Below are 72,089 nucleotides of genomic sequence, written 5' to 3' on the forward strand. Positions count from 1 at the left end.
TGTGTTCATTAACTGATCGTCTTTGGTCTGCAGCGCTTTGAGGAGAACCGTGTTATTTTGAGTAACATTCAACAAAACAGCATGCATGTTGTCAAGTTGAGCGCTCCTGTTTGTAGATAACTCTTCAGATTTATCTAGTTTGGCGTGGACATCATCGTATTTAGTTTTGGCTAAATCGAGTTGTTCCTGTAGCATATGATTTTGTTCCTGTAGAAAACGATTTTGTTGAAGAGCTTGTGCTTGTTCATCGTCATACGTTTTTGCAATTACATTTAATTGTTCAGTTTTCGAACGCAGTTCCATAGCTAGCAGAATTTTCCCCTTGTCTGCATTGGTCATTGGTTTCCCGGTTCTCTCTACCTGTCCCTTTATGTCTACCGTTACCTGCTCGTGCTTCAGCTGTGCACTGCGGTATTGGACAGATGGCAATCTCGGATGGCAAGACATCAGAGCTAGACTGGAGAGAACCTTTACGAGGCCTGCGCCCGATGGTTGATTTTGGAAAACATTGTTGTCTGCTTTTCCACTAATGGCATAATTAGGGTTGTTATCGCTGCTGAGGTCAGAGATCAATCCATTTACGGGTGGAGGTTCACTAATTAGAGGGCGAGTGGGGACCACCCCCTCTGATAGCTTGCACATTATTAGAACATTTGAAAGGAAAAAATGTTTTTCCTAATTTTCCAAAATTTGGTTTTGGAATGTGGGGAGCTGCAAAGACGATTTGAATCTATTTATAGACGTTAATGAACCATCAGTACTGTACAGTACTGTGGAAGTTGGACGTGAATGAATTTGCAAAAGCAAATTGAATTAATCAATGCCAATGATTAGTCCTACCTGGGTAGGCTATCTGGGTATTAAACTTGAATTACCTGAGAGGTTGCTTCATCCAGGTTAATATGCAAAGTTTAAGTTGTCTCATTTAATTGGAAGAACCTAGAAAGGTATGTTCGACAATTTAACTAAATAAATTGAATGAGGCTATGATACCCAAGCAATTCAGATTGCGGGGTTATCATACCAGTAATGTAGTTTAAATGTTTAGGGTACATTCACCACTATACTTTCCCTTAAGGCCGAAGCCACATTGGATTCACTCCCGTCAGTAATGGGTTTTACTGAATGTGCTTTGCTAAAGCAGATTTTACTGATTAATCTATTTATGATATATCAAACCTGTATAGGCTATCTGGGAATTAACTTTTAATTACCTGAGAGGTTGCTTCATCAAGGTTAATATGCAAAGTTTAAGTTCTCTCATTTAGTTGGAAGAACCTAGAAAGGTATGTTCGACAATTTAACTTATTAAATTGAATGAGAATGATACCCAAGCAATTCAGATTGCGGGGTTATCATAACAGTAATGTAGTTTAAATGTTTAGGGTACATTCACCACTATACTTTCCCTTAAGGCCGAAGCCACATGGGATTCACTCCCGTCAGTAATGGGTTTTACTGAATGTGCTTTGCTAAAGCAGATTTGACTGATTAATCTATTTATGATAAATCAAACCCGTATAGGCTATCTGGGAATTAACTTTCAATTAACCTGAGCGCATTGCTTCATCTAAGTTAAGTTTGGAAAAAGTTAATCATGTCTCATTGTAGACGCCCAATCAATTTTGGATATTATTTAAAAGATCCACTTGAAAAGGTAAATCTGGCAATTTCACTTGTTAGTTAAATTGAATGAGACGTCATATCCAGTCAATTGCGATTGTCTGGATATCTTACCGTGATCCACGTTTGGATTTCCCCTAGAGATGTACTGGCAATTCTTCACCACCAGGGTATAGAATGCTGGAATTAAACGTAAGTACAAAGGTCGGGACTTCCGTCGCGCTAGCGGAGGAATTTTAAACGTGGTACGGAGAGGGTAACATGTTCCCTCTGTTAGCTTGCAGTAATGCTAAGCTCTTCCTAACTTTGTTCAGGAGTATCACTTCCAAGCACCAAAATAGGGTCCTTTCACTATGGAAAGGGTGGGTTTTCTAGTGACGTCTCACCTTAACCCCATTCAGCATATTCTGCTAGCGTTTATGCTGACTGGAGCGACACGGTACTTAAATACAGATACGCATACGGTCTGCCCACACTGTCTTAGTGTGGTAGGCAAATTATTCGGCTCGGTTACCGGACAGTTAACTTCTAATTTCTAACCTTACTCTAGAAGTTAATATTGACCGACAGAAATAGTACCGTTTGGCCTAACGGACTAAATCTGGAATTTATCCCTCACTGCTATCGACATAAGACCAGAGCCACTCTAAATAGCTTCTCCCAATGGAAAATACACAATCACTTTGTTTAGATAGCAGGCTGTTTGTACAATTCTGTTTGCACAATTGATATATAGAATTTCACAGCAAAGTCCAATTCTATCTTAGATTCCTCACAGGGGGCACCATAAATGTCGTGTCTTTGGGGTACCATTAAACTGAAGACATGTTTATCAATTAACTCCCTGTAATTATTATCACGCGATTAAACTGATTGATCGTTTAATTGTAATTAACTAGGAGATCGGGGCACCAAGGAAAATATTCAGATTACAAAGTTATAATTTTCCTAATATAACTTTCCTATATTATAACATTATATATTATATTCTATTATAGTATAGGCCGATTCTCTTCTGGTTTAAATGGTGGATTTTACCTCGCGTCCAGTTTCATTCCAAACGTCGTAATTTGTTGTATCTGCACGAACCCAGTCTTTACTAAGAGTCATCCATACATCAATTGTCTTAAAATAATTTATTTACTAAACTAAGTAATTCACAGAAAGTATACAAACAGTAATTATCATCACAAAGAATTGGTAGAGTAATGTGCCCTAGTGGTCTAAACAGGCCTGGCTGGTGTCTTGTAGAACAATGGGTCATAAAAAGTCAGCTGAGGATGCACACCTACAGAGTTCATTAATATTAACAATTGATATGCTAATCCTTTTGCACATGAACGCTCACTCATTTGGGAACAATTGCAATCAATATATATTTACGCTCAGTGTGTCGTCGGGATCCTTGTTGGAGCGTGGTTCTGTTGGAGAGTTTTGTCCGCGTTCTCTCTCTCTCTCTCTCTCTCTCTCTCTCTCTCTCTCTCTCTCTCTCTCTCTCTCTCTCTATCTCGGTTAGAATGGATCTTTCAAAGCGACATTCATTAATGTCGTTATAGAATGGATGTTTCGTTGGTCTTCGCGTTCTATGATATAATTTCTAGCTGCAGACTATTAATTAATATCAAAGACTTGTTCTTATTCTGTCGGTATCAATAGTCTAAAAGTTAACCACGTGGTATGGTGCACTTTCAGTAGATGGGTTGGATGGTCAAACCTATTGGCCAACTCGCAATGGAGTGGAGGCCTGGTCTGAAGAAAGTAGATCAGGGTATAGTTTTATAGTGAACATGTCACATGACGCCTGGTCCTGTCTGTGTCCCTGGGGGTGTGCCGATGACTGAGTTAACCTGTTGAGGGTAGGGGGCAGTATTGACACGGCTGGATAAAAAACGTACCCGATTTAATCTGGTTACTACTCCTACCCAGTAACTAGAATATGCATATAATGATTGGCTTTGGATAGAAAACACTCCAAAGTTTCTAAAACTGTTTGAATGGTGTCTGTGAGTATAACAGAACTCAAATGGCAGGTCAAAACCTGAGAGATTCCTTTACAGGAAGTGGCCTGTCTGACCATTTATTGTCTTTCTTTGACATCTCTTTCCAAAACTTAGGATCTCTGCGGTAACGTGACACTTCCCACGGCTCCAATAGGCTCTCAGAGCCTGGGAAAAACCAGAATGTCGTCATTCCAGCCCCAGGCTGAAACACATTATCGCCTTTCTCAAGTGGCCGATCAAGGGACAGTGGGCTTAGGCGCGTGCACTGGCCGCCCCTGTCTTTGTGTTTTTTCCTCTGTTTACCAAAAAGGAGATTCCCGGTCGGAATATTATCGCTTTTTTACGAGATAAATTGCATAAAAATTGATTTTAAACAGTGGTTGACATGCTTCGAAGTACGGTAATGGTATATTTTGAATTTTTTTGTCACGAATTGCGCCATGCTCGTAACCCTGATTTACCCTTTAGGATAGTGTCTGGAACGCACGAACAAAACGCCGCTATTTGGATATAACGATGGATTATTTGGGACCAAACCAACATTTGTTATTGAAGTAGAAGTCCTGGGAGTGCATTCTGACGAAGACAACAAAGGTAATAACATTTTTGTTATAGTAAATCTGATTTTGGTGAAGGCTAAACTTGCCGGGTGTCTAAATAGCTAGTCCGTGATGGCTGGGCTATGTACTTAGAATATTGCAAAATGTGCTTTCACCAAAAAGCTATTTTAAAATCGGACATATCGAGTGCATAGAGGAGTTCTGTATCTATAATTCTTAAAATAATTGTTATGCTTTTTGTGAACGTTTATCGTGAGTAATTTAGTAAATTGTTAGTAAATTCCCCGGAAGTTTGCGGGGGGTATGCTAGTTCTGAACGTCACATGCTAATGTAAAAAGCTGTTGTTTGATATAAATATGAACTTGTTTGAACAAAACATGCATGTATTGTATAACATAATGTCCTAGGGTTGTCATCTGATGAAGATCATCAAAGGTTAGTGCTGCATTTAGCTGTCTTCTGGGTTTTTGTGACATTATATGCTAGCTTGAAAAATGGGTGTCTGATTATTTCTGGCTGGGTACTCTGCTGACATAATCTAATGTTTTGCTTTCGTTGTAAAGCCTTTTTGAAATCGGACAGTGTGGTTAGATTAACGAGAGTCTTGTCTTTAAATAGCTGTAAAATAGTCATATGTTTGAGAAATTGAAGTAATAGGATTTTTAAGGTATTTGAAAATCGTGCCACTGGATTACACTGGCTGTTGCGTAGGTGGGACGAATTCGTCCCGCCTACCCCAGAGAGCTTAAGCTTGGTACAGAAATACAATTCTATCACATTAACATCAGTACATAGCATCACAATGTATCACAAAATTGTACCAAGCGGACCAGTTCGTAGCTGGATTCTTCACCAATCTTCCATACCTTCTCCAGAACACAAATGTCACTCGGTTCCCCAATTCTGTGAGTTGGAAGAATTTCCTGTGTCTCTCTATGGGCCATGTGGCCAGAGATTCTTCTCTGGAATTTTACCACTCCTTCACACAGGGACTGGGTGGGGGAAGGTAGGTTGGGGGATGGTGAAAGGGGAAGGGGGTCAACTGTCCTCCCTGTACTCAAAGAGGCCAACGTCATGACATAGGTAAACTGCAAGGTAAAAGTTGTATTTTTTTTAAAGATCCAATACGTAATATTGTACACTTATCATAATTACGTTTTAGTCCAGAAAGTACAGAAACGTTATCTTGATCTTCAATGAGACATTGCAGGGATATAGCTTGCGGACTTAATATAAAACTTGAGTCATCGGCATACATGGACACCTTTGTTCGTAAGCCTTCGATAATAGATTAATAGATGAATAGATTAATAGATGAATAGATTAATAGATGACATTAGATAGATTCATCAAGTTCTTTTTGTTTCTCCTCAAATGTATTTTGTATCTCTGTAGTATCGTTTTTATTGCTATCTACCTGTACTATCAGTTAATGTATTTCCCTTGTTAGTCTTGTCTCTTTAGCCAGAAACTGCTTTTTTATTATTGATGAATATTGAATTGAATGACCTCTGGAGGTAAATTTAAAGGTATCCCAAACAATAAGGGGATTTGCTGAACCTATACTACTCTGGAAAAATTCAGTTATAAATTATTTTGTCTTAGTTAAAAATAAGTTGTACTCCAGTAAACTTTGATTCAATTTCCATTATCCCCGTCCACGTGGAAATTCTATAAGAGTTATGTGAAGGCCAATTAGATGATGCGATCCGATCGCATTCTGTCTCCTATTAAAACTTTTTAAACCTTTGATGCAAGAGAGAAAATAAAAGAAAGTAGTCAAGACGACTAGCTTGATTAAGTCTCCTCCATGTATATCTCACTAGGTCTGGGTTTTTTAGTCTCCAAATATCCACTATTTCTAATGTGTCCATAATATTTGTGATTTCCTTAAGGGCACGGTGATGATAGTTTGTAGAGTGATTACCTTTACGGTCCATTGAGGTACTTAACACTGTGTTATAGTCTCCTACCATAATGATTTGATCATTTGTTGCTTGTAAGTTCAATAAATTGGTATAAATATTTTAGAAGAAGTACAGATCATCCTGATTTGGACCATATAGATTAATGAGCTAAATCTCTTTTTCGTCCACTTTCATATTCAAAAAGATCCACCTTTCTTGTGAATCATTCCTGACTATTTGCACATTCAAATCAACATTTTTGTTAGTTCATAACATCACACCTTTTGAGTTCCTTTGTCGGTGACAGAAAATTATTTCACCACCCCATTCCTTTTTCCACACAATGTCACGCCCTGGCCATAGAGAGGGTTTTATTCTCTATTTTGGTTAGGCCAGGGTGTGACTAGGGTGGGCATTCTATGTCCTTTTTCTATGTTTTGTGTATTTCTTTGTTTTGGCCGGGTATGGTTCTCAATCAGGGACAGCTGTATATCGTTGTCTCTGATTGGGAGCCATACTTAGGCAGCCTGTTTTCCTTTGGGTTTTGTGGGTGGTTGTTTTCCGTTTAGTAGTTTGGAATCCTGACAGAACTGTTGGCTGTCATTTTGTTTCTTTTGTAAAGTGTTCTATTTCTTCATTAAACTTCAAGATGAGCACTAAACACGCTGCGCCTTGTTCTACTCCATTTGTCAGCCGTTACAGAACCAACCACCAAAAGAAGACCAAGCAGCGTGGATTGGAGCACCGGGGAGAAGGATGGACATGGAAGTTGGAACGTCGATTCTGGGAGGACAAGTTAAGTCAGCTACAGGAGCCTGAGAGGCAGCCCCCACCAAAAATTTTTTGGGGGGGCACACGGGGAGATTGGCGGAGTCAGGCAATAGACCTGAGCCAACTCCCCGTGCTTACCGTGGGGAGCGGTTGATGTGGAGAGCACCGTGCTATGCGGAAGTGCGCACGGTCTCGCCCATCCGCACGCATAGTCCGGTGCGGTCGATACCAGCCCCCCGCAAGTGCCATGCTAGAGTGGGCATCCAGCCAGGGAGAAGTGCGCCGGCGCAGCACATCTGGCCACCAGTGTGTCTCCTAGGTCCAGCCTACCCTGCGCCTGCTCTACGCACGGCAGCCCTCAATCTCCAGCACAGCCCAGTTCGCCCTGTGGAAGCGCTTCGCCCGTGCCGGACTACAGTGACAACTCAGCCAGGACGGGTTGTGCAGGCCGTGCACTCCAGACCTCCAGTGCGTCTCCAGGACCCGGTCTATCCGGTCCCTGCTCCCAGAGCCAGGCCTCCTGCATGTCTCCCCAGCCTGGTGAGTCCTGTGCCTGCGCCCAGAGCCAGGCCTCCTGCAAGTCTCCCCAGCCTGGTGAGTCCTGTGCCTGCTCCCAGAGCCAGGCCTCCTGCATGTCTCTCCAGCCTGGTGAGTCCTGTGCCTGCCGCCAGTCCGGAGCCGCCAGAGTCGCCCGCCAGTCCGGAGCCGCCGGAGTCGCCCGCCAGAGTCGCCAGAGTCGCCCGCCAGTCCAAGGCCCGCTGCGAGGGTCCCCAGTCCGGGGTCGGCGGCGAGGGTCCCCACTCCAGAGGCACCACCTAAGTGGGCCAAGCCGAAGGTGGAGTGGGGTCCACATCCCGCACCAGAAGAAGGCCCACCCGGACCCTCCCCTTTAGAGTCAGGTTTTGCGGCCTGAGTCCGCACCTTTGGGGGGTACTGTCACACCCTGGCCATAGAGAGGGTTTTATTCTCTATTTTGGTTAGGCCAGGGTGTGACTAGGGTGGGCATTCTATGTCCTTTTTCTATGTTTTGTGTATTTCTTTGTTTTGGCCGGGTATGGTTCTCAATCAGGGACAGCTGTATATCGTTGTCTCTGATTGGGAGCCATACTTAGGCAGCCTGTTTTCCTTTGGGTTTTGTGGGTGGTTGTTTTCCGTTTAGTAGTTTGGAATCCTGACGGAACTGTTGGCTGTCATTTTGTTTCTTTTGTAAAGTGATCTATTTCTTCATTAAACTTCAAGATGAGCACTAAACACGCTGCGCCTTGTTCTACTCCATTTGTCAGCCGTTACAGAACCAACCACCAAAAGAAGACCAAGCAGCGTGGATTGGAGCACCGGGGAGAAGGATGGACATGGAAGTTGGAACGTCGATTCTGGGAGGACAAGTTAAGTCAGCTACAGGAGCCTGAGAGGCAGCCCCCACCAAAAAAATTTGGGGGGGGCACACGGGGAGATTGGCGGAGTCAGGCAATAGACCTGAGCCAACTCCCCGTGCTTACCGTGGGGAGCGGTTGATGTGGAGAGCACCGTGCTATGCGGAAGTGCGCACGGTCTCGCCCATCCGCACGCATAGTCCGGTGCGGTCGATACCAGCCCCCCGCAAGTGCCATGCTAGAGTGGGCATCCAGCCAGGGAGAAGTGCGCCGGCGCAGCACATCTGGCCACCAGTGTGTCTCCTAGGTCCAGCCTACCCTGCGCCTGCTCTACGCACGGCAGCCCTCAATCTCCAGCACAGCCCAGTTTGCCCTGTGGAAGCGCTTCGCCCGTGCCGGACTACAGTGACAACTCAGCCAGGACGGGTTGTGCAGGCCGTGCACTCCAGACCTCCAGTGCGTCTCCAGGACCCGGTCTATCCGGTCCCTGCTCCCAGAGCCAGGCCTCCTGCATGTCTCCCCAGCCTGGTGAGTCCTGTGCCTGCGCCCAGAGCCAGGCCTCCTGCAAGTCTCCCCAGCCTGGTGAGTCCTGTGCCTGCTCCCAGAGCCAGGCCTCCTGCATGTCTCTCCAGCCTGGTGAGTCCTGTGCCTGCCGCCAGTCCGGAGCCGCCAGAGTCGCCCGCCAGTCCGGAGCCGCCAGAGTCGCCCGCCAGAGTCGCCAGAGTCGCCCGCCAGTCCAAGGCCCGCTGCGAGGGTCCCCAGTCCGGGGTCGGCGGCGAGGGTCCCCACTCCAGAGGCGCCACCTAAGTGGGCCAAGCCGAAGGTGGAGCGGGGTCCACATCCCGCACCAGAAGAAGGCCCACCCGGACCCTCCCCTTTAGAGTCAGGTTTTGCGGCCTGAGTCCGCACCTTTGGGGGGTACTGTCACACCCTGGCCATAGAGAGGGTTTTATTCTCTATTTTGGTTAGGCCAGGGTGTGACTAGGGTGGGCATTCTATGTCCTTTTTCTATGTTTTGTGTATTTCTTTGTTTTGGCCGGGTATGGTTCTCAATCAGGGACAGCTGTATATCGTTGTCTCTGATTGGGAGCCATACTTAGGCAGCCTGTTTTCCTTTGGGTTTTGTGGGTGGTTGTTTTCCATTTAGTAGTTTGGAATCCTGACGGAACTGTTGGCTGTCATTTTGTTTCTTTTGTAAAGTGATCTATTTCTTCATTAAACTTCAAGATGAGCACTAAACACGCTGCGCCTTGGTCTACTCCATTTGACAGCCGTTACACACAACTTCATCTAAGGATGTAGAGTGAGTTTCCTGTTAACAGTATATGTTATATTCCTTTTCTTTTAGCCACGTAAAGACTGATCTTTTTTTATAATCTGCTAAACCGTTAAAATTATAGCTGGCTATACTTATTTCACTCCTTACCATAACTAGATACTATTCTCAGGCTAAATTGACCATAATTAGTGCTTGTAAAGTTACTGCCATCAGAGGTATTATGAAGGTCAAAACTAGAGCTTTCAAATGTCTGATATTTAGAATTCAAGAAATAAGTTCTAGCAATATTTGTTTTATTCCCTTGCCTGTTTGCCTGTGAGCCAATGCCACAGATGTTAGAAATTTGAGACAAGATATTATGTGTGTAGTAAATCTGAGTAGGTTGATGTGTATGATATTGGATGTGATTTAGTGAAAGTGTGTACGATGTCTGTATAAGAGTATGACTATAATGTGTGCTTTCCAAATAAATAATAACCAATTTGCATGGTTGAGTGTCTATGTGTGTAACATGTAGTGCATATAGCCTTAATGTTCATGATGATAATTGTAATCCATATCGTATCACTGTCAAAGTTGCATCATAATTACATAATTGAAAAACACATCAGAGCATTTCCATAGCAATTGACGTTTCACATAATCATGAAAAAGGCCTTGCATTACTCTAGAGACGGCTTCACTACAGTACAAATGTATTCCGTACAATATGTTATTATTCCCCAATGCGCCTATTCTGATATCTTCAACGTGCTTGTAAACATATAAACTTTTAGACAAATCCATAAAAAAGATAAACAAGAAACATATTAAATTATAGAACAGTTTGACAATGGAGGGAGAGGAGAGAAGAGAGAAAGAGAGAATGAGAGAAGAGAGCGAGATTAGGTGTGTGTGTATGTATAAGTCCATATGTGTACGTGAGCATGTACTGCAATTGAGTACGTGTGTGTTCATATCCACTTCATAGTGTTCAGATATTGTTACAGTTCTCATACTTTCTTTTTTTCGTAACCTGAAGTCCCGGTAGAATCCAGTACAGCCATGGTGTTATGGAGCTGTCTGGGAATAGCTGTCCTTCTATAAAGAGTTTGTCCACAATGAGAAAGTCACGCTTACCCTTCTCCCTCTGTTGCCGGTGTACCGGAAACAGTCTCTAACAACGTTTATCTCCCTTGGAAATTGTTAATTGAGACCGAATTTGGTCCCTTTAAGCTCCTTCCCCTGCTTTTGATCAGGTCCTTTTGTTGGTAGTGTTCAAATTTTGCGATGATCGGTCGGGGACCCTTGGTCTTATCGCTCCGAGCTCCAAGTCAAATCAAATCAAATAAAAGTTTATTTGTCACGTGCGCCGAGTACAACAGTGAAATTCTTACTTACAGGCTCTAACCAATAGTGCAAAAAATGTTTAGGTGTACAAAATGTAAGTAAAGAAATAAAACAACAGTAAAAAGACAGGCTATATACAGTAGCGAGGCTATAAAAGTAGCGAGGCTACATACAGACACCGGTTAGTCAGGCTGATTGAGGTAGTATGTACATGTAGCAGAGAGTAGCAGAAGCGTAAAAGAGGGGTTGGCGGGTGGTGGGTGGCGGGACACAATGCAGATAGCCCGGTTAACCAATGTGCGGGAGCACTGGTTGGTCAGCCCAATTGAGGTAGTATGTACATTAATGTATAGTTAAAGTGACTATGCAAGTCTGTGTACTCGCTGGAAAGCTACCTTGTTTACAGTCTCTTTTGGAAATTTCAAGGCGGATTGCATGAATTCTCTGATCGCTCCCTCTGGATTATTGGATGCGTCCTCAGGAATCGCTGAAAAAAATTGATTTTCACGCATGCTAACACTTTGTATGTCTAGTAGCGACTCCTTCATCACCCTGTTTTCCCTGAGTAAACAATCCATGTTGGAATCGTGGATTTTAACCTTGACTGTGACTGCCTTGTTAACTCCTTGGAGTATAAGAATTTCACTCTGGCTAAATACACAATTTTTCCAGTGTTGCATGGATTCCAGTCAGGCACTAGCCTCTACCTCAATGGTAAGTAAATCAGCTGTGTCTGTAGATTAATCCGTTTTTCATTTTTTTTGTCGGGTTAAAGTTATTTTGTGAAGTAGTCAGATCTTTCCATGATGGAGTATGTTGTTCCTCCATAGTGTAAAGCTGTTGGTACTCGTCGATTTCCCTCAGGATCTCCTTAGTATCCAGGTTGGCTCTTTACTGTAACCAATTGTTTTACGAAAAGATAACAGTGAGTCTTTCCCAGGACGACGACAGGTGTCTGTAGTACTGGAAGCTAGCACTCGCGGAATCCACCTATTCAGACCTTCACTTAATACTTTGTTGAAACACCTTTGGGCGATTACAGCCTCGAGTCTTCTTGGGTATGATGCTACAAGCTTGGTACACCTGTATTTGTGGAGTTTATCCCATTGTTCTCTGCAGATCATCTCAAGCTCTGTCAGGTCGGATGGGGAGCGTCGTTACACAGCTATTTTCAGGTCTCTCCAGAGATGTTTGATCGGGTTCAAGTCCGGGCTCTGGCTGGGCCACTCAAGGACATTCAGAGACTTGTCCCGAAGCCACTCCTGTGTTGTCTTGGCTGTGTGCTTAGAGTAGTTGTCCTGTTGGAAGGTGAACTGTCGCCCCAGTTTGAGGTCTTGAGCTCTCTGGAGCAGGTTTTCATCAAGAATCTCTCTGTACTTTACTCTGTTCATCTTCCCTTCAATCCTGACTAGTCTCTCAGTCCCTGCTGCTAAAAAACATTCCCACAGCATGATAAAATAAAATTGTATTAGTCACATGCAGGTGTAAATCTTACAGTGAAATGCTTAGTTACAACCCTTAACCAACAATGCAGTTTTAAAAAATATGGATAAGAATAAGAATTGCTCAGCTCAAGGTAGAGTCTTGGTGGTTCCAAACTTCTTCCATTTACAAATGATAGAGGCCACTGTGTTCTTGGGGACCTTCAATGCTGCATTCATTTTTTAGTACCCTTCCCCAGGTCTGTGCCTCGACACAATCCTGTTTCAGAGCTCTACGGACAATTCCTTCGACCTCATGGCTTAGTTTTTGCTCTGACATTCACTGTCAACTGTGGGACCTTATATAGACTGGTGTGTGCCTTTCCAAAGCATGTCCAATCAATTTAATTTACCGCAGGTGGACTCAAATCAAGTTGTAGAAACATCTCAAGGATGATCAATGGAAACAGGATGCACCTGAGCTACATTTCGAGTCTCATAGCAAAGGGTCTGAATGCTTATGTAAATAAGGTATTTCAGTTGTTTTATTTTTTTTTACTAAATTAGCAAACATTTCTAAACACCTGTTTTCACTTTGTCACTTGGGTATTGTGATGTCATTATGGGGTATTGTGATGTCATTATTGGGTATTGTGTGTAGATTGATGAGGGAAACAAATGATTTAATCAATTTTAGAATAAGGCTGTAACGTAACAAAATGTGGAAAAAGTCAATGCATCTGAATATTTTCTCTGATTTACCCACAAGGCCTCAGGCAGGCCTGTCACTTCAGATGACAGCTTTCATTTTCAAAATGACTTTCAGTATCTATATACTGTACATCTGTGATAGACTAGTGGGGAGGAAACCTCTGTACATGTGTGAGTAAATGATGGGAAATATGTTGTGAGATAGTTTAGACATGGCCTGGGAATCAATGTGGAAGGTCATACCATGCACCACTTTCCTCTCAACTACCTCCAATCATAGTGTCTCACTTGGGAGCAGTGTCCTCTCAACTACCTCCAATCATAGTGTCTCACTGGGAGCAGTGTCCTCTCAACTATCTGACTGCAGTCACTATGGTGTTAGAGGCAGGGGAGGGTTCTCTTCAGTCACTATGGTGTTAGAGGCAGGGGAGGGTTCTCTTCAGTCACTATGGCATTAGAGGCAGAGGAGGGTTCTCTTCAGTCACTATGGCATTAGAGGAAGAGGAGGGTTCTCTTCAGTCACTATGGCATTAGAGGCAGAGGAGGGTTCTCTTCAGTCACTATGGCATTAGAGGCAGAGGAGGGTTCTCTTCAGTCACTATGGTGCTAGAAGCAGAGGAGGGTTCTCTTCAGTAGCTATGGCGTTAGAGGCAGAAGAGGGTTCTCTTCAGCTTTGTGTGTGTGACATAAGTCAGCTCAGACACTCCTGCTGAGTAGATTAGATTTGATTAGATACACTTCATTATTCCTTTGCGGAGATTCTTCTTGCAGTGTTGTGAAACAAAATAGGACAATATAGGACATAAACAATCAAACAGGACAAGACCACACAGTGCATTGTTGTGTATTGTCTTCTTCATCCTATTGTAGAAGTGTATTGTGCTCCATAAGAGCTCATAGTCCATAAAAACCAAGAGGAGGAAGACCTCTGCTGGAACAGTCATAACGGGCTCATGGACTTCCTGTTTCCTTAATAATCAGCCCCTATCATTGATCAAGGTGTAACCTATTGTCATTGGGAATGTCATGTGGAACGCTATTGAATAACCACATTCTTCACCATGAAACACAATGATTCTAGACATAGGAATATGATTCCAGAATAGATCTAGAAATGTCAGAAGTTGCAATTTAACTATAATACCCCATTGTAGTGACATAATTAACATGTCGCGTTAGATTACATGTAACTTCTATGGTAAAGTAGCTGATACTTGATGTGCAGATTTTAGTTTAAGTACTGTAGGGTTATCATTGACCAAGTAGATAGTTTTGGTGTCAAATATCCTTCAGTATATTTTGAGAGTGCATCCATCCATTGACGACATTCCACAGACTGTATATCTTTGTTCCAGACCCCAACCAACTGAAATTAGCCAAGGGGCTCTTAGTGAGGCCTACTCAACACTTAAGCAATACTTTATGTGTTGTTGTTGAGGACAAATTGCTCCAGGAGGTGTAGTACCATAAACTAAACTCTATTACTCTGACATGTTCTTGCCTGTATGAGAGCTATGCCAAGAATGTCATAACTCACTCTATCCCAGGGATAAACCAACGACATAGCGTTATACCAGGGATGAGGCAGTCGGCAGATGAGGTTTATCGGTACATGAAACAGACACAAATAACTCACGTTCAGGATCTAATCTACACTAATCTAATCTACACTGTTAATCTGTGTGTGTAATGAACGTGTCATTACTTGTGTGTCATGGAATCTCCAGTGAATGACAGAACAGTAGAAGTGTTGGCAGGTTACTCTGACAGACAAATTAGAGGGCAAATATCATTAATTCATCATTGTTCAGTCTTGCATTTTGAGAGTTTTTACAGTAATAGGATTGAAGTATCTTTTTTTGTTGTACAGTATGTGGTACAGTATGAGCCTAATATCAAGGGTAAAATCTTATTTGTATCCCTATAACCTATTTTGTTGTATTACAGTTTGAATGTCTATCAGTTATTCAATGCAAGTTTCCTTCTTTGGATGAATTAATATGACATCTTAATAATGTGACATTTCAATACATCCAAACCCCAAATCATCTTCTTCAGTGTTACATGATCTGCTAGGGCCGGTTCAGTCATAGGACTGATGCACAGAAACGGAGTGACATGCACCTGGAACAGAGTGGGATTGGGTTTCATTGGAGGACAGGCTGCACTGCCTCCAAGCCTGTTGATTTATATATACAGTGTAACTGACTTGTTCAAGTGATTAATCTGCCTCATTTGATGGGACGGCTAAACAAATAACACCACTGTCTCTTATCTGATGGAAGCTAACTACGATCAGTCTCTTATCTGATGGAAGCTAACTACAATCAGTCTCTTATCTGATGGAAGCTAACTAGGACCACAGTCTCTTATCTGAAGGAAGCTGACTAGGACCACAGTCTCTTATCTGATGGAAGCTAACTACGACCAGTCTCTTATCTGATGGAAGCTAACTACGACCAGTCTCTTATCTGATGGAAGCTAACTACGACCAGTCTCTTATTTGATGGAAGCCAACTACGATCAGTCTCTTATCTGATGGAAGCTAACTACGATCAGTCTCTTATCTGATGGAAGCTAACTACGACCAGTCTCTTATTTGATGGAAGCCAACTACGATCAGTCTCTTATCTGATGGAAGCTAACTACGATCAGTCTCTTATCTGATGGAAGCCAACTACGATCAGTCTCTTATCTGATGGAAGCTAACTACGATCAGTCTCTTATCTGATGGAAGCTAACTACGATCAGTCTCTTATTTGATGGAAGCCAACTACGATCAGTCTCTTATCTGATGGAAGCTAACTACGATCAGTCTCTTATCTGATGGAAGCTAACTACGACCAGTCTCTTATCTGATGGAAGCTAACTACGACCAGTCTCTTATTTGATGGAAGCCAACTACGATCAGTCTCTTATCTGATGGAAGCTAACTACGATCAGTCTCTTATCTGATGGAAGCCAACTACGATCAGTCTCTTATCTGATGGAAGCTAACTACGATCAGTCTCTTATCTGATGGAAGCTAACTACGATCAGTCTCTTATCTGATGGAAGCTAACTACGATCAGTCTCTTATCTGATGGAAGCTAACTACGATCAGTCTCTTATCTGATGGAAGCTAACTACGATCAGTCTCTTATCTGATGGAAGCTAACTACGATCAGTCTCTTATCTGATGGAAGCTAACTACGACCACAAGATTCCAGTTGTAATGAGACCTCTAGTTTTCCATCTCAGGAATTCACTTTGACTCATGTTGCAAGGACAAACAGTACATACACATATGTATATGAACATTATATTAACCACATACATTGAATACAACACAAATGAACATTAGTATTTTGAACAAAGCAAGCAGATGTAAATCATATTTGGAGATGTAAAATCTGAATGGCCCGTATGTCCAAAGTACATTTGAGTAATTTGTAAATGTAGAAAGCAGAAGATGGGGTTGGACAGGAGGGTGCGAGGCAGACCATCTGTACATGGAGCCCTGCCTACAAGACCAATTGGCTCTGGGTGAGATGGTATAGTAGGACCTACTAGTGCTGAATGGCTGGTCGTGTCTGGACTGGGTTGGTGCTGGTAAATTGCTGGTCATGTCTGGACAGGGATGGTGCTTGATAACGGCTGGTAATATCTGAACAGGGTTAGTGTTAGTGAATTCCTGTCATGTCTGAACAGGGTTGGTGTTAGTGAATGGCTGGTCATGTCTGAACAGGGTTGGTGTTAGTGAATGGCTGGTCATGTCTGAACAGGGTTGGTGTTAGTGAATTCCTGTCATGTCTGAACAGGGTTGGTGTTAGTGAATGGCTGGTCATGTCTGAACAGGGTTGGTGTTAGTGAATGGCTGGTCATGTCTGAACAGGGTTGGTGTTAGTGAATGGCTGGTCATGTCTGAACAGGGTTAGTGTTAGTGAATGGTTGGTCATGTCTGAGCAGGGTTGGTGTTAGTGAATGGTTGGTCATGTCTGAACAGGGTTGGTGTTAGTGAATGGCTGGTCATGTCTGAACAGGGTTGGTGTTAGTGAATGGCTGGTCATGTCTGAACAGGGTTGGTGTTAGTGAATGGCTGGTCATGTCTGAACAGGGTTGGTGTTAGTGAATGGCTGGTCATGTCTGAACAGGGTTGGTGTTAGTGAATGGCTGGTCATGTCTGAACAGGGTTGGTGTTAGTGAATGGCTGGTCATGTCTGAACAGGGTTGGTGTTAGTGAATGGCTGGTCATGTCTGAACAGGGTTGGTGTCTTTATTTTTACTATTTTCTACATTGTAGAATAATATTGAAGACATCCAAACTATGAAATAACACATATGGAATCATATAGTAAACCCAAAAAGTATAATCAAGGCAAAGTAGCCACCCTTTGCCTTGATGACAGCTTTGCACACTCTTGGCATTCTCTCAACCACCTTCATGAGGTAGTCACCTGGAATGCATTTCAATTAACAGGTGTGCCTTCTTAAAAGTTAATTTGTAGAATGTATTTATTTCTTATTTCTTTATTTCATTTGAGCCAATTAATTGTGTTGTGACAAGGTAGGGGTCGTATACAGAAGTCCAAGTCCATATTATATATATATATATATATATATATTATATCAAGAACAGCTCAAATAAGCAAAGAGAAACAACAGTCCATCATTACTTTATGATGTGAAGGTCAGTCAATCTGGAAAATGTCATGAACTTTGGCACTTCAAGTGCAGTCCCAAAAACCGTCAAGTGCTATGATGAAACTAGCTCTCATGAGGACCGCCACAGGAAAGGAAGACCCAGAGTTACCTCTGCTGCAGAGTATAAGTTCATTAGAGTTACCAGCCTCAGAAATTACAGCCCAAATAAATGCTTCAGAGTTCAAGTAAGACACATCTCAATATCAACTGGGGAGGAGGTCAGAGACCTGGCCGGGTGGTGCCAGAATAACAACCTCTCCCTCAACGTAACCAAGACTAAGGAGATGATTGTGGACTACAGGATAAGGAGCACCGAACACGTCCCCATTCTCATCGACGGGGCTGTGGTGGAGCAGGTTGAGAGCTTCAAATTCCTTGGTGTCCACATCAACAACAAATTAGAATGGTCCAAACACACCAAGACAGTCATGAAGATGGCACGACAAAGCCTATTCCCCTTCAGGAAACGAAAAAGATTTGGCATGGGTCCTGAGATCCTCAAAAGGTTCTACAGCTGCATCATCGAGAGCATCCTGACCGGTTGCATCACTGCCTGGTACGGCAATTGCTCGGCCTCCGACCGCAAGGCACTTCAGAGGGTAGTGCGTAAGGCCCACTGGGGCAAAGCTGCCTGCCATCCAGGACCTCTACACCAGGCGGTGTCAGAGGAAGGCCCTGAAAATTGTCAAAGACCCCAGCCACCCCAGTCATAGACTGTTCTCTCTACTACCGCATGGCAAGCAGTACCGGAGTGCCAAGTCTAGGACAAAAAGGCTTCTCAACAGTTTTTACCCCCAAGCCATAAGACTCCTGAACAGGTAACCAAATGGTTACCCGGACTATTTGCTCTGTGTGCCCTCCCCCTGCCCCCCCCCCACACTACTCTCTGTTTACACATATATATGCATAGTCACTTTAACTATACATTCATGTGCATACTACCTCAATTGGCCCGACCAACCAGTGCTCCCGCACATTGGCTAACAGGGCTATCTGCATTGTGCCCCGCCACCCACCACCCGCCAACCCCTCTTTAACGCTACTGCTACTCTCTGTTCATCATATATGCATAGTCACTTTAACCATACCCACATGTACATACTACCTCAATAAGCCTGACTAACCGGTGTCTGTATATAGCCTTGCTACTCTTATTTTTCAAATGTGTTTTTATTTCTTTACTTCACACACACACACACACACACACACACACACACACACACACACACACACACACACACACACACACACACACACACACACACACACACACACACACACACACACACACACACACACACACACACACACACACACACACACACACACACACACACACACCTTTTTTTTTTCTCTTCTTCGCACTTTTGGTTAAAGCCTGTAAGTAAGCATTTCACTGTAAGGTCTACACCTGTTGTATTCGGGTCACGTGACAAATTAGCTTTGATTTGATTTCAGAGGAGACTGCGTGAATCAGGCCTTCATGGTCGATTTTATGCAAAGAAACCCCTACCAAAGGACACCAATAAGAAGAAGAGACTTGCTTGGGGCAAGAAACAAAAGCAATGGACATTAGACTGGTGGAAATCTGTCCTTTGGTCTGATGAGTCCAAATTTTAGGTTTTTGGTTCCAACCGCCGTGTCTTTGTGAGACACAGAGTAGGTGAACGGATGATCTTCGCATGTGTGGTTCCCACCGTGAAGCATGGAGGAGGAGGTGTGATGTGGGGGTGCTTTGCTGGTGACACTGTCTGTGATTTATTTAGAATTCAAGGCACACTTAGCCAGCATAGCTACCACAGCATTCTGCAGCGATACGCCAGCCCGTCTGGTTTGCGCTTAGTGGGACTATCATTTGTTTTCCAACAGGACAATGACCCAACACACCTCCAGGCTGTGTAAGGACTATTTGACCAAGAAGAACAGTGATGGAGTGCTGCATCAGATGACCTGGCCTTCACAATCGCCCGACCTCAACCCAATTGAGATAGTTTTGGATGAGTTGGACCGCAGAGTGAAGGAAAAGCACTCAACAAGTGCTCAGTTTATGTGGGAACTCCTTCAAGACTGTTGGAAAAGCATTTCAAGTGAAGCTGGTTGAGACAATGCCAAGAGTGTGCAAAGCTGTCATCAAGGCAAAGGGTGGCTACTTTGAAGAATCTCAAATATAACATATATTTTGATTTGTTTAAAACTTTTTGGGTTACTACATGATTCCATATATTATTTCATAGTTTTGATGTCTTCACTAATATTCTACAATGTATAAAATAGTAAAAATAAAGAAAAACCCTGGAATGAGTAGGTGTGTTAAAACTTCTGACTGGTACTGAATGTACAGTGCATTCAGAAAGTATTCAGACCCCTTGACTTGACAAAATGTTGTTACATTACAGCCTTATTCTAAAATGTATTAAATTGTTTCCCCCCCTCATCAATCTACACGCAATGACAAAACATAATAGATTTTTAGATATTTTTGCAAAATTATTCAAAATACAAAACTGAAATATAACATTTACATAAGTATTCAGACTCTTTACTCAGTACTTTGTTGAAGCAACTTTGGCAGCGATTACAGCCTCGAATCTTCTTGGGTATGATGCTACAAGCTTGGCCTGTATTTGGGGAGTTTCTCCCATTCTTCTCTGCAGATCCTCTCAAGCTCTGTCAAGTTGGATGGGGAGCGTCGCTGCACAGCTATTTTCAGGTGTCTCCAGAGATGTTTGATTGGGTTCAAGTCCGGGCTCTGGCTGGGCCACTCAAGGACATTCAGGGACTTGTCCTGAATCCACTCCTGCGTTGTCTTGGCTGCGTGCTTAGGGTCGTTATCCTGTTGGAAGGTGAACCTTCGCCCCAGTCTGAGGTCCTGAGCACTCTGGAGCAGATTTTCATCAAGGATCTCTCTGTACTTTGCTCCGTTCATCTTTCCCTCGATCCTGACAAGTCTCCCAGTCCCTGCCTCTGAAAAACATCCCCACAACATGATGCTGCTACCACCATGCTTCACCATAGTGATGGTGCCAGGTTTCCTCCAGATGTGACGCTTGGCATTCAGACCAAAGATTTCCATCTTGGTTTCATCAGACCAGAGAATCTTGTTTCTCATGGTCTGAGTGTCCTTTAGGTGCCCTTTGGCAAACTCCAAGCGGGCTGTCATGTGCCTTTTACTGAGGAGTGGCTTCCGTCTGGCCACTCTAGTATAAAGGCCTGAAAGGTGGAGTGCTGCAGAAATTGTTGTCCTTATGGAAGTTTCTCCCATCTCCACAGAGGAACTCTAGAGCTCTGTCAGATTGACCATCGGGTTCTTGGTCACTTCCCTGACCAAGGCTCTTCCCCCCCAATTGGTCAGTTTAGCAGGGCAACCAGCATTAGGAAGAGTCTTGGTGGTTCAAAAGTTATTCTATTTAAGAATGATGGATGCCACTGTGTTCTTAGGGAACTTTAATGCTGCAGACATTGTTTGGGACCCTTCCACGGTTCTGTGCCTCGACACAATCCTCTCAGAGCTCTACGGACAATTCTTTCGACCTCATAGCTTTATTTTTTGCTCTGACATGCACTGTCAACTGTGGGACCTTATCTAGACAGGTGTGTGCCTTTCCAAATCATGTTCAATCAATCAAGTTGTAGAAACATTTCAAGGATAATCAATGGAAACAGGATGCATCTGAGCTCAATTGCGAGTCTCGTAGCAAAGGGTCTGAATACTTGTGTACATCTGGTATCTGTTTTTTATTTTTTATAAATGTGCTAACATTTCTAAAAACCTGTTTTTCGCTTTGTCATTATGGGGTATGTAGATTGAGGACAGAAATGTATTTAATACATTTTAGAATAAGGCTGTAACATAACAAAATGTGGAAAAGTCAATGGGTCTGAAAACTTTCCAAATGCATTGCAATTTTCCTTTAATTTATTTGTGATGTGTTTTTTATTGTATGCTTTGGCCATCAATCCCTAAGATGAAACATACCGGGTCTTCAAATGAACATTTCAACCAAGCCCATGGAGATAATTATTTGCAGAGTTGCATTTTTGTAGAATACAGAGTGTGTGTGTGTGAGTGAGTGAGTGAGTGTGTGAGTGTGTGAGTGAGTGAGTCAGTGAGTGAGAGTCGCAATTACTACACCTTCTTTCCCTCAAAGCTGTTTTCCCCAGGGTGCAATTTTCACCTTTTTTGTTCTAAGCAAATGCGATGAAAAGCACCTCAGTTGCCACAAATAGCAGTTGGTAATTACCTACAGAAATTTGCATGAGGTTTTTAATTCTTAATTCCCCACTTGGTAATTTAAGGGTTATTGCATTGCCTGTAATAAAATGATCAAAATTGTAATAAAGACACTAGGAGTGTATTCACATGTTATTAATCAGGCATGAAGACACAGAGGTAACGCAAACATTTTCACTAGTCTGTTAATGAATATGGGAATATGCTTCTATTTCTGAGCAATTAGCAAATGATGAGGCAGGGTCAGGTATTGTACTAAATTCACGGAGCTAATAATGCACAGAGGGACCAAGACAAATCAGGTGTGTTCAAAACACGGTCATGACACCAGACACAGCTCCTCATCGCTCTTTCTTCTCCACCTCCCCAGGAATATTAACGATAGAGCTGTGTGTCTCTGTCATGACTCCGTTTCAACGGGAAGCATTGTGGGTGTTTGGCTTGGTGGTTATAGTAAATCAGACATCGTTATTAACCTCTAACAAATCAACAAAAGGCAATTCATGGGAAAAAAAGTGAGGAGGTAACTCTTAGATAAAGGACAGGTCACCGTTTCAGTATTCACAGGTTCAGCCTCCAGTCTTGGGTTAGTTGTCATGCTAGCTAGACTGTGTGTGTCTGTGTGCAGATGGGGTTGACATGCTCCTCATTGTGACTGGGAGTTGTAACAGGATCCTGCATTATTGCTAGGGTGCCATTTGGGAGGCAAAACGCAGAAAGGTGTTCCCCCAGGTGACTGTGAAACGCCCTGGGAACTGGGTGACACCACAGCCGGGGGTTTGACCTGCCGTTAGCGTGGAGCCCCACCAGGTATTGTCCTGGCTTGTCAAACATCCACTGACATAGTGATCCTTTTACATCCGCTGAGCGAACGGTTCCGCTGCTGGCCGCAACAAGACAGAGAAGGGGGTGAGAGGGGTGAGGGTTGTCCCACTTTCACCGCCTCTGCTCTCCATCAGCCCTGAGCAAAGCACCGGGGGGAGGGTAGGTTCAAGCACCAGGGTGCAAAAGTCACCAATGAATGTGTCAATCAGCTTCATCTTTATGGTTGTTGTTAGTCCCAAACGACACCTTCTCAAATCATCTCATTATAAACACACAGTGGGAATGGATGAGGTGGTCATGGCTGCAGGGTAAATTATTTCATAAATTAGGAACTAATTAACCCTTTTTACATTATTAAGTGACTATACCCTAAAACGCATTAACATCACAGTATCTTTTCTGCACTTTCGCACGTTTTCACATTGACTAGTCAAACACATAACATTTTCATTCTTTTATTGTGACAGCCTTTTTCTTTCAGTGAAAACATACTGGAGAAATCAAATAAAAAGTGACAGATACAACAGAACAGGACCTAGCCAAAGCAATACTCATCAACTCTTTCCACACAACTGTCCTGTTCTGCCCCCCAGCGTTTATTACAGTGCATTACACACAGTACGGGAAAAATAACTGTTACTTAACACTAAAATCATTTGTTTTTAAATATCTGAGAAGAGCCTTTTGGTATAAAAAGGAAGATAATACACACTAAACAATACAGCTAGAGAATAGGAGTTTTGTCAGATGGAATATTAAAAGTTAAAATTAACAGTCGCATATTACATTTCACACAACCTGCCCCCTAGTGGAGACACTGACACATTTCACACAAACACAAAGTACAGTGGTTCAGATGCAGATGTTTATTGTAACTCAAGCACTCCCCCTCTCTCTCTCCTCCTAGAGCTATCCGCTGCCTTTGTGGATAAGAGCGTTGGCTAAATTATTAAAATGTCAATGTAAACAAACAAAAAAGTAAAACACAGGAGTAAACAAGAGTAAAAAAAATAAAATACAGCAACCTTTCTCACATTTAGTACTAGTAAAATACTGATTAAAAGTGCTAGTGCATCAGAAGAAATAGAAATTAAAAACACTGAGAAGTGCTTTTGGTTCTTTGTAACTTTAAAAAAGTCACAAAAATACCCATAGTCCTCATCTGCAAAAATAAAAACTTGCCATGGCAATCCATTTCCCATATTGTATGAAACAAAAAAGTAAAACATATCCCTAATACAAAAGCAGTTGTCTAAAGTAACTGTTTAAATTGTATATACTGCATTATATTCTGTAACATTTACTCCATATTCAGTGATGTAAAACCTTGACAGACGTCGTAATAGTGTCTCAGGAAGTAGGTAGATAAAAAAAGATGTAGGTACTAGCTACGTACTACATGATTGAACATCTGCCTCTCCAACTGCAATTCAAACCATCAAAGTGAACACTGTCACATTCACCTAGAATATCAGTACAGTAACACAACTATGAGAATGTCAGTTGAATAAGAATCTCAGTTGAACAGCAGGGTGTCAGTTAAGTCCAACAGTGCATGGCTGTGCCCAATGCCCTCCAACCCCCCCCCTAAAAACAGTCCTGTTGTATGAATACCATACTGCTACAGAAACATTATGTACTGTAAAGGCACAGCAGGTATAAAACTGGAAGAAAAAAAAGCAACATTTTTTGGCATCAGGTTCCATCAAACATGTGACTATAGCCCTTTGTAAAGGTACCTGGACTTTGGTTGTCAAAGTAGGATTATAGTAAGGTTGCAAAAGTCCCAAAACATTCCCAAAATCCCCAGATTATTCAGAAATGTCACTTGAAGAATTCCAGGTTGGAGAAATCCCTCCTTGCATATTACTTCCTGATTCTTGGAATCCTCAAAGCAGAGATTACTGAAAAAAAACATTTTAGAATTTTGAGAAAGTTAACGGATCCATGCTTTCAACCCTAGACAGGATTAAGAGAGAAGTAACCGATTGTCCTGTTCGGTCTGGGTGGATCAGCTGGGGGAGATCTCAGACACTATGGGGAAGGATGGGAAGGCAGAACAGGAGTCTCTGTGCTTCAGTTTAAACATGAGTTGCTCTTTCTCCTGGGTGAGCCTCTGACAGAGACCTGTCTGCCTGTCTAACGTCCCTTGGAGGTCCTGGTGCTCTTTGGAGAGCTGCCTAAAGACAGGAGCACAGGGAAGGACAAATATTAGAAGACACGTATACAGTGCATTAGGAAAGTAAATCAGACCCCTTGACCTTTTCCACATTTTGTTACATTACATCCTTATTCTAAAATGGATTAAATAAATGTTTTTCCTCAATCTACACACAATACCTCATTATGACACGTTTTTGCAAGTGTTTTTAAAACAAAAAACAGAAATAACTTATTTACATAAGTATTCAGACCCTTTGCTATGAGACTTGAAAGGCACACACCTGTCTATATAAGTTCCCACAGTTGACAGTGCATGTCAGAGCAAAAACCAAGCCATGAGGTCGAAGGAGTTGTCCATAGAGCTCCGAGACAGGATTGTGTTGAGGCACAGATCTGGGGAAGGGTACCCAAAAATACCTGCAGTATTGAAGGAAGAACAGTGGCCTCCATCCTTCTTAATGGAAGACGTTTGGAACCACCAATACACTTCCTAGAGCTAGCTGCCCGGCCAAACTGACAAATCGGGGGAAAAGGGCCTTGGTCAGGGAGGTGACCAAGAACCCGAGATGGGTGAACCTTCCAGAAGGACAACCATCTCTGCAGCACTCCACCAATCAGGTCTTTATGGTAGTGGCCAGATGGAAGCCACTCCTCAGTAAAAGGCATGACAGCCTGCTTGGAGTTTGCCAAAAGGCACCTTAAAGGACTCTGACCATACGAGATTCTCTGGTCTGATGAAACCAAGATTTAACTATTTGAACCAGGCATCGCTCATCACCTGGCCTATACCATCCATACAGTGAAGCATGGTGGTGGCAGCGGTGATGTTCTTCAGTGGCAGGGACTGGGAGATTAGTCAGGATCGAGGGAACGATGAACGGAGCAAAGTACAGAGAGATCCTTGATGAAAACCGGCTCCAGAGTGCTCAGGACCTCAGACTGGGACGAAGGTTCACCTTCCAACAGGACAATGACCCTAAGCACACAGCCAAGACAACGCATGAGTCGCTTCGGGACAAGTCTCTGAATGTCCTTGAGTGACCCAGCCAGAGCCCGGATTTAAATCCAATCTCTGGAGAGACCTGAAAATAGCTGTGCAGCAACGCTACCCATCCAACCTGACAGAGCTTGAGAAGATCTGCAGAGAAGAATGGGAGAAACTCCCCAAATACAGGTGTGCCAAGCTTGTAACGTCATACCCAAGACTCAAGGCTGTAATCGCTGCCAAAGGTGTTTCAACAAAGTACTGAGTAAAGGGTCTGAATACTTATGTAAAATGTGTTTTTGCTTCATCACTATGGGGTATTGTGTGTAGATTGATGAGGGAATAAAACGATTTAATCAATTGTAGAATAAGGCTGTAATGTAACAATGTGGAAAAAGTCAAGGGGTCTGAATACTTTCAGAATGCACTGTATTACATTGATAGTTTGACAGAAAGACATTCATAATGAGCGAGAAAAAAAACAAATCTGTAGCAAAGTAGATTTTTAAATATTTTCCTGACCTCAAATCACTGTTCATCAAAATTCTACAAATGTAAAGGCATTGCCGTAAGTAGAAGTAGCACCAAAAAGTAATCCAGCATCTATATACTTTAATATAAAAGAGGAAATTACACAAGTTTCTACGGGGAAATTTCACTTTTACACTAAAGTACTGTAAACTGCCACAACTTGCTTCCTTTAAGAAATATTCCTACCACTTTCTCCACCAAGTGGCACCACATTCACATCTTATGTAAATGCCAAAGCCATTTGCTAAATTTAAGTTTGTTTGAACAGATCTTAAGTTTGTTATCTATTTACAGCCTTGTTGCCATGTAGTCTTCTACAATGTGACTTCCTGGTACAGACCTATCAACGTTAACTCCAGGGTGACAGACTGTTACCCACGACTCCAGGGTAACGGACTGTTCCAACAGACAGAGATGGTGTGGATATCATATGATAAGTAGCAGCAGTTCTTACTGTATAAGGCTTTGATGGTTGTCAATCCGAACCCTCAGGTCCTCGTTCTGCTGTAAAACATTTATGACCTGGTCTTCCAGAGACAGATTCTTCTCCACCTGACGTGGTAGAAATACAAAGTTAGGTGGTGAAGACTTGTTATTTTACCTGAAATGCAACATAACAACTCAACGTTTATATCCCAGGACAAATTAGCTAGCAACAGCAAGCTAGCTAAATAGGACAAATTAGCTAGCAACTGCAAGCTAGCTAGCTAAAATTGCCATAAATGTTTAATGCTTTTCGACCTGTCCCCAAATTTATATAATTGGTTAAGAGTTTGTTTTGACAGTACAACCTGCGTGTCGTGAAGGCGTTTGGTTTGGGGGGAGAAAATACATTTGCGCCCGGATACGGTGTCAGACTTCGAGAGACTATAACCGAGTATTTTTTGACAGTGCAGAGCACCTAAGATTTCTTGTTTCTGTTTTATTCCTCTGTAAAGTGTATTGAGACTGTGATGATGCACTTTAAATAAACTTTGACTAGGAGAAATATAAGAGTCAGGTGCCTGGACTAGTCTGTCAGCCAGTCCAAGTCCCAGTCAACCTACCAGAACCTGCATCTGTAGCAGTTTGTTCCCCTGCTCCTGAATACGTTCACTCTTCATCTCAATGACAAACAGCAGACTCTCCTGCTCCTGCTCCCAGAATGGCCCAGGACTGCCATGGGCCTGGAAAGAGAAAGAGAGAGAATAAAATGAACAGCATAGCAATGAGACCTGGAGACCAGATGTCTAAAACAACAGTCCAACTAAGTGAACTGCATACACAAGCCATGTAGAAACAGACACATTGTGCAGACACGTACACACACACACACACACACACCTGAATGTTCCGCTGCAGGTCCTTCTTGAAGGTAGACTCGTCAACTCTCTTCTTTAACTCATTGTACACGTGGAGCTCTGTAGTCAGCTCCTCTACCTCCTCCTTTAAAAGAAAACCTACTGGTCAGTTCTGTACTTGTTATTACACAGTTAGAAGGTAAGGGGTACTGTATAGACAGACCACAGTACATCAAACAGGAGATACAAACTGATCAAGTTAAAGAGACAACTAAACACACATACCTTCAACACTTTCTCTGCTGCCTGGTGTGTCTCTGTTAGCCGTTGTCTCTCTTCACTCTGTATCCTCTGCCGTTCTGTGGGGGATAATAGGGATTCTATATGTAGTTCTACGGACCGGGATAACATCAGTCAATGATTACTCATTCTCATTCCAGTTCCAACACATTCCACATGGTTATACCATCTACATACAGAAGTTATTTCACATGCTCTAGTCTTGCCTTCCATCTGCCTCTCGTGCTGCTCTGTAGTCCTCTGGCTCTTCTCCCCATAGAAAACAGTCATGTCAGAAGCCGTCTCCGTTTTCACCTGGAGATGATCAACAACACAAGGACAGGGTTGACGCCATGTACATCCACACTTGTCATAGGAGATAGTGAAAACCAAATATAAAACAACAGTGAGAACTTTGTTACATAAACAAAACAAGTGTATAATGCCAGATGACCTGCTCTACCAGGTGTATAATACCAGATGACCTGCTCTACCAGGTGTATAATACCAGATGACCTGCTCTACCAGGTGTATAATACCAGATGACCTGCTCTACCAGGTGTATAATACCAGATGACCTGCTCTACCAGGTGTATAATACCAGATGACCTGCTCTACCAGGTGTATAATACCAGATGACCTGCTCTACCAGGTGTATAATACCAGATGACCTGCTCTACCAGGTGTATAATACCAGATGACCTGCTCTACCAGGTGTATAATACCAGATGACCTGCTCTACCAGGTGTATAATACCAGATGACCTGCTCTACCAGGTGTATAATACCAGATGACCTGCTCTACCACGTGTATAATACCAGATGACCTGCTCTACCACGTGTATAATACCAGATGACCTGCTCTACCACGTGTATAATACCAGATGACCTGCTCTACCAGGTGTATAATACCAGATGACCTGCTCTACCACGTGTATAATACCAGATGACCTGCTCTACCACGTGTATAATACCAGATGACCTGCTCTACCAGGTGTTCTGACTCCAGGCTGCACGTCCCTGAAAACATGGGCAGTGTCCCTGGAAACATGGGCAGTGTCCCTGGAAACATGGGCAGTGTCCCTGGAAACATGGGCAGTGTCCCTGGAAACATGGGCAGTGTCCCTGGAAACATGGGCAGTGTCCCAAACGGCACCCTATTCCCTATGTAGTGCACTACTTTAGACCAGAGCCCTTAGGGACTATATAGGGTGCAGCCACTGAGACCGCAACTCAAAACGCTAACCAGGTTCTTTGTGTAAGACACTGTAATTCAAATACAAACCACAATGCAATTCTGCAGGAGGAGCAGATTGACTTGTTCTGATCTGCTTAGTAATAATATGCTGTAGTAGTGGATTTGTGGCTCACACTAATTAAACACTAATGCCCTTTTCATACTATCGTGCCAACCCTGTGCCAACTGTACTGCATTGGCATGGATATTTTCTTTTCACATTGTCATCTCCAACGCGGTTCTGGCAACTAATGGTGGACATGCTGTATAGTCAGGCCAGCGCAGTACAGTTGGCTAGGCTCTGCTCAGTGTGGAAAGGGTAGATGGTGAATGTAAATATTTACAGGGTAGATGGTAGATGGTGAAGAAAAAAAAATCTAAATGGTACAGGGTATATAAACTCAGCAAAAAAAGAAACATTCTCTCACTCTCAACCACATTTATTTTCAGCAAACATGTAAATATTTGTATGAACATAACTGAGACAAACTGAACAAGTTCCACAGACATGTGACTAACAGAAATTGAATAATGTGTCCCTGAACAAAGGGGGGGGGGGGGGGGTCAAAATCAAAAGTCAGTCAGTATCTGGTGTGGCCACCAGCTACATTAAGTACTGCAGTGCATCTCCTCCTCATGGACTACACCAGATTTGCCAGTTCTTGCTGTGAGATGTTACCCCACTCTTCCACCAAGGCACCTGCAAGTTCCAAGACATTTCTGGGGGGGGGGGGACGGCCTTAGTCCTCATCCTCCGATCCAACAGATCCCAGACGTGCTCAATGGGATTGAGATCTGAGCTCGTCACTGGCCATGGCAGAACACTGACATTTCTATCTTGCAGGAAAATCAGCCATACTGCTCATTCTGTGCGTGGTGGCATTGTCATGCTGCAGGGTCATGTCAGGATGAGCCTGCAGGAAGGGTACCACATGAGGTAGGAGGATGTCTTCCCTGTAATGCAAAGCGTTGAGATTGCCTGCAATGACAACAAGCTCAGTCCGATGATGCTGTGACACACCGCCCCAGACCATGACGGACCCTCCACCTCCAAATCAATCCCGCTCCAGAGCATAGGCCTCGGTGGAACACTCATTCCTTCGACGATTCACGCAAATCCAACCATCACCCCTGGGGAGACAAAACCGCGACTCGTCAGTGAAGAGCACTTTTTGCCAGTCCCGTCTAGTCCAGCAACGGTGGGTTTGTGCCCATAGGCGATGATGTTGCCGGTGATGTCTGGCGAGGACCTGCCTTACAACAGGCCTACAAGCCCTCAGTCCAGCCTCTCTCAGCCTTTTGTGGACAGTCCGAGCACTGATGGAGGGATTGTGCGTTCCTGGTGTAACTTGGGCAGTTGTTGCCATCCTGTACTTGTCTCGCAGGTGTGATGTTCAGATGTACCAATCCTGTGCAGGTGTTGTTACACGTGGTCTGCCAAGGACTGGCAGGCTGTCCGTCCTGTCTCCATGTAGCGCCGTCTTAGGTGTCTCACAGCACAGACATTGCAATTTATTGCCCTGGCCACATCTGCAATCCTCATGCCTCCTTGAGGCATGCCTAAGGCACGTTCACGCAGATGAGCAGGGACCCTGGGCATCTTTCTTTTGCCGTTTTCCAGAGTCAGTAGAAAGGCCTCTTTAGTGTCCTAAGTTTTCATAACTGTGACCTTAATTGCCTACCATCTGTAAGCTGTTAGTGTCTTAAGGACCGTTCCACTAGTGCACGTTCATTAATTGTTTATGGTTCATTGAACAAGCATGGGAAACAGTGTTTAAACCCTTTACAATGAAGTTACTTGGATTTTTACGAATTATCTTTGAAAGACAGGGTCCTGAAAAAGGGACGTTTCTTTTTTTGCTGAGTTTAGTAGATGGTGAATGTAAATGGTACAGGGCATATAGTTGATGGAATATAGTGAATGTAAATGGTACAGGGCATATAGTAGATAGTGCATGTAAATGGTACAGGGTATATGGTACAGTGCATTCGGAAAGCATTCAGAACCCTTGACTTTTTCCACATTTTGTTACATTACAGCCATATTCAAAAATGAATTAAATATTTTTTTTCTCCCTCAATCTACACACAACACCCCATAACAACAAAGCAAAAACAGGTTTAGACATTTCTGCTAATTTTATTTTATAAATAAATAAAAAAATGGAAATATGACATTTACATAACTATTCAGATCATTTACTCAGTACTTTGTTGAAGCACCTTTGTCAGCGATTATAGCCTCGAGTCTTCTTGGGTAAGACACTACAAGCTTAGCACACCTGTATTTGGGGATATTCTACCATTGTTCTCTGCAGATCCTCTCAAGCTCTGTCAGGATGGGAAGTGTCACTGTACAGCTAGTTTCAGGTCTCTCCAGAGATGTTCGATCAGGTTCGAGTCCTGGCTCTGGCTGGGCCACTCAATGACATTCAGAGACTTGTCCTGAAGCCACTCCTGCGTTGCCTTGGCTGTGTGCTTAGGGTTGTTGTCCTGTTGGAAAGTGAAACTTTGTCCTAGTCTGAGGTCCTGAGCACTCTGGAGCAGGTTTTCATCAAGGATCTTTCTGTACTTTGCTCCATTTATCTTTCCCTCGATCCTGACAAGTCTCCCAGTCCCTGCCGCTGAAGAACATCCCCACAGCATGATGCTGCCACCACCATGCTTCACCATAGTGATGGTGCCAGGTTTCCTCCAGATGTGACGCTTGGCATTCAGGCCAAAGAGTTCAATCTTGGTTTCATCAGATCAGAGAATCTTGTTTCTAATGGTCTGAGAGTCTTTATGTGCCTTTTGGCAAACTCCAAGCGGGCTGTCGTGTACCTTTTACTGAGGAGTGGCTTCCATCTGGCCACTCTACCATAAAGGCCTGATTGGTGGAGTGCTGCAGAGATGGATGTCCTTCCATCTCCACAGAGGAACTGTAGAGCTCTGTCAGAGTGACCATCGGGTTCTTGGTCACCTCCCTGACCAAGGCCCTTCTCCCCCGATTGGTCAGTTTGGCCGGGCGGCCTGCTTTAGGAAGAGTCTTGGTGGTTCCAAACTTCTTCCATTTAAGAATGATGAAGGTCACTGTGTTCTTGGGGACCTTCAACGCTGCAGAAATGTTTTGGTACCCTTCCACAGATCTGTGCTTCGACACAGCCTGTCTCAGAGCACTACGGACAATTTTTTCTACATTTTATTTTTTTCTTCCAAAAACATTTTTTTTTTTCCACTTTGTCATTATTTGTAGATTACATTTTTTTTTTTTTTTAAATCAATTTTAGCCAAAGGCTGTAACATAACAAAATGTGGAAAGAGTAAAGGGGTCTGAATACTTTCTGAAGGCACTGTAGGTATATAGTATATGGTGAATGTAAATGGTACAGGGTAGATGGTAGATGTAAATGGTACAGGGTAGATGGTATCTGGTGAATGTAAATTGGTACATGGTGAATGTAAATGGTATATGGTGAATGTAAATGGTACATGGTATATAGTACATGGTGAATGTAAATGGTACAGGGATATAGTAGATGGTATATGGTGAATGTAAATTGTACAGGATATTTTTTTATTTATTATTACCAGGTAAGTTGATTGAGAACAAGTTCTCATTTACAGCAACAACCTGGGGAATAGTTACAGGGGAGATGAGATGAATAAGTCAATTGTAAGCTGGGGTTGATTAGGTGGCCATGATGGTATGAGGGCCATTTTGGGAATTTAGCCAGGACACTGGAGTTAACACCCCTACTCTTACGATAAGTGCATTGGTATCTTTAGTGACCACAGGGAGTCAGGACACCCATTTAACGTCCCATCCGGAAGACGGCACCCTACACAGGGCAATGTCCCCAATCACTGCCCTGGGGCATTGGGATATATATATTTTTTTAAACAGAGGAAAGGGTGCCTCCTACTGGCCCTCCAACACCACTTCCAGCAGCATCTGGTCTCCATCCAGGGACCAACCAGGACCAACCCTGCTCAGCTTCAGAAGCAAGCCAGCAGTGGGATGCAGGGTGGTATGCTGCTGGCCGATGGTATATGGTGAATGTATATGGTAAACGGTACATGAAGGGCTGGAAGTAAAAGTAGTCCAGCAGTGAGCTGAGGGCTGGGGAAGTGGGCTAGCAGTGAGCTGAGGAAGTGGGCTAGCAGTGAGCTGAGGGCTGGGGAAGTGGGCTAACAGTTACTATCTACCTTCTCAGTGATACGGTGGTCCAGATCACACTTAAGGTAGTAGTGGATTGATGGTCTACAATAAGTGGGCTAAAGGATGACCCATCCATTTGGTTCCTGGCTACCCATCCATTTGGTTCCTGGCTACCCATCCATTTGGTTCCTGGCTACCCATCCATTTGGTTCCTGGCTACCCATCCATTTGGTTCCTGGCTACCCATCCTCTCTATCCATTTGGTTCCTGGCTACCCATCCATTTGGTTCCTGGCTACCCATCCATTTGGTTCCTGGTTACCCATCCATTTGGTTCCTGGCTACCCATCCTCTCTATCCATTTGGTTAGAACAGAAATGAATCTTCTGTGGTCTAAGGGTCACCTACCTTCTTAGTGATGTTGTGGACCAGAGCTCTCTATGGGGTTAGCTACCTTCTCAGTGATGTTGTGGACCAGAGCTCTCTATGGGGTTAGCTACCTTCTTAGTGATGTTGTGGACCAGAGCTCTCTATGGGGTTAGATACCTTCTCAGTGATGTTGTGGACCAGAGCTCTATATGGGGTTAGATACCTTCTCAGTGATGTTGTGGACCAGAGCTCTCTATGGGGTTAGCTACCTTCTCAGTGATGTTGTGGACCAGAGCTCTATATGGGGTTAGCTACCTTCTCAGTGATGTTGTGGACCAGAGCTCTATATGGGGTTAGCTACCTTCTCAGTGATGTTGTGGACCAGAGCTCTATATGGGGTTAGCTACCTTCTTAGTGATGTTGTGGACCAGAGCTCTCTATGGGGTTAGCTACCTTCTCAGTGATGTTGTGGACCAGAGCTCTCTATGGGGTTAGCTACCTTCTCAGTGATGTTGTGGACCAGAGCTCTATATGGGGTTAGATACCTTCTCAGTGATGTTGTGGACCAGAGCTCTCTATGGGGTTAGCTACCTTCTCAGTGATGTTGTGGACCAGAGCTCTATATGGGGTTAGATACCTTCTCAATGATGTTGTAGACCAGGGCACAGAGCTCTCCTTGTGTTGGGTCTTTTAGTAGCCCCTCCCTCTCCTGGGTCCCAGAGGCAGAGAGCACCTCCCGTAGGATCTTCAGCTGCCACTCATACTGACCCAGCTGCTTCTCCGTTTCTAGACCCACGTTCAGCTCCTCCAGAAGGACTTTACCTGGAGGAGGGGATACCAGGGTTGTATTCAGTAGGTTACAAACTGAAGAAAACAGACAAACAGGGAGGTTCAATACCTGAACATGTCCAATAACAACAATTGTGTTCTACATGGCAAAATTCTACGTTCGCTATGTTACAATGTACCTGAACACGACCCATGGCTGTGGTTATCAAGGCAAAAACCTTGCTAGAATGCTCAGATAGAAATATATTATGTAGACATGTAGGATAAGAAATCACGTCAGTTCTATCATGTATATTGTACAGAATGTTCCACAGGCTTTGCCTACTGCTTAGTACTGCGTGATTGAGCCATTCCCATAATGTAGTTGGCAGAGGGGTTGAACCAAACCAGACCTGGCTGCAACCTTTACTGGTCAGACTAGACTCAGCACAACACCAGTATTATATACTAACTCAATCTGTCTGACTATAAAATACTTATAGCTACACTGATATGTGTAAGGGGAGGGGGGTTCAACTTCTGAGGAACTCGGACTAGTTTGGTGAACCACATTCCGAGTGATGATTGACCTTCCTGAGACATGGAGACTTGTGTTAGCTCTCAGAGTTAATGCCTTAGGTTTTTAGCTCAGCAGGCTAGGCCAACACAGTCTTGTTCACTCAGGCACGTGAAGGCATGACCCTGAGACCCATAATTACATGGCAACAGAGTACACACCAAGTACACACCAAGTACAACAGAGTACACAAAAAAGTACCTGTTGAGTACTCTAATGCAGACAGCACAGTGTTGACACAGTGTTTCCAAGGCCATCTAAGCATTCAAAACTGACTGGTTGAAATTAGGTCATTATGATGTCACTTTAAAAATCTGTAATTCCAACCAGTTTCTGGGTGTAGTGACATCATTTCAACCCACCGGGATCATGACAAAGTGTGTGTCATTTAAAACATTCAGATAGCGTCTGCTAAATGGCATAAAATAAGTGACTTAGTCATGCATGCATACATTACTACGTACGAGGAGCCCAAGGAATCACACCCACAATCCTGGCATTGCAAGCGCTATCCTCAACAAATTGAGCCATACTGGAGCCCAGTTATTATGTACAGGTTATTAGTGGGCCTAATAATAAAAGAGGATTTTATAATGAGTCAAGAGGCAGTGTGATGTGTAAAACCCTCTGCATCAGATATGTATTAAAGACAACCAGACAAGCAACAGGAGAGGAGGAGTCACAGTGTCAGTCCACAACGCAACAGGAGAGGTGTAGTCACAGTGTCAGTCCACAACGCAACAGGAGACGAGGAGTCACAGTGTCAGTCCACAACGCAACAGGAGACGAGGAGTCACAGTGTCAGTCCACAACGCAACAGGAGACGAGGAGTCACAGTGTCAGTCCACAACGCAACAGGAGACGAGGAGTCACAGTGTCAGTCCACAACGCAACAGGAGACGAGGAGTCACAGTGTCAGTCCACAACGCAACAGGAGACGAGGAGTCACAGTGTCAGTCCACAACGCAACAGGAGAGGAGGAGTCACAGTGTCAGTCCACAACGCAACAGGAGAGGAGGAGTCACAGTGTCAGTCCACAACGCAACAGGAGAGGAGGAGTCACAGTGTCAGTCCACAACGCAACAGGAGAGGAGGAGTCACAGTGTCAGTCTACAACAGGAGTGGAGGAGTCACAGTGTCAGTCCACAACAGGAGAGGAGGAGTCACAGTGTCAGTCCACAAGAGGAGAGGAGGAGTCACAGTGTCAGTCCACAACAGGAGAGGAGGAGTCAGTGACAGTCCACAACAGGAGAGGAGGAGTCACAGTGACAGTCCACAACAGGAGAGAGTCACAGTGACAGTCCACAACACAACAGGAGAGAGTCACAGTGACAGTCCACAACACAACAGGAGAGGAGGAGTCACAGTGACAGTCCACAACACAACAGGAGAGGAGGAGTCACAGTGACAGTCCACAACAGGAGAGGAGTAGTCACAGTGTCAGTCTACAACAGGAGAGGAGGAGTCACAGTGACAGTCTACAACACAACAGGAAACCACACTCCTCACCTTCTCCATCTTGACTGTTGTTGACCTCCTTCACTGTCTTCTCTTCCTCTTTCACTTTGCTTTTCCTCTACAAGGAGAAAAAAAAGAGTTGTATTGTATTCCTACATCAGACACACAATCTCTCAACATATTACAGATAAATAAGAACAAAAAGTATTTTTTTTTTTACTTCAGTTAATTTTAGTAAATACTTAAACATTTTTCTATCCCCCCCTTAAAACTGCATTGTTGGTTAAGGGCTTGTAAGTAAGCATTTCACTTGTATCCAGCGCATGTGACAAATAAAATGTGATTTGAATTCCACACTATTCTATTCTGTATGTTTTGAAGTACCAGGGACAGGGTAAGGTGTACCAGGGACAAGTGGAACAGGGTAAGATGTTATGTAAAGCTTCTGATTGGTGCTTGACCCATATGGCTCTCTCACAGGGAGTGATTAGTTCCCACATGACTGGAAATGAATCATTACTTTGTCCAAAAGTTACGTAACATGTCCATGATACAGTTTTATGATTCAGCAGCTGACCTGGGTCTTCATACTAGTTGTACAATGTGATACAATGGTTATTTACTTCAAACTGATCATACCAGTAATTATAGAGCCTTAATAAAAACATTTCTGCATTAGATACATTACGTTGTTGTAGAATAACCTATACTAGTTCAGCATAGACATCTACACTAAGGAGTTACAGTAAGGTCAATCATAACTGTTTTTGTAATTGGGCAATTCCATGGTATTGGAATTACGCTGAGACTCACATTTTCCCCCATTTAAAAATGTATACAAAAACAAAAACTTTTAAATCAAATGTAACAAACCATAGAACTATATACACAAGGACTACTTAGAAAAACACATTTACAGGAAGAACTGTGCAGATACAACATTTTACCGTAATTATCTTATCAAACCGTAATTATCTCAGTTCTTCCAGTAAATGGAAAATGTGTTTTGTTTGTTTAACTGTGTAAATTCTTCAAAGTAGTCTGTGCATAGAGTTGTATGGTTTGTTAAACTCTGAAATCAATGATTTTTGTTCAAAATAAAATTTTAAACAGGGAAAACCCAGTCTGAGCCTTATTCCTTTATCGTGGAATTGCCCAATACCAAATATTAGCCAAGCTTGGAAGAGACAAAAAAAAAAAACTGTTTGAAGCATTTGGTGACTACTCTACACCAACGTTTTCCTAAACTGTCAAACAATACCAAGGTTCCTGACATTACTAGGAGACCAGATCACACAACATTACATTGTGTCCTGTCCCCACTGTGTAGAGACTGAAGAGTTAAGTCTGTGCAGACTGTAAAAAACAAACAGACCAGATAGGTGCAGTAAAATGTACTGTTTTACAGGATCAGCCATAGTAGTAGAGTACTCCTGTAACACATTAGGTTAAGTGACTTGCTCAAGGGATGATTGGCATATTTTTTCCACTTTGTCGGCTCGGGTATTCGAACCAGCGACCTTCTCGATTACTTGCCCAACATTTTAACCGCTAGGCTACCTCCTGCCCTGTCGTCCATGGAGACCAGACACCTTCTGACATCCTCCCACAACACAACGTTATCCCACCACCACTACCGCTGTGTAAACACATAGAAACTCCAAGCAACAAGCTTTATTTGTGCCTGGAAAACATGGGGTGTATCCTAAATGCCACCCTTTCCTATATAGTGCACTACTTTTGATCATGGTTTCCTAGGGAGTTCATTACAAAGGGTACAGTGTGTCTTATGGCTCCAATAAATACCATCTTCCTTCTCACCAACCTGGCTGCTCCAATAAATACCGTGTTCCTTCTCACCAACCTGGCTGCTCCAATAAATACCATGTTCCTTCTCACCAACCTGGCTCCAATAAATACCGTGTTCCTTCTCACCAACCTGGCTGCTCCAATAAATACAGTGTTCCTTCTCACCAACCTGGCTGCTCCAATAAATACCATGTTCCTTCTCACCAACCTGGCTGCTCCAATAGTCCAATAAATACCGTGTTCCTTCTCACTAACCTGGCTGCTCCAATAAATACCGTGTTCCTTCTCACCAACCCGGCTGCTCCAATAAATACTGTGTTCCTTCTCACCAACCTGGCTGCTCCAATAAATACCGTGTTCCTTCTCACCAACCTGGCTGCTCCAATAAATACCATGTTCCTTCTCACCAACCTGGCTGCTTCAATAAATACTGTGTTCCTTCTCACCAACCTGGCTGTTCCAATAAATACCGTGTTCCTTCTCACCAACCTGGCTGCTCCAATAGTCCAATAAATACCGTGTTACTTCTCACCAACCTGGCTGCTCTAATAAATACCATGTTCCTTCTCACCAACCTGGCTGCTCCAATAGTCCAATAAATACCGTGTTCCTTCTCACCAACCTGGCTGCTCCAATAAATACCATGTTCCTTCTCACCAACCTGGCTGCTCCAATAGTCCAATAAATACCGTGTTCCTTCTCACCAACCTGGCTGCTCCAATAAATACCGTGTTCCTTCTCACCAACCTGGCTGCACCAATAAATACAGTGTTCCTTCTCACCAACCTGGCTGCTCCAATAAATACCATGTTCCTTCTCACCAACCTGGCTGCTCCAATAAATACCATGTTCCTTCTCACCAACCTGGCTGCTCCAATAGTCCAGTAAATACCGTGTTCCTTCTCACCAACCTGGCTGCTCCAATAAATACCGTGTTCCTTCTCACCAACCTGGCTGTTCCAATAAATACCGTGTTCCTTCTCACCAACCTGGCTGTTCCAATAGTCCGATAAATACCATGTTCCTTCTCACCAACTTGGCTGCTCCAATAGTCCAATAAATACCATGTTCCTTCTCACCAACCTGGCTGCTCCAATAAATACCGTGTTCCTTCTCACCAACCTGGCTGTTCCAATAAATACCGTGTTCCTTCTCACCAACCTGGCTGTTCCAATAGTCCGATAAATACCATGTTCCTTCTCACCAACCTGGCTGCTCCAATAAATACCGTGTTCCTTCTCACCAACCTGGCTGCTCCAATAAATACCGTGTTCCTTCTCACCAACCTGGCTGTTCCAATAAATACCGTGTTCCTTCTCACCAACCTGGCTGTTCCAATAGTCCGATAAATACCGTGTTCCTTCTCACCAACCTGGCTGCTTCAATAAATACCGTGTTCCTTCTCACCAACCTGGCTGCTCCAATAAATACCGTGTTCCTTCTCACCAACCTGGCTGTTCCAATAAATACCGTGTTCCTTCTCACCAACCTGGCTGTTCCAATAGTCCGATAAATACCGTGTTCCTTCTCACCAACCTGGCTGCTTCAATAAATACCGTGTTCCTTCTCACCAACCTGGCTGCTTCAATAAATACCGTGTTCCTTCTCACCAACCTGGCTGCTTCAATAAAGAAAAGTGACTCCAGAAAGACACTGTAGAGACCAGTACAGCATGACGTGTGATGGGCCTTAAATCTCAATAAAGGATCTTAACATGATGTGTGATGGGCATGCGTTTTATTACCTGCTTTAAATCTCAGTTAAAGATCTTAAACACACAAGTCCAGGGGCACGAGGTGGGGTTGGAAAGGCTCTCTTTAACATGACCATAAATCACACCTTCTCTTCCTTCTCAGGCTGTACGTCCCAAATGGGACTCAATGTAGTGCACTACCTTTTACCAGGGCCCCATAGTAGTTCACTACAGAGGGAATAGGGTGCCATTTGGGACGGAGGGCCCGTCTCCCCAGTCTTTTTAAACATTGGAGAAACTTCCAACGTTGAGTTATGTCTTTACTGATTAAATGCACAGGGAACATCCTAGCCCCATGGCAGACTGTAGCCTACACCAGACTCCTAATGTTTACAAGTTCCTCCTGGCCCTAGAGTTAAGGTTAATACTGAATGTTTTGTGACTTTTGTGAGAAATATCTAGTCCAGGTATGCTCTCACAAGAGTTGAAAGAAACTTTCCAAGAAGAGTTCGAAATGTCAACAACAAAAAATGTGAATAAAGAACAGGCCTGTAAAAGGTACACGCATAGGCGACAGACATGTACCACCGGCTGAGAGAACGAGAAAAACAGCCCCCAACTCAAAGAAAATTCAGAAAACTAAAACCACATCTTCAATACAACAAAGGACATTCAGACTTAGTTAAAGGACATTTAATTTAGACTGTGGTTGAGTCTTCCAAGCAGAGAAACACATGTTCCGTGATATGCCATTAACACTTGGCTGAGGAGGAGTTTCTTCATGTGGCATTTTCATCATGGTCCGGATGGAGCCCCATATTGCTGTGTGTGTGTGTGTGTGTGTGTGTGTGTGTGTGTGTTTCTGTCTCTCCAGGCTTCTCTTGCAGAGCCCTCTCTAGCAGATCTTCACACTTCTCCAGTTGCCTACGTCAACCAGCCAAACAGATGGTTTTGTGATCTGCTCTGCAGACGCTGCAATACAGCTCGCCAGCGGCTTGGTTTACAGTACCTCTTAAGTACTTACTTTTTTTGTAAAATAAGAAAATCTTTTTATCTCAAGGAGTGCATGTCAAACACCACCATTGAGAAATGAAGAAATCCACTCACAGAGAATCTTGACTAATCAATCAAAGGACACCTGCTGTTTTTAACTGTGTAAGTGGTCTCAATGTGTGACTGTTTGATGCATTGCCAGATGAGTTGAAGGGGAAATAAATTGAACTTAATCAATCTAGTCTCGCTCTTCAACGCCTCCTGGAAGTGGTACAATCTTGGGTATCATTTCTGGATGGTAATATAAGCCTGTGTCACTGGTTGTAAATGTCAGAGGCAGTACTAGTACATCTAACTGTAGCCTACTGAAAATACATTTAACTGGATGTTAATAATTACACTTTCCATATCCCCAAGTCACTTCTTTCCTATCACAAAACAGTGCAATTTGTAGTTATCAGTAGTCGTCACAGGAAACATCAACTGATTTTGTGCACTTAAGTAGAAAAACCCGACAACTCGTATGATCAGAAAGTTAAAAAAAACTTCACAGATGTAATTCACTGACTATGTAGGCTACAGGGTGTCAATCAATTAATACAATGTATAATTTACTGATGATGATACAATGACACACCTAAGGTCATTGATACAATGCATCACCACCAGTGACTGTCAATGTCTGGTCAACCTGTAACTTCCTATAATTAATGCGGAAGAATGAGGTCAGATTAGTTCACTGAACTGTTACGTTTGACAAGTAGAGTTTGAAACCGTGGGAAAGTCAGTCTCAGAGGATAGACATCTTTTAAATTATTTTCAGCACATCTGTTTCCAATTAAAAAAAACTTTGAGAAAACGTCGCACAAATTGACTGATAGAATACATCACGCGTTGCAAAACACGGATGTTAATCCCCAGGAATAAAATCCACTAGAGATTAACGCATGTGGGAAATGAGTCTATAAACTAACAATGTTGCTTGATCGATTAAAACAAATAAAAATTCAACACGCCTGTGTCGTGCTACGAATCCGTGCGACAATGGGAAGCTACAATAACAAAACACCACTTGGTTACTTAATTAATATCCTAGATTATTTCACAACAAAGATGAATAAATACCGTTTTCTTGCAAATTCTGCCACGCACCTTGCTGTGGCTGCAACCCATGCCTGCCCGCGTCCTCTCGTCAACCCTACCAGTCCCTGTCTAGAGTTACCAACTCTTCTGAACACTGCGCCTCGCCGGTCTGTGGTAGGGTCTCTCAAGAGGTCTGTGCTGCTCACTCTCACTCAGAACAACTCACTCAACTCGACCAGATGGGCGGTTCTCTTTAAAAATCAAAAACACTGATCTTAAAACAAACTGAACCGACCCACGTTCTAGAAGGGGAAACAGGGTGTAGATCAGTGGATTGCCCATCCTGTTACGCAAAATTGAGGCTTGTGGGTGTTTCAAGTCTATCGATTTGACATTTTACCGTAATACACCGAATACACTCCCCATTAGATTTACATCACACATAATAGGTTACCTAATCATAGGTTTCATGCATGGATTGTTTTTCCTATTGCCCAGAGGCTATTTAATTATATCAGGCCTACAATGTGCCCAATAATATTGAATTCTCACTGTAGTAAGATACAAATAAAGAACTGTATGGATTGATCTGAACCTGTCATTTTTTTTTATAATACATGTTGGGGAAGAGTCCATGTGAAAAACACACATAGTCAATGGACATGTGAAAGACACAGTAGATACATCCATCCCTCCCTACCTCCCTCCCTCCCCATCCCTCCCTCCCTCCATCCATCCATCCAGGGAGGAAGGTCTGTCAGAAGGAAATGGGCCATGTTTTTACTTTACAGATAAATTCCGTCTCTGAGGAGAAGGTCATGCTGATGTTGCGGGGGGGGGGGGGGGGGGGGGGGGGGCGGGGGGGGGGACGGGCGGTAGCCAGCTGTAAAGACTCCATATAGCCCTCTGGGATCATTTACCAACCTAGAATTATTGTTTGCCCTCATGACTTACAAATCAGATCAAATTGTATTTGTCACATGCTTCAGTGTAGACTAATAGCGAAATGCTTACTTACAGTCTTTCCCAACAATGCAGAGAGAAATAAAATAGACATATAATAGGAAAATACATAATAATAAAAGTAATAATAAATACACAATGAATAACAATAACTTGGCGATATACACGGGGTACCAGTACCTAGTCCATGTGCAGGGGTAATTGAGGGAGATATGTAAATAGTTAACCAAATAGCTAGCCAGACTAACTATTTAGCAGCCTTATAGCTTGGGGGTAGAAACAGTTCAGGGTACTGTTGGTTCCAGACTTACAGTACGTAACTGTATTCAAGACAACTGGTTGATATGAACAAAAGAAACAGACAACTGATGCTGGAATGTTGGAGTTATTGTCAAAACCCCACCCGTTCTAAAGATGTTACAAGTCTTACATATCCAAGGCCTTCTTCAATAACAACATTCATTTCCAGAGGTTCATCAAATCAGAGTTCTGATCTCTCACAGCGTCACAGGGAGGGGGGGCTAAATGACCTATATGTATGGAATGTATGGATGTGTGTGTGGGTGTATGTGTGCGTGCGTGTGGACTTGCACACAGAATGTAAACTACTGGGCAGGTTGGCAGTGTCCCATGAAGAGCTCTGCTCTGATTGGCTTTTGGCTGACAATCACATTTCCCAAAGGTGACATCATGGGTTAAATGCAAAACTACAAGAGGTTAAACAGATATGACTCTGAAAGTTGGCACTCTTACAAAAATACATTTCCCTGCAATTAACATTCAATAATTTCAACATTGAACAAAGAGATTTTATCTCATAGATAAGACTCAAACAAATATGACTCTGAAAGTTGCCCCCCCCTTACAAAATACCTATATTATCTCAATCAACATTACATTATTTCAACTTTGAACATATTAAAAGACAGAAAGTCTCTCTTGCAAAATAGTTGATAAACAAAAAGTTGCATAAAAACAATCAAAGTGTGTAGAACAATGGATTCCAATGTCTTTGTTTACACAGACAAACCAGCTGTCTTCTCTACATCCCATATTTCTTTAATCTGAGACAACAGCTGTCTTCTCTACATCCCGTATTTCTTTAATCTGAGACAACAGCTGTCTTCTCTACATCCCGTATTTCTTTAATCTGAGACAACAGCTGTCTTCTCTACATCCTGTATTTCTTTAATCTGAGACAACAGCTGTCTTCTCTACAACCCGGCAAAGAGTTCACTGAAACAGTGAGTCTAGTTTACACTAAGGATAGATGTGGTACCTCTACAGTACTCATGAAAGATGTGTCACCTCTACAGTACTGATCAAAGTTGTGGTACCTCTACAGTACTGATCATAGTTGTGTCGCCTCTATAGTACTGATCATAGATGTGGTACCTCTACAGTACTGATCATAGATGTGGTACCTCTACAGTACTGATCATAGATGTGGTACCTCTACAGTACTGATCATAGATGTGGTACCTCTACAGTACTGATCATAGATGTGTCACCTCTATAGTACTAAGGCCAGATCAACCGTAAAAATCCCCCAAATTTTCATTTTTGTCAAAACCCAGTCTATTTTTGGGTTAGTGAGCTCTAATCCCACATAAAAAGATGGCGCAGTGGTTCGTTGAGAACTGTGTGTGTGAACAGTGAAACTGTTCAGTAACAGTAGCAGCTGCAGTGTCTCAGTTACACCACTGGACCTATAGACCCCATATGCACCACTGAACCTATAGAACCCGTACACACCACTGGACCTATAGACCCCGTACACACCACTGGACCTATAGACCCCGTACACACCACTGGACCTATAGACCCCGTACACACCACTGGACCTACAGACCCCGTACACACCACTGGACCTATAGACCCCGTACGCACCACTGGACCTACAGACCCCGTATGCACCACTGGACCTATAGACCCCGTACGCACCACTGGACCTATAGACCCCATACACACCACTGGACCTATAGACCCTGTACACACCACTGGACCTACAGACCCCGTATGCACCACTGGACCTATAGACCCCATACTCACCACTGGACCTATAGACCCCGTACGCACCACTGGACCTATAGAACCCATACGCACCACTGGACCTACAGACCCCGTACACACCACTGGACCTATAGACCCCGTACGCACCACTGGACCTACAGACCCCGAATGCACCACTGGACCTATAGACCCCGTACGCACCACTGGACCTATAGACCCCATACACACCACTGGACCTATAGACCCCGTACGCACCACTGGACCTATAGAACCCATACGCACCACTGGACCTATAGACCCAGTACGCACCACTGGACCTATAGACCCCGTACACACCACTGGACCTATAGACCCCGTACACACCACTGGACCTACAGACCCCGTCCACACCACTGGACCTATAGACCCCATACACACCACTGGACCTACAGACCCCGTCCACACCACTGGACCTATAGACCCCATCCTGGTCCTAGATCTGTTGGTGCTGTCTTGCCAACTAATGTTTGTGCAGTGTGACAATGACCATAGGAGTACGCACCACTGGACCTATAGAACCCATACGCACCACTGGACCTACAGACCCCGTACACACCACTGGACCTATAGACCCCGTACGCACCACTGGACCTACAGACCCCGAATGCACCACTGGACCTATAGACCCCGTACGCACCACTGGACCTATAGACCCCATACACACCACTGGACCTATAGACCCCGTACGCACCACTGGACCTATAGAACCCATACGCACCACTGGACCTATAGACCCAGTACGCACCACTGGACCTATAGACCCCGTACACACCACTGGACCTATAGACCCCGTACACACCACTGGACCTACAGACCCCGTCCACACCACTGGACCTATAGACCCCATACACACCACTGGACCTACAGACCCCGTCCACACCACTGGACCTATAGACCCCGTACACACCACTGGACCTATAGACCCCGTACGCACCACTGGACCTACAGACCCCGTACGCACCACTGGACCTATAGACCCCATACACACCACTGGACCTATAGACCCCGTACACACCACTGGACCTACAGACCCCGTACACACCACTGGACCTACAGACCCCGTACGCACCACTGGACCTATAGACCCCATCCTGGTCCTAGATCTGTTGGTGCTGTCTTGCCAACTAATGTTTGTGCAGTGTGACAATGACCATAGGAGTTGGTAAAACAGCACAAACAGATCTGGAATCAGGCTAGCCTCGATAAGGCCTCTGGAAAGAACACTGGCAAGAGGAAAGAGATCATCGGGAAGGGTCACTGTCATTGGTAGGCTAATCATTTATCTTAGAAAGAGGGCCTCAATGGACACTGGAAAGAGGGAGGAGAAGGGAGGTGACATCCTTCCTTTTCATTACTAGGCACTAGGATAGGAAATTATGACTTTCCCAAAGTGAAGGTGGAAAAGAAGGATGAAAAAAAAACAAGTGAAAGATTTTTAAGAATGTAGGCCCATGACTTTTTAATACCAATCCTATAGTCATATACTTAGGGTGCTGATCACATTCAACACAATGTGTATTAGGCTGGACTACTTCCAAATATTTAAGGAACAGTAGGCTAAGACTATCGAGTTCATTGTATGTGTGATTAGGGGATTTTACGTAAGAGCCAACAACTGTTTATACATGCTGGATATTTAGTTTCCCCACATAGAGTCACGGTATAAACTTTCACCAATTTGTAAGAGTTTATAAGTAGATGTGAAACTCCATATCCACCATGCATGAACAGTTATTAGCTTTTAACAAATACAATGAATTCAAGTCTTAAGCCAAATATTTCGTTTTCAGTAGTAGTCTACTGTAGCCTAATACACATTGTCTTCAAAGTGATCAGCAGTATAGTGTATTTTTATAGGACCTGGCATTTGGAAAGTCATGCCCCAGCCTGACAATAAACAGGGAATGTGATTGTGGGGCCATAAGGGAAGTCATGCCGCAGCCCTACTATAAAGAGGGAGTGTGATTGTGGAGGCATAAAGGTCTTTGTATAATAAACCCTCATACAGCTAAAGCACGAGATAAGGGTAGGAGGACCAGACATTAGGAGGGTAGGAGGACCAGACATCAGGAGGGTAGGAGGACCAGACATCAGGAGGGTAGGAGGACCAGACATCAGGAGGGTAGGAGGACCAGACAACAGGAGGGTAGGAGAACCAGACATCAGGAGGGTAGGAGGGTAAGCGGGCCAGACATCAGGAGGGTAGAGGGTAGGAGGACCAGACATCAGCAAGGTAAGGGGACCAGACATCAAGGGGGGTAGGAGGGCCAGACATCAGGAGGGTAGGAGGGCCAGACATCTGGAGGGTAGTAGGGCCAGACATCAGGAGGGTAGTAGGGCCAGACATCAGGAGGGTAGAAGGACCAGATATCAGGAGGGTAGGAGGACAAGACATCAGGAGGGTAGGAGACCCAGACATCAGGAGGGTAAAAGGAAAGGCATCAGGCAGGTAGCAGGACCAGATATCAGGAGGGTAGTAGGGCCAGACATCAGGAGGGTAGAAGGACCAGATATCAGGAGGGTAGGAGGACAAGACATCAGGAGGGTAGGAGACCCAGACATCAGGAGGGTAAAAGGAAAGGCATCAGGCAGGTAGCAGGACCAGATATCAGGAGGGTAGTAGGGCCAGACATCAGGAGGGTAGAAGGACCAGATATCAGGAGGGTAGGAGGACAAGACATCAGGAGGGTAGGAGACCCAGACATCAGGAGGGTAAAAGGAAAGGCATCAGGCAGGTAGCAGGACCAGATATCAGGAGGGTAGTAGGGCCAGACATCAGGAGGGTAGTAGGGCCAGACATCAGGAGGGTAGGATGACCAGACATCAGCAGGGTAGATGAAGCAGAAATCAACAGGGTAGAGGAACCAGAATTCAGCAGGGTAGGAGTCCCAGACATCGAGAGGGTAGGAGGACCAGACATTAGGAGGGTAGGAGGACCAGACATATGGCAGGTATGAGGACCAGACATCAGGAGGGTAGAGGGTAAGAGGGCCAGACATCAGGAGGGTAGTAGACCCAGACATCAGGAGGGTAGGAGAAGCAGACATCAGGAGGGTAAGAGAACCAGACATCAGGTGGGTAGGAGGACTAGACATCAGGAGGGTAGAAGGACCAGACATCAGGAGGGTAGAAGGGCCAGACATCATGAGGGTAGAAGGGCCAGACATCAGGAGGGTAGGAGGGTCAGTCATCAGAAGGGTAGGAAACCCAGAGATCAGGAGGGTAAGAAGGTAGGAGACCCAGACATCAGGAGGGTAGAAGGGCCAGACATCATGAGGTTAGAAGGGCCAGACATCAGGAGGGTAGGAGGACCAGACATCAGGAGGGTAGGAGGGCCAGACATCAGGAGGGTAGGAGGGCCAGACATCAGGAGGGTAGCCGTTCCCCCTGCTGGCCAGCAGATAGCATTCCTCCCCAAGTCCCAAATGGCACCATATTACCTATAGTGAGCCTATAGGGAGGAGGTCAGAGACCTGAACGTGGGGTGCAAGGACAACAACCTCTCCCTCAACATGATCAAGACAAAGGAGATGATTGTGGACTACAGGAAAAGGAGGACCGAGCACACCCGCATTCTCATCGACGGGGCTGTGGTGGAGCAGGTTGAGAGCTTCAAGTTCCTTGGTGTCCACATCAATAACAAACTAGAATGGTCCAAACACACCAAGACAGTCGTGAAGAGGGCACGACAAAACCTGTTTCCTCTCAGGAGACTAAAAAGATTTGGCATGGGTCCCCATATCCTCAAAAAGTTCTACAGCTGCACCATCGAGAGCATCCTGACCGGTTGCATCACTGCCTGGTATGGTAACTGCTCGGTATCTGACCGTAAGGCGATACAGATGGTAGTGCATACAGCCCAGTACATCACTGAGGCCAAGCAGTGAACAGTGTTTTTCTCAATTACAGTCTTTGATTTAGTGCTGTATTAATATTTAGTATCCACGTAGTGTAAAGTAAGTGACATTAAATAGTAGTGATACGTTATATTTCCACTTACCTCGTCCCCAGGCTCAATTCAGAGAGCCGGCCGGGGACAATATTATATTTGCACCTATAGTGCCCCTGGCTGAAGTTTATAGATATTAGGGGAGGGTACATATAGGATGTTTAGTGACATGAGGGGAGGGTACATATAGGATGTTTAGTGACATGAGGGGAGGGTACATACAGGAAGTTTAGTGACATGAGGGGAGGGTACATACAGGAAGTTTAGTGACATGAGGGGAGGGTACATACAGGATGTTTATATACATGAGGGGAGGGTACATACAGGAAGTTTAGTGACATGAGGGGAGGGTACAAACAGGAAGTTTAGTGACATGAGGGGAGGGTACATACAGGATGTTTATATACATGAGGGGAGGGTACATACAGGAAGTTTATATACATGAGGGGAGGGTACATACAGGAAGTTTAGTGACATGAGGGGAGGGTACATACAGGAAGTTTAGTGACATGAGGGGAGGGTACATACAGGAAGTTTAGTGACATGAGGGGAGGGTACATACAGGATGTTTATATACATGAGGGGAGGGTACATACAGGAAGTTTAGTGACATGAGGGGAGGGTACAAACAGGAAGTTTAGTGACATGAGGGGAGGGTACATACAGGAAGTTTATAGACATGAGTGGAGGGTACATACAGGATGTTTATATACATGAGGGGAGGGTACATACAGGACGTTTAGTGACATGAGGGGAGGGTACATACAGGAAGTTTATATACATGAGGGGAGGGTACATACAGGATGTTTATATACATGAGGGGAGGGTACATACAGGATGTTTAGTGACATGAGGGGAGGGTACATACAGGAAGTTTAGTGACATGAGGGGAGGGTACATACAGGAAGTTTAGTGACATGAGGGGAGGGTACATACAGGATGTTTAGTGACATGAGGGGAGGGTACATACAGGATGTTTAGTGACATGAGGGGAGGGTACATACAAGATGTTTAGTGACATGAAGGGAGGGTACATACAGGAAGTTTAGTGACATGAGGGGAGGGTACATAAAGGATGTTTATAGACATGAGGGGAGGGTACATACAGGATGTTTAGTGACATGAGGGGAGGGTACATACAGGATGTTTAGTGACATGAGGGGAGGGTACATACAGGATGTTTAGTGACATGAGGGGAGGGTACATACAGGATGTTTAGTGACATGAGGGGAGGGTACATACAGGAAGTTTAGTGACATGAGAGGAGGGTACATACAGGATGTTTATATACATGAGGGGAGGGTACATACAGGAAGTTTAGTGACATGAGGGGAGGGTACATACAGGAAGTTTAGTGACATAAGGGGAGGGTACATACAGGATGTTTATATACATGAGGGGAGGGTACATACAGGATGTTTAGTGACATGAGGGGAGGGTACATACAGGAAGTTTAGTGACATAAGGGGAGGGTACATACAGGATGTTTATATACATGAGGGGCGGGTACATACAGGATGTTTAGTGACACGAGGGGAGGGTACATAGAGGAAGTTTAGTGACATAAGGGGAGGGTACATACAAGATGTTTATATACATGAGGGGAGGGTACATACAGGATGTTTAGTGACATGAGGGGAGGGTACATACAGGATGTTTAGTGACATGAGGGGAGGGTACATACAGGATGTTTAGTGACATGAGGGGAGGGTATATACAGGATGTTTATATACATGAGGGGAGGGTACATACAGGATGTTTAGTGACATGAGGGGAGGGTACATACAGGAAGTTTAGTGACATAAGGGGAGGGTACATACAGGATGTTTATATACATGAGGGGAGGGTACATACAAGAAGTTTAGTGACATGAGGGGAGGGTACATACAGGATGTTTACTGACATGAGGGGAGGGTACATACAGGATGTTTAGTGACATGAGGGGAGGGTACATAAAGGATGTTTATATACATGAGGGGAGGGTACATACAGGATGTTTAGTGACATGAGGGGAGGGTACATACAGGATGTTTAGTGACATGAGGGGAGGGTACATACAGGATGTTTATAGACATGAGGGGAGGGTACATACAGGATGATTATATACATGAGGGGAGGGTACATACAGGATGTTTAGTGACATGAGGGGAGGGTACATACAGGATGTTTAGTGACATGAGGGGAGGGTACATACAGGATGTTTATATACATGAGGGGAGGGTACATACAGGATGTTTATATACATGAGGGGAGGGTACATACAGGATGTTTATATACATGAGGGGAGGGTACATACAGGATGTTTAGTGACATGAGGGGAGGGTACATACAGGATGTTTAGTGACATGAGGGGAGGGTACATACAGGATGTTTATGTACATGACTGGAGGGTACATACAGGAAGTTTATATACATGAGGGGAGGGTACATACAGGATGTTTATATACATGAGGGGAGGGTACATACAGGATGTTTAGTGACATGAGGGGAGGGTACATACAGGATGTTTATATACATGAGGGGAGGGTACATACAAGATGTTTAGTGACATGAGGGGAGGGTACATACAGGATGTTTAGTGACATGAGGGGAGGGTACATACAGGATGTTTATATACATGAGGGGAGGGTACATACAGGATGTTTATAGACATGAAGGGAGGGTACATACAGGATGTTTAGTGACATGAGGGGAGGGTACATACAGGATGTTTATATACATGAGGGGAGGGTACATACAGGATGTTTATATACATGAGGGGAGGGTACATATAGGATGTTTATATACATGAGGGGAGGGTACATAAAGGATGTTTACAGACATGAGGGGATGGTACATACAGGATGTTTATATACATGAGGGGAGGGTACATACAGGATGTTTAGTGACATGAGGGGAGGGTACATACAGGATGTTTATAGACATGAGCGGAGGGTACATACAGGATGTTTATATACATGAGGGGAGGGTAAATACAGGATATTTATATACATGAGGGGAGGGTACATACAGGATGTTTAGTGACATGAGGGGAGGGTAGATACAGGAAGTTTAGTGACATAAGGGGAGGTTACATACATGATGTTTATATACATGAGGGGCTGGTACATACAGGATGTTTAGTCACATGAGGGGAGGGTACATACAGGAAGTTTAGTGACATAAGGGGAGGGTACATACAGGATGTTTATTTACATGAGGGGAGGGTATATACAGGATGTTTAGTGACATGAGGGGAGGGTACATACAGGAAGTTTATATACATGAGGGGAGGGTACATACAGGATGTTTATATACATGAGGGGAGGGTACATACAGGAAGTTTATATACATGAGGGGAGGGTACATACAGGATGTTTATATACATGAGGGGGGGGTACATATATGATGTTTAGTGACATGAGGGGAGGGTACATACAGGATGTTTATATACATGAGGGGAGGGTATATACAGGATGTTTAGTGACATGAGGGGAGGGTACATACAGGATGTTTAGTGACATGAGGGGAGGGTAAATACAGGATGTTTATATACATGAGGGGAGGGTACATACAGGATGTTTAGTGACATGAGGGGAGGGTACATACAGGATGTTTATATACATGAGGGGAGGGTACATACAGGATGTTTATATACATGAGGGGAGGGTACATACAGGAAGTTTATATACATGAGGGGAGGGTACATACAGGATGTTTATATACATGAGGGGAGGGTACATACAGGATGTTTAGTGACATGAGGGGAGGGTCATACAGGATGTTTATTGACATGAGGGGAGGGTACATACAGGATGTTTATATACATGAGGGGAGGGTACATACAGGATGTTTATATACATGAGGGGAGGGTACATACAGGATGTTTAGTGACATGAGGGGAGGGTACATACAGGATCTTTATATACATGAGGGGAGGGTACATACAGGATGTTTATATACATGAGGGGAGGGTACATACAGGATGTTTAGTGACATGAGGGGAGGGTACATACAGGATGTTTAGTGACATGAGGGGAGGGTACATACAGGATGTTTATATACATGAGGGGAGGGTACATACAGGATGTTTATATACATGAGGGGAGGGTACATACAGGATGGTTATATACATGAGGGGAGGGTACATACAGGATGTTTAGTGACATGAGGGGAGGGTACATACAGGATGTTTATATACATGAGGGGAGGGTACATACAGGATGTTTAGTGACATGAGGGGAGGGTACATACAGGATGTTTAGTGACATGAGGGGAGGGTACATACAGGATGTTTATAGACATGAAGGGAGGGTACATACAGGATGTTTAGTGACATGAGGGGAGGGTACATACAGGATCTTTATATACATGAGGGGAGGGTACATACAGGATGTTTATATATATGAGGGGAGGGTACATACAGGATGTTTAGTGACATGATGGGAGGGTACATACAGGATGTTTATATACATGAGGGGAGGGTACATACAGGATGTTTAGTGATCTGAGGGGAGGGTATATACAGGATGTTTATATACATGAGGGGAGGGTACATACAGGAAGTTTATATACATGAGGGGAGGGTACATACAGGATATTTATATACATGAGGGGAGGGTACATACAGGATGTTTAGTGACATGAGGGGAGGGTACATACAGGAAGTTTAGTGACATAAGGGGAGGTTACATACAGGATGTTTATATACATGAGGGGCGGGTACATACAGGAAGTTTAGTGACATGAGGGGAGGGTACATACAGGAAGTTTAGTGACATAAGGGGAGGGTACATACAGGATGTTTATTTACATGAGGGGAGGGTATATACAGGATGTTTAGTGACATGAGGGGAGGGTACATACAGGAAGTTTATATACATGAGGGGAGGGTACATACAGGATGTTTATATACATGAGGGGAGGGTACATACAGGATGTTTAGTGACATGAGGGGAGGGTACATACAGGATGTTTAGTGACATGAGGGGAGGGTACATACAGGATGTTTATATACATGAGGGGAGGGTACATACAGGAAGTTTATATAAATGAGGGGAGGGTACATACAGGATGTTTAGTGACATGAGGGGAGGGTACATACAGGATGTTTATATACATGAGGGGAGGGTACATACAGGATGTTTATATACATGAGGGGAGGGTACATACAGGAAGTCCATATACATGACGGGAGGGTACATACAGGATGTTTATATACATGAGGGGAGGGTACATACAGGACGTTTAGTGACATGAGGGGAGGGTACATACAGGAAGTTTATATACATGAGGGGAGGGTACATACAGGATGTTTATATACATGAGGGGAGGGTACATACAGGATGTTTAGTGACATGAGGGGAGGGTACATACAGGAAGTTTAGTGACATGAGGGGAGGGTACATACAGGATGTTTATATACATGAGGGGAGGGTACATACAGGATGTTTAGTGACATGAGGGGAGGGTACATACAGGAAGTTTAGTGACATGAGGGGAGGGTACATGCAGGAAGTTTAGTGACATGAGGGGAGGGTACATACAGGATGTTTAGTGACATGAGGGGAGGGTACATACAGGATGTTTAGTGACATGAGGGGAGGGTACATACAAGATGTTTAGTGACATGAAGGGAGGGTACATACAGGAAGTTTAGTGACATGAGGGGAGGGTACATAAAGGATGTTTATAGACATGAGGGGAGGGTACATACAGGATGTTTAGTGACATGAGGGGAGGGTACATACAGGATGTTTAGTGACATGAGGGGAGGGTACATACAGGATGTTTAGTGACATGAGGGGAGGGTACATACAGGATGTTTAGTGACATGAGGGGAGGGTACATACAGGAAGTTTAGTGACATGAGAGGAGGGTACATACAGGATGTTTATATACATGAGGGGAGGGTACATACAGGAAGTTTAGTGACATGAGGGGAGGGTACATACAGGAAGTTTAGTGACATAAGGGGAGGGTACATACAGGATGTTTATATACATGAGGGGAGGGTACATACAGGATGTTTAGTGACATGAGGGGAGGGTACATACAGGAAGTTTAGTGACATAAGGGGAGGGTACATACAGGATGTTTATATACATGAGGGGCGGGTACATACAGGATGTTTAGTGACACGAGGGGAGGGTACATAGAGGAAGTTTAGTGACATAAGGGGAGGGTACATACAAGATGTTTATATACATGAGGGGAGGGTACATACAGGATGTTTAGTGACATGAGGGGAGGGTACATACAGGATGTTTAGTGACATGAGGGGAGGGTACATACAGGATGTTTAGTGACATGAGGGGAGGGTATATACAGGATGTTTATATACATGAGGGGAGGGTACATACAGGATGTTTAGTGACATGAGGGGAGGGTACATACAGGAAGTTTAGTGACATAAGGGGAGGGTACATACAGGATGTTTATATACATGAGGGGAGGGTACATACAAGAAGTTTAGTGACATGAGGGGAGGGTACATACAGGATGTTTACTGACATGAGGGGAGGGTACATACAGGATGTTTAGTGACATGAGGGGAGGGTACATAAAGGATGTTTATATACATGAGGGGAGGGTACATACAGGATGTTTAGTGACATGAGGGGAGGGTACATACAGGATGTTTAGTGACATGAGGGGAGGGTACATACAGGATGTTTATAGACATGAGGGGAGGGTACATACAGGATGATTATATACATGAGGGGAGGGTACATACAGGATGTTTAGTGACATGAGGGGAGGGTACATACAGGATGTTTAGTGACATGAGGGGAGGGTACATACAGGATGTTTATATACATGAGGGGAGGGTACATACAGGATGTTTATATACATGAGGGGAGGGTACATACAGGATGTTTATATACATGAGGGGAGGGTACATACAGGATGTTTAGTGACATGAGGGGAGGGTACATACAGGATGTTTAGTGACATGAGGGGAGGGTACATACAGGATGTTTATGTACATGACTGGAGGGTACATACAGGAAGTTTATATACATGAGGGGAGGGTACATACAGGATGTTTATATACATGAGGGGAGGGTACATACAGGATGTTTAGTGACATGAGGGGAGGGTACATACAGGATCTTTATATACATGAGGGGAGGGTACATACAGGATGTTTATATACATGAGGGGAGGGTACATACAGGATGTTTAGTGACATGAGGGGAGGGTCATACAGGATGTTTAGTGACATGAGGGGAGGGTACATACAGGATGTTTATATACATGAGGGGAGGGTACATACAGGATGTTTATATACATGAGGGGAGGGTACATACAGGATGTTTATATACATGAGGGGAGGGTACATACAGGATGTTTAGTGACATGAGGGGAGGGTACATACAGGATGTTTATATACATGAGGGGAGGGTACATACAAGATGTTTAGTGACATGAGGGGAGGGTACATACAGGATGTTTAGTGACATGAGGGGAGGGTACATACAGGATGTTTATATACATGAGGGGAGGGTACATACAGGATGTTTATAGACATGAAGGGAGGGTACATACAGGATGTTTAGTGACATGAGGGGAGGGTACATACAGGATGTTTATATACATGAGGGGAGGGTACATACAGGATGTTTATATACATGAGGGGAGGGTACATATAGGATGTTTATATACATGAGGGGAGGGTACATAAAGGATGTTTACAGACATGAGGGGATGGTACATACAGGATGTTTATATACATGAGGGGAGGGTACATACAGGATGTTTAGTGACATGAGGGGAGGGTACATACAGGATGTTTATAGACATGAGCGGAGGGTACATACAGGATGTTTATATACATGAGGGGAGGGTACATACAGGATATTTATATACATGAGGGGAGGGTACATACAGGATGTTTAGTGACATGAGGGGAGGGTAGATACAGGAAGTTTAGTGACATAAGGGGAGGTTACATACATGATGTTTATATACATGAGGGGCTGGTACATACAGGATGTTTAGTCACATGAGGGGAGGGTACATACAGGAAGTTTAGTGACATAAGGGGAGGGTACATACAGGATGTTTATTTACATGAGGGGAGGGTATATACAGGATGTTTAGTGACATGAGGGGAGGGTACATACAGGAAGTTTATATACATGAGGGGAGGGTACATACAGGATGTTTATATACATGAGGGGAGGGTACATACAGGAAGTTTATATACATGAGGGGAGGGTACATACAGGATGTTTATATACATGAGGGGGGGGTACATATATGATGTTTAGTGACATGAGGGGAGGGTACATACAGGATGTTTATATACATGAGGGGAGGGTATATACAGGATGTTTAGTGACATGAGGGGAGGGTACATACAGGATGTTTAGTGACATGAGGGGAGGGTAAATACAGGATGTTTATATACATGAGGGGAGGGTACATACAGGATGTTTAGTGACATGAGGGGAGGGTACATACAGGATGTTTATATACATGAGGGGAGGGTACATACAGGATGTTTATATACATGAGGGGAGGGTACATACAGGAAGTTTATATACATGAGGGGAGGGTACATACAGGATGTTTATATACATGAGGGGAGGGTACATACAGGATGTTTAGTGACATGAGGGGAGGGTCATACAGGATGTTTATTGACATGAGGGGAGGGTACATACAGGATGTTTATATACATGAGGGGAGGGTACATACAGGATGTTTATATACATGAGGGGAGGGTACATACAGGATGTTTAGTGACATGAGGGGAGGGTACATACAGGATCTTTATATACATGAGGGGAGGGTACATACAGGATGTTTATATACATGAGGGGAGGGTACATACAGGATGTTTAGTGACATGAGGGGAGGGTACATACAGGATGTTTAGTGACATGAGGGGAGGGTACATACAGGATGTTTATATACATGAGGGGAGGGTACATACAGGATGTTTATATACATGAGGGGAGGGTACATACAGGATGGTTATATACATGAGGGGAGGGTACATACAGGATGTTTAGTGACATGAGGGGAGGGTACATACAGGATGTTTATATACATGAGGGGAGGGTACATACAGGATGTTTAGTGACATGAGTGGAGGGTACATACAGGATGTTTAGTGACATGAGGGGAGGGTACATACAGGATGTTTATAGACATGAAGGGAGGGTACATACAGGATGTTTAGTGACATGAGGGGAGGGTACATACAGGATCTTTATATACATGAGGGGAGGGTACATACAGGATGTTTATATATATGAGGGGAGGGTACATACAGGATGTTTAGTGACATGAGGGGAGGGTACATACAGGATGTTTATATACATGAGGGGAGGGTACATACAGGATGTTTAGTGATCTGAGGGGAGGGTATATACAGGATGTTTATATACATGAGGGGAGGGTACATACAGGAAGTTTATATACATGAGGGGAGGGTACATACAGGATATTTATATACATGAGGGGAGGGTACATACAGGATGTTTAGTGACATGAGGGGAGGGTACATACAGGAAGTTTAGTGACATAAGGGGAGGTTACATACAGGATGTTTATATACATGAGGGGCGGGTACATACAGGAAGTTTAGTGACATGAGGGGAGGGTACATACAGGAAGTTTAGTGACATAAGGGGAGGGTACATACAGGATGTTTATTTACATGAGGGGAGGGTATATACAGGATGTTTAGTGACATGAGGGGAGGGTACATACAGGAAGTTTATATACATGAGGGGAGGGTACATACAGGATGTTTATATACATGAGGGGAGGGTACATACAGGATGTTTAGTGACATGAGGGGAGGGTACATACAGGATGTTTAGTGACATGAGGGGAGGGTACATACAGGATGTTTATATACATGAGGGGAGGGTACATACAGGAAGTTTATATAAATGAGGGGAGGGTACATACAGGATGTTTAGTGACATGAGGGGAGGGTACATACAGGATGTTTATATACATGAGGGGAGGGTACATACAGGATGTTTATATACATGAGGGGAGGGTACATACAGGAAGTCCATATACATGACGGGAGGGTACATACAGGATGTTTATATACATGAGGGGAGGGTACATACAGGATGTTTAGTGACATGAGGGGAGGGTACATACAGGATGTTTAGTGACATGAGGGGAGGGTACATACAGGATGTTTAGTGACATGAGGGGAGGGTACATACAGGATGTTTATATACATGAGGGGAGAGTACATACAAGATGTTTAGTGACATGAGGGGAGGGTACATACAGGATGTTTATATACATGAGGGGAGGGTACATACAGGAAGTTTATATACATGAGGGGAGGGTACATACAGGATGTTTATATACATGAGGGGAGGGTACATACAGGAAGTTTAGTGACATGAGGGGAGGGTACATACAGGATATTTAGTGACATGAGGGGAGGGTACATACAGGATGTTTAGTGACATGACGGGAGGGTACATACAGGACGTTTAGTGACATGAGGGGAGGGTACATACAGGATGTTTATCGACATGAGGGGAGGGTACATACAGGAAGTTTAGTGACATGAGGGGAGGGTACATACAGGATGTTTAGTGACATGAGGGGAGGGTACATACAGGATGTTTATTTACATGAGGGGAGGGTATATACAGGATGTTTAGTGACATGAGGGGAGGGTACATACAGGAAGTTTATATACATGAGGGGAGGGTACATACAGGATGTTTATATACATGAGGGGAGGGTACATACAGGATGTTTAGTGACATGAGGGGAGGGTACATACAGGATGTTTAGTGACATGAGGGGAGGGTACATACAGGATGTTTATATACATGAGGGGAGGGTACATACAGGAAGTTTATATAAATGAGGGGAGGGTACATACAGGATGTTTAGTGACATGAGGGGAGGGTACATACAGGATGTTTATATACATGAGGGGAGGGTACATACAGGAAGTCCATATACATGACGGGAGGGTACATACAGGATGTTTATATACATGAGGGGAGGGTACATACAGGATGTTTAGTGACATGAGGGGAGGGTACATACAGGATGTTTAGTGACATGAGGGGAGGGTACATACAGGATGTTTATATACATGAGGGGAGAGTACATACAAGATGTTTAGTGACATGAGGGGAGGGTACATACAGGATGTTTATATACATGAGGGGAGGGTACATACAGGATGTTTATATACATGAGGGGAGGGTACATACAGGAAGTTTAGTGACATGAGGGGAGGGTACATACAGGATATTTAGTGACATGAGGGGAGGGTACATACAGGATGTTTAGTGACATGACGGGAGGGTACATACAGGACGTTTAGTGACATGAGGGGAGGGTACATACAGGATGTTTATCGACATGAGGGGAGGGTACATACAGGAAGTTTAGTGACATGAGGGGAGGGTACATACAGGATGTTTAGTGACATGAGGGGAGGGTACTTACAGGATGTTTAGTGACATGAAGGGAGGGTACATACAGGAAGTTTAGTGACATGAGAGGAGGGTACATACAGGATGTTTATATACATGAGGGGAGGGTACATACAGGAAGTTTAGTGACATGAGGGGAGGGTACATACAGGATGTTTACTGACATGAGGGGAGGGTACATACAGGATGTTTAGTGACATGAGGGGAGGGTACATACAGGATGTTTATTTACATGAGGGGAGGGTATATACAGGATGTTTAGTGACATGAGGGGAGGGTACATACAGGAAGTTTATATACATGAGGGGAGGGTACATACAGGATGTTTATATACATGAGGGGAGGGTACATACAGGATGTTTAGTGACATGAGGGGAGGGTACATACAGGATGTTTAGTGACATGAGGGGAGGGTACATACAGGATGTTTATATACATGAGGGGAGGGTACATACAGGAAGTTTATATAAATGAGGGGAGGGTACATACAGGATGTTTAGTGACATGAGGGGAGGGTACATACAGGATGTTTATATACATGAGGGGAGGGTACATACAGGATGTTTATATACATGAGGGGAGGGTACATACAGGAAGTCCATATACATGACGGGAGGGTACATACAGGATGTTTATATACATGAGGGGAGGGTACATACAGGATGTTTAGTGACATGAGGGAAGGGTACATACAGGATGTTTAGTGACATGAGGGGAGGGTACATACAGGATGTTTATATACATGAGGGGAGAGTACATACAAGATGTTTAGTGACATGAGGGGAGGGTACATACAGGATGTTTATATACATGAGGGGAGGGTACATACAGGAAGTTTATATACATGAGGGGAGGGTACATACAGGATGTTTATATACATGAGGGGAGGGTACATACAGGAAGTTTAGTGACATGAGGGGAGGGTACATACAGGATATTTAGTGACATGAGGGGAGGGTACATACAGGATGTTTAGTGACATGACGGGAGGGTACATACAGGACGTTTAGTGACATGAGGGGAGGGTACATACAGGATGTTTATCGACATGAGGGGAGGGTACATACAGGAAGTTTAGTGACATGAGGGGAGGGTACATACAGGATGTTTAGTGACATGAGGGGAGGGTACTTACAGGATGTTTAGTGACATGAAGGGAGGGTACATACAGGAAGTTTAGTGACATGAGAGGAGGGTACATACAGGATGTTTATATACATGAGGGGAGGGTACATACAGGAAGTTTAGTGACATGAGGGGAGGGTACATACAGGATGTTTACTGACATGAGGGGAGGGTACATACAGGATGTTTATAGACATGAGGGGAGGGTACATACAGGTTGTTTATATACATGAGGGGAGGGTACATACAGGATGTTTAGTGACATGAGGGGAGGGTACATACAGGATGTTTAGTGACATGAGGGGAGGGTACAAACAGGACGTTTAGTGACATGAGGGGAGGGTACATACAGGATGTTTAGTGATCTGAGGGGAGGGTACATACAGGAAGTTTAGTGACATAAGGGGAGGTTACATACAGGATGTTTATATACATGAGGGGCGGGTACATACAGGATGTTTAGTGACATGAGGGGAGGGTACATACAGGAAGTTTAGTGACATAAGGGGAGGGTACATACAGGATGTTTATTTACATGAGGGGAGGGTATATACAGGATGTTTAGTGACATGAGGGGAGGGTACATACAGGAAGTTTATATACATGAGGGGAGGGTACATACAGGATGTTTATATACATGAGGGGAGGGTACATACAGGAAGTTTATATACATGAGGGGAGGGTACATACAGGATGTTTATATACATGAGGGGAGGGTACATATATGATGTTTAGTGACATGAGGGGAGGGTACATACAGGATGTTTATATACATGAGGGGAGGGTATATACATGATGTTTAGTGACATGAGGGGAGGGTACATACAGGATGTTTATCGACATGAGGGGAGGGTACATACAGGATATTTAGTGACATGAGGGGAGGGTACATACAGGATGTTTAGTGACATGACGGGAGGGTACATACAGGACGTTTAGTGACATGAGGGGAGGGTACATACAGGATGTTTATCGACATGAGGGGAGGGTACATACAGGAAGTTTAGTGACATGAGGGGAGGGTACATACAGGATGTTTAGTGACATGAGGGGAGGGTACTTACAGGATGTTTAGTGACATGAAGGGAGGGTACATACAGGAAGTTTAGTGACATGAGAGGAGGGTACATACAGGATGTTTATATACATGAGGGGAGGGTACATACAGGAAGTTTAGTGACATGAGGGGAGGGTACATACAGGAAGTTTATTGACATAAGGGGAGGGTACATACAGGATGTTTATATACATGAGGGGAGGGTACATACAAGAAGTTTAGTGACATGAGGGGAGGGTACATACAGGATGTTTACTGACATGAGGGGAGGGTACATACAGGATGTTTAGTGACATGAGGGGAGGGTACATACAGGATGTTTATAGACATGAGGGGAGGGTACATACAGGTTGTTTATATACATGAGGGGAGGGTACATACAGGATGTTTAGTGACATGAGGGGAGGGTACATACAGGATGTTTAGTGACATGAGGGGAGGGTACAAACAGGACGTTTAGTGACATGAGGGGAGGGTACATACAGGATGTTTAGTGATCTGAGGGGAGGGTATATACAGGATGTTTATATACATGAGGGGAGGGTACATACAGGAAGTTTATATACATGAGGGGAGTTTACATACAGGATATTTATATACATGAGGGGAGGGTACATACAGGATGTTTAGTGACATGAGGGGAGGGTACATACAGGAAGTTTAGTGACATAAGGGGAGGTTACATACAGGATGTTTATATACATGAGGGGCGGGTACATACAGGATGTTTAGTGACATGAGGGGAGGGTACATACAGGAAGTTTAGTGACATAAGGGGAGGGTACATACAGGATGTTTATTTACATGAGGGGAGGGTATATACAGGATGTTTATATACATGAGGGGAGGGTACATACAGGAAGTTTATATACATGAGGGGAGGGTACATACAGGATGTTTATATACATGAGGGGAGGGTACATATATGATGTTTAGTGACATGAGGGGAGGGTACATACAGGATGTTTAGTGACATGAGGGGAGGGTACATACAGGATGTTTATATACATGAGGGGAGGGTACATACAGGATGTTTAGTGACATGAGGGGAGGGTACATACAGGATGTTTATATACATGAGGGGAGGGTACATACAGGATGTTTATATACATGAGGGGAGGGTACATACAGGATGTTTAGTGACATGAGGGGAGGGTACATACAGGATGTTTAGTGACATGAGGGGAGGGTACATACAGGATGTTTATATACATGAGGGGAGGGTACATACAGGATGTTTATATACATGAGGGGAGGGTACATACAGGATGGTTATATACATGAGGGGAGGGTACATACAGGATGTTTAGTGACATGAGGGGAGGGTACATACAGGATGTTTATATACATGAGGGGAGGGTACATACAGGATGTTTAGTGACATGAGGGGAGGGTACATACAGGATGTTTAGTGACATGAGGGGAGGGTACATACAGGATGTTTATAGACATGAGGGGAGGGTACATACTGGATGTTTAGTGACATGAGGGGAGGGTACATACAGGATGTTTATATACATGAGGGGAGGGTACATACAAGATGTTTAGTGACATGAGGGGAGGGTACATACAGGATGTTTAGTGACATGAGGGGAGGGTACATACAGGATGTTTATATACATGAGGGGAGGGTACATACAGGATGTTTATAGACATGAAGGGAGGGTACATACAGGATGTTTAGTGACATGAGGGGAGGGTACATACAGGATCTTTATATACATGAGGGGAGGGTACATACAGGATGTTTATATATATGAGGGGAGGGTACATACAGGATGTTTAGTGACATGAGGGGAGGGTACATACAGGATGTTTATATACATGAGGGGAGGGTACATACAGGATGTTTAGTGATCTGAGGGGAGGGTATATACAGGATGTTTATATACATGAGGGGAGGGTACATACAGGAAGTTTATATACATGAGGGGAGGGTACATACAGGATATTTATATACATGAGGGGAGGGTACATACAGGATGTTTAGTGACATGAGGGGAGGGTACATACAGGAAGTTTAGTGACATAAGGGGAGGTTACATACAGGATGTTTATATACATGAGGGGCGGGTACATACAGGATGTTTAGTGACATGAGGGGAGGGTACATACAGGAAGTTTAGTGACATAAGGGGAGGGTACATACAGGATGTTTATTTACATGAGGGGAGGGTATATACAGGATGTTTAGTGACATGAGGGGAGGGTACATACAGGAAGTTTATATACATGAGGGGAGGGTACATACAGGATGTTTATATACATGAGGGGAGGGTACATACAGGAAGTTTATATACATGAGGGGAGGGTACATACAGGATGTTTATATACATGAGGGGAGGGTACATATATGATGTTTAGTGACATGAGGGGAGGGTACATACAGGATGTTTATATACATGAGGGGAGGGTATATACATGATGTTTAGTGACATGAGGGGAGGGTACATACAGGATGTTTATCGACATGAGGGGAGGGTACATACAGGATATTTAGTGACATGAGGGGAGGGTACATACAGGATGTTTAGTGACATGAGGGGAGGGTACATACAGGATGTTTAGTGACATGAGGGGAGGGTACTTACAGGATGTTTAGTGACATGAAGGGAGGGTACATACAGGAAGTTTAGTGACATGAGAGGAGGGTACATACAGGATGTTTATATACATGAGGGGAGGGTACATACAGGAAGTTTAGTGACATGAGGGGAGGGTACATACAGGAAGTTTATTGACATAAGGGGAGGGTACATACAGGATGTTTATATACATGAGGGGAGGGTACATACAAGAAGTTTAGTGACATGAGGGGAGGGTACATACAGGATGTTTACTGACATGAGGGGAGGGTACATACAGGATGTTTAGTGACATGAGGGGAGGGTACATACAGGATGTTTATAGACATGAGGGGAGGGTACATACAGATTGTTTATATACATGAGGGGAGGGTACATACAGGATGTTTAGTGACATGAGGGGAGGGTACATACAGGATGTTTAGTGACATGAGGGGAGGGTACAAACAGGACGTTTAGTGACATGAGGGGAGGGTACATACAGGATGTTTAGTGATCTGAGGGGAGGGTATATACAGGATGTTTATATACATGAGGGGAGGGTACATACAGGAAGTTTATATACATGAGGGGAGGGTACATACAGGATATTTATATACATGAGGGGAGGGTACATACAGGATGTTTAGTGACATGAGGGGAGGGTACATACAGGAAGTTTAGTGACATAAGGGGAGGTTACATACAGGATGTTTATATACATGAGGGGCGGGTACATACAGGATGTTTAGTGACATGAGGGGAGGGTACATACAGGAAGTTTAGTGACATAAGGGGAGGGTACATACAGGATGTTTATTTACATGAGGGGAGGGTATATACAGGATGTTTAGTGACATAAGGGGAGGGTACATACAGGAAGTTTATATACATGAGGGGAGGGTACATACAGGATGTTTATATACATGAGGGGAGGGTACATACAGGATGTTTATATACATGAGGGGAGGGTACATACAGGATGTTTATATACATGAGGGGAGGGTACATATATGATGTTTAGTGACATGAGGGGAGGGTACATACAGGATGTTTATATACATGAGGGGAGGGTATATACATGATGTTTAGTGACATGAGGGGAGGGTACATACAGGATGTTTAGTGACATGAGGGGAGGGTACATACAGGATGTTTATATACATGAGGGGAGGGTACATACAGGATGTTTAGTGACATGAGGGGAGGGTACATACAGGATGTTTATATACATGAGGGGAGGGTACATACAGGATGTTTATATACATGAGGGGAGGGTACATACAGGATGTTTAGTGACATGAGGGGAGGGTACATACAGGATGTTTAGTGACATGAGGGGAGGGTACATACAGGATGTTTATATACATGAGGGGAGGGTACATACAGGATGTTTAGTGACATGAGGGGAGGGTACATATAGGATGTTTATATACATGAGGGGAGGGTACATACAGGATGTTTACAGACATGAAGGGAGGGTACATACAGGATGTTTATATACATGAGGGGAGGGTACATACAAGATGTTTAGTGACATGAGGGGAGGGTACATACAGGATGTTTATAGACATGAGCGGAGGGTACATACAGGATGTTTATATACATGAGGGGAGGGTACATACAGGATATTTATAGACATGAGGGGAGGGTACATACAGGATGTTTAGTGACATGAGGGGAGGGTACATACAGGAAGTTTAGTGACATAAGGGGAGGGTACATACAGGATGTTTATATACATGAGTGGCGGGTACATACAGGATGTTTAGTGACATGAGGGGAGGGTACATACAGGAAGTTTAGTGACATGAGGGGAGGGTACATACAGGATGTTTATATACATGAGGGGAGGCTACATACAGGATGTTTAGTGACATGAGGGGAGGGTACATACAGGATGTTTAGTGACATGAGGGGAGGGTACATACAGGATGTTTAGTGACATGAGGGGAGGGTATATACAGGATGTTTATATACATGAGGGGAGGGTACATACAGGATGTTTAGTGACATGAGGGGAGGGTACATACAGGAAGTTTATGCATGCACATGAGCGGGGAGGGTACATACAGGATGTTTAGTGACATGAGGGGAGGGTACATACAGGATGTTTATAGACATGAGGGGAGGGTACATACTGGATGTTTATATACATGAGGGGAGGGTACATACAGGATGTTTAGTGACATGAGGGGAGGGTACATACAGGATGTTTAGTGACATGAGGGGAGGGTACATACAGGATGTTTATATACATGAGGGGAGGGTACATACAGGAAGTTTATATAAATGAGGGGAGGGTACAGACAGGATGTTTAGTGACATGAGGGGAGGGTACATACAGGATGTTTATATACATGAGGGGAGGGTACATACAGGATGTTTATATACATGAGTTGAGGGTACATACAGGAAGTCTATATACATGACGGGAGGGTACATAAAGGATGTTTATATACATGAGGGGAGGGTACATACAGGATGTTTAGTGACATGAGGGGAGGGTACATACAGGATGTTTAGTGACATGAGGGGAGGGTACATACAGGATGTTTAGTGACATGAGGGGAGGGTACATACAGGATGTTTATATACTTGAGGGGAGAGTACATACAAGATGTTTAGTGACATGAGGGGAGGGTACATACAGGATGTTTATATACATGAGGGGAGGGTACATACAGGAAGTTTATATACATGAGGGGAGGGTACATACAGGATGTTTATATACATGAGGGGAGGGTACATACAGGAAGTTTAGTGACATGAGGGGAGGGTACATACAGGATATTTAGTGACATGAGGGGAGGGTACATACAGGATGTTTAGTGACATGACGGGAGGGTACATACAGGACGTTTAGTGACATGAGGGGAGGGTACATACAGGATGTTTATCGACATGAGGGGAGGGTACATACAGGAAGTTTAGTGACATGAGGGGAGGGTACATACAGGATGTTTAGTGACATGAGGGGAGGGTACTTACAGGATGTTTAGTGACATGAAGGGAGGGTACATACAGGAAGTTTAGTGACATGAGAGGAGGGTACATACAGGATGTTTATATACATGAGGGGAGGGTACATACAGGAAGTTTAGTGACATGAGGGGAGGGTACATACAGGAAGTTTATTGACATAAGGGGAGGGTACATACAGGATGTTTATATACATGAGGGGAGGGTACATACAAGAAGTTTAGTGACATGAGGGGAGGGTACATACAGGATGTTTACTGACATGAGGGGAGGGTACATACAGGATGTTTAGTGACATGAGGGGAGGGTACATACAGGATGTTTATAGACATGAGGGGAGGGTACATACAGGATGTTTATATACATGAGAGGAGGGTACATACAGGATGTTTAGTGACATGAGGGGAGGGTACATACAGGATGTTTAGTGACATGAGGGGAGGGTACAAACAGGACGTTTAGTGACATGAGGGGAGGGTACATACAGGATGTTTAGTGATCTGAGGGGAGGGTATATACAGGATGTTTATATACATGAGGGGAGGGTACATACAGGAAGTTTATATACATGAGGGGAGGGTACATACAGGATATTTATATACATGAGGGGAGGGTACATACAGGATGTTTAGTGACATGAGGGGAGGGTACATACAGGAAGTTTAGTGACATAAGGGGAGGTTACATACAGGATGTTTATATACATGAGGGGCGGGTACATACAGGATGTTTAGTGACATGAGGGGAGGGTACATACAGGAAGTTTAGTGACATAAGGGGAGGGTACATACAGGATGTTTATTTACATGAGGGGAGGGTATATACAGGATGTTTAGTGACATGAGGGGAGGGTACATACAGGAAGTTTATATACATGAGGGGAGGGTACATACAGGATGTTTATATACATGAGGGGAGGGTACATACAGGAAGTTTATATACATGAGGGGAGGGTACATACAGGATGTTTATATACATGAGGGGAGGGTACATATATGATGTTTAGTGACATGAGGGGAGGGTACATACAGGATGTTTATATACATGAGGGGAGGGTACATACAGGATGTTTAGTGACATGAGGGGAGGGTACATACAGGATGTTTAGTGACATGAGGGGAGGGTACATACAGGATGTTTATATACATGAGGGGAGGGTACATACAGGATGTTTAGTGACATGAGGGGAGGGTACATACAGGATGTTTATATACATGAGGGGAGGGTACATACAGGATGTTTATATACATGAGGGGAGGGTACATACAGGATGTTTAGTGACATGAGGGGAGGGTACATACAGGATGTTTAGTGACATGAGGGGAGGGTACATACAGGATGTTTATATACATGAGGGGAGGGTACATACAGGATGTTTATATACATGAGGGGAGGGTACATACAGGATGTTTAGTGACATGAGGGGAGGGTACATACAGGATGTTTATATACATGAGGGGAGGGTACATACAGGATGTTTAGTGACATGAGGGGAGGGTACATACAGGATGTTTAGTGACATGAGGGGAGGGTACATACAGGATGTTTATAGACATGAGGGGAGGGTACATACAGGATGTTTAGTGACATGAGGGGAGGGTACATACATGATGTTTATATACATGAGGGGAGGGTACATACAGGATGTTTAGTGACATGAGGGGAGGGTACATACAGGATGTTTAGTGACATGAGGGGAGGGTACATACAGGATGTTTATATACATGAGGGGAGGGTACATACAGGATGTTTATAGACATGAGGGGAGGGTACATACAGGATGTTTAGTGACATGAGGGGAGGGTACATACAGGATGTTTATATACATGAGGGGAGGGTACATACAGGATGTTTATATACATGAGGGGAGGGTACATACAGGATGTTTAGTGACATGAGGGGAGGGTACATACAGGATGTTTATATACATGAGGGGAGGGTACATAGAGGATGTTTATATACATGAGGGGAGGGTACATATAGGATGTTTATATACATGAGGGGAGGGTACATACAGGATGTTTATATACATGAGGGGAGGGTACATACAGGATGTTTAGTGACATGAGGGGAGGGTACATACAGGATGTTTATAGACATGAGCGGAGGGTACATACAGGATGTTTAGTGACATGAGGGGAGGGTACATACAGGATGTTTATAGACATGAGCGGAGGGTACATACAGGATGTTTATATACATGAGGGGAGGGTACATACAGGATGTTTATAGACATGAGGGGAGGGTACATACAGGATGTTTATATACATGAGGGGAGGGTACATACAGGATGTTTAGTGACATGAGGGGAGGGTACATACAGGAAGTTTAGTGACATAAGGGGAGGGTACATACAGGATGTTTATATACATGAGGGGCGGGTACATACAGGATGTTTAGTGACATGAGGGGAGGGTACATACAGGAAGTTTAGTGACATAAGGGGAGGGTACATACAGGATGTTTATATACATGAGGGGAGGGTACATACAAGAAGTTTAGTGACATGAGGGGAGGGTACATACAGGATGTTTACTGACATGAGGGGAGGGTACATACAGGATGTTTAGTGACATGAGGGGAGGGTACATACAGGATGTTTATGTACATGAGGGGAGGGTACATACAGGAAGTTTATATACATGAGGGGAGGGTACATACAGGATGTTTATAGACATGAGGGGAGGGTACATACAGGAAGTTTATATACATGAGAGGAGGGTACATACAGGATGTTTAGTGACATGAGGGGAGGGTACATACAGGATGTTTAGTGACATGAGGGGAGGGTACAAACAGGACGTTTAGTGACATGAGGGGAGGGTACATACAGGATGTTTAGTGATCTGAGGGGAGGGTATATACAGGATGTTTATATACATGAGGGGAGGGTACATACAGGAAGTTTATATACATGAGGGGAGGGTACATACAGGATATTTATATACATGAGGGGAGGGTACATACAGGATGTTTAGTGACATGAGGGGAGGGTACATACAGGAAGTTTAGTGACATAAGGGGAGGTTACATACAGGATGTTTATATACATGAGGGGCGGGTACATACAGGATGTTTAGTGACATGAGGGGAGGGTACATACAGGAAGTTTAGTGACATAAGGGGAGGGTACATACAGGATGTTTATTTACATGAGGGGAGGGTATATACAGGATGTTTAGTGACATGAGGGGAGGGTACATACAGGAAGTTTATATACATGAGGGGAGGGTACATACAGGATGTTTATATACATGAGGGGAGGGTACATACAGGAAGTTTATATACATGAGGGGAGGGTACATACAGGATGTTTATATACATGAGGGGAGGGTACATATATGATGTTTAGTGACATGAGGGGAGGGTACATACAGGATGTTTATATACATGAGGGGAGGGTACATACAGGATGTTTAGTGACATGAGGGGAGGGTACATACAGGATGTTTAGTGACATGAGGGGAGGGTACATACAGGATGTTTATATACATGAGGGGAGGGTACATACAGGATGTTTAGTGACATGAGGGGAGGGTACATACAGGATGTTTATATACATGAGGGGAGGGTACATACAGGATGTTTATATACATGAGGGGAGGGTACATACAGGATGTTTAGTGACATGAGGGGAGGGTACATACAGGATGTTTAGTGACATGAGGGGAGGGTACATACAGGATGTTTATATACATGAGGGGAGGGTACATACAGGATGTTTATATACATGAGGGGAGGGTACATACAGGATGTTTAGTGACATGAGGGGAGGGTACATACAGGATGTTTATATACATGAGGGGAGGGTACATACAGGATGTTTAGTGACATGAGGGGAGGGTACATACAGGATGTTTAGTGACATGAGGGGAGGGTACATACAGGATGTT

The 72,089-nt window shown here is 43.9% G+C and overlaps 1 protein-coding gene across 2 annotated transcripts; it reads right to left on the bottom strand.

Annotated features, from left to right (window-relative positions):
* Positions 1-23,153: 23,153 nt before the first annotated feature.
* On the bottom strand, positions 23,154-42,424 carry LOC106612235 (coiled-coil domain-containing protein 69). Of its 2 annotated transcripts, none has more exons than XM_082956093.1 (9): positions 42,148-42,424; positions 36,552-36,618; positions 34,335-34,519; positions 28,180-28,267; positions 27,959-28,032; positions 27,717-27,818; positions 27,440-27,559; positions 26,848-26,945; positions 23,154-24,894 (listed from the first exon to the last, which is right to left on the bottom strand). In XM_082956093.1, exons 1-9 carry the CDS (start codon positions 42,166-42,168, stop codon positions 24,726-24,728), a joined length of 924 nt encoding a protein of 307 aa, XP_082812219.1. In that variant the 5' UTR covers positions 42,169-42,424; the 3' UTR covers positions 23,154-24,725. The 2 variants fall into 2 exon arrangements, with proteins under 2 accessions (XP_082812219.1, XP_014068694.1); XM_014213219.3 differs by having other exon boundaries at positions 42,121-42,374.
* Between the last annotated feature and the right edge of the window lie 29,665 nt (positions 42,425-72,089).

The sequence above is a fragment of the Salmo salar genome, chromosome 09 (genome assembly GCF_965601325.2).
Source record: "Salmo salar chromosome 09, fSalSal1, whole genome shotgun sequence".
Lineage (NCBI taxonomy): Eukaryota > Metazoa > Chordata > Actinopteri > Salmoniformes > Salmonidae > Salmo > Salmo salar.

Excerpts from the sequence above, each read along its gene's own strand:
- LOC106612235 (XM_014213219.3), bottom strand. The coding sequence starts at position 42,168 with ATGGGTTGCAGCCACAGCAAGGTGCGTGGCAGAATTTGCAAGAAAACG. Across the intron at positions 28,268-34,334 it reads TCTACAACATCATTGAGAAG|GTGAAAACGGAGACGGCTTC; the intron begins GTATCTAACCCC and ends GATCATCTCCAG. Across the intron at positions 24,895-26,847 it reads AACCATCAAAGCCTTATACA|GCAGCTCTCCAAAGAGCACC; the intron begins GTAAGAACTGCT and ends TCCTGTCTTTAG.